The 72,089-nt window shown below is 43.3% G+C and overlaps 2 protein-coding genes across 3 annotated transcripts in view; one reads left to right on the top strand and one right to left on the bottom strand.

Annotated features, from left to right (window-relative positions):
* Positions 1 to 5,986, top strand: part of LOC139761669 (uncharacterized) — a 74,270-nt gene extending 68,284 nt beyond the window's left edge. For both annotated transcript variants that reach the window (XM_071685994.1, XM_071685993.1), the window contains one exon: positions 5,605 to 5,986. In XM_071685994.1, the coding sequence (XP_071542095.1) occupies positions 5,605 to 5,747 (143 nt within the window). In that variant the 3' untranslated portion in view covers positions 5,748 to 5,986. The remainder of the gene's footprint in view (positions 1 to 5,604) is intronic.
* Positions 5,987 to 28,598: 22,612 nt separating this feature from the next.
* On the bottom strand, positions 28,599 to 70,096 carry LOC139761668 (uncharacterized). The gene is made up of 10 exons (XM_071685992.1): positions 69,845 to 70,096; positions 55,046 to 55,209; positions 54,270 to 54,543; positions 53,969 to 54,112; positions 48,208 to 48,329; positions 42,349 to 42,538; positions 41,372 to 41,545; positions 37,922 to 38,090; positions 36,815 to 36,941; positions 28,599 to 29,080 (listed from the first exon to the last, which is right to left on the bottom strand). Exons 2-10 carry the CDS (start codon positions 55,058 to 55,060, stop codon positions 28,910 to 28,912), a joined length of 1,386 nt encoding a protein of 461 aa, XP_071542093.1. The 5' UTR covers positions 55,061 to 55,209; positions 69,845 to 70,096; the 3' UTR covers positions 28,599 to 28,909.
* Between the last annotated feature and the right edge of the window lie 1,993 nt (positions 70,097 to 72,089).

Genomic DNA, 72,089 nt, shown 5'->3' with positions numbered 1-72,089 from the left:
AAGACCGGGTTATAGTGATGGGTGATTTGAATGCAAAGGTGAGTAATGTGGCAGTTGAGGGAATAATTGGTATACATGGGGTGTTCAGTGTTGTAAATGGAAATGGTGAAGAGCGTGTAGATTTATGTGCTGAAAAAGGACTGGTGATTGGGAATACCTGGTTTAAAAAGCGAGATATACATAAGTATACGTATGTAAGTAGGAGAGATTGCCAGAGAGCGTTATTGGATTACGTGCTAATTGATAGGCGTGAAAGAGAGACTTTTGGATGTTAATGTGCTGAGAGGTGCAACTGGAGGATGTCTGATCATTATCTTGTGGAGGCGAAGGTGAAGAATTGTAGAGGTTTTCAGAAAAGAAGAGAGAATGTTGGGATGAAGAGAGTGGTGAGAGTAAGTGAGCTTGGGAAGGAGATGTGTGTGAGGAAGTACCAGGAGAGACTGAGTATAGAATGGAAAAAGGTGAGAACAAAGTAGGTAAGGGGAGTGGGGGAGGAATGGGATGTATTTAGGGAAGCAGTGATGGCTTGTGCAAAAGATGCTTGTGGCATGAGAAGCGTGGGAGGTGGGCAGGTTAGAGAGGGTAGTGAGTGGTGGGATGAAGAAGTAAGATTATTAGTGAAAGAGAAGAGAGAGGCATTTGGACGATTTTTGCAGGGAAATAATGCAAATGAGTGGGAGATGTATAAAAGAAAGAGGCAGGAGGTGTCTGATAGTAAGTGGGTCTTGTGTCTCTGCTCATCACAAGGCTTCAGAAGTGGGGAGGGTGGTTCGTGTTCTCCTACCAAACAGTAACTGACTGGGGCTTGCTGACCCCACAACAGGAGTATTTCTATAATCCAGCACACTTAGATAAGGATCCTTGCCCTCTTTGGCTGCCTTCTTCATCAGCTTCTTTACTGTCTGTACACTTTTTTTCTACCAGGCCATTACTTTTTGGATAATAGGGGGAGGAAGTTGCGTGGTCTATCCCACATGACTTAGAGAATTCTTAAATTCTACTGCTTTGAACTGTGGGCCATTGTCACTGTGAAAAGTTTGAGGTGTCCCATGCCTGGCAAAATTATATTTTCAGTATTTCACAAAGTTTTTTTTTTTTTTTTTTTTTATACTTTGTCGCTGTCTCCCGCGTTTGCGAGGTAGCGCAAGGAAACAGACGAAAGAAATGGCCCAACCCCCCCCCCATACACATGTACATACACACGTCCACACACGCAAATATACATACCTACACAGCTTTCCATGGTTTACCCCAGACGCTTCACATGCCTTGCTTCAATCCACTGACAGCATGTCAACCCCTGTATACCACATGACTCCAATTCACTCTATTTCTTGCCCTCCTTTCACCCTCCTGCATGTTCAGGCCCCGATCACACAAAATCTTTTTCACTCCATCTTTTCACCTCCAATTTGGTCTCCCTCTTCTCCTCGTTCCCTCCACCTCCGACACATATATCCTCTTGGTTAATCTCTCCTCACTCATTCTCTCCATGTGCCCAAACCATTTCAAAACACCCTCTTCTGCTCTCTCAACCACGCTCTTTTTATTTCCACACATCTCTCTTACCCTTACGTTACTTACTCGATCAAACCACCTCACACCACACATTGTCCTCAAACATCTCATTTCCAGCACATCCATCCTCCTGCGCACAACTCTATCCATAGCCCACGCCTCGCAACCATACAACATTGTTGGAACCACTATTCCCTCAAACATACCCATTTTTGCTTTCCGAGATAATGTTCTCGACTTCCACACATTTTTCAAGGCTCCCAAAATTTTCGCCCCCTCCCCCACCCTATGATCCACTTCCGCTTCCATGGTTCCATCCGCTGACAGATCCACTCCCAGATATCTAAAACACTTCACTTCCTCCAGTTTTTCTCCATTCAAACTCACCTCCCAATGAATGAATATTTTCTAACAAGTCAAACTCAAAATATTTGCTGTAATAATCAACAAGCAACAGGTACCTATTCCCTTTCATCTCAAATGAATCAGCTTTAAGTTTTTGCCAAGGAAGTTTAGGGACTTCATGAGACATCAGTGGTTCCGTTGATAAGCATTACAGGCGTCACAAGCACTAATCATGTCCTTAATTTCAGCCCCCATTCCAGGCCAGTACACAAGATCTCTCGCTATCCTTAGAGAATTTTCTATACCTTGATGAGATTTATGAATGTGTTTGAAGACTTTACTTTTTAGTTCCTGAGGCACTATAATTCTGTTCATTTTATTCAATGTAAGTAACTTATCTCATCTCTGTAATTCCAAAAGGCATGGATTTCTACTGGAGTGTCTCTTACAATCAGGCCATCCCCCTAATGTGAATTCTTTAAGAGTTTGCAATACTCTACCTTCCTTAGTCATATCTTTAAAAACCTTCAAGCTTTTACTTGCAGTGTCTAGCTTTTCATGAGTTACTAGATCTACTTGAACTTCTAGATCATCGTTTTTGCACTTTTTCAGTCCAGCTGACTCTAATCAGAGCATCAGCTATATGCATGTCCTTCCCTTTCTTATAATGTACCTCTGAGAAGCATTCTCTGTAACCTAGGAGGAGCAGATGACAAGGACTTCTTAAAAATACTCTGTAAGGGTTTATGATCAGTCTCTACAACACTTCTCCTATACAGATAAGAATGAAATTTCTCAGCTCCGAAAACAATGGCCAACACCTCCTTTTCAATTTGAGCATAATTTCTTTGAGTTTTAGTTAGGGACTTGGCAGAATAGGCAGCATGGTGATCTTTCTGAAGAATACAAGCCCCTACAGCATACCCTGAGGCATCAATATTCAAGGTTACAGGCTCAGATACATTATGATACTTCAAAACTGGTGCTTCACAGACCATTTGCTTGAGTTTCAGAAAACATTTCCTGTGGTTCATCCAATTTAAATTCAGTGGCCTTCTCCAGTAACCTTCTCAGAGGTTCATTTATTTCAGACATCTTGGGAACAAACTTTCCCAAGTAGTTGATCATTTCTAGGAATCTAAGTAACTCTTGCTTATCCTTAGGAGCAGGAAAATTACTTACGGTATCTACCTTCTTAGAGTCTGGTCCTAACCTTTCTGCCGTTGATACATGACCATTGTATTCTACCTGCTCAGTTTTAAGCTTAAGTTTGGCACGGTTCAACCTTATATTTTTTTCCTGGCATCTCGTAAGGATTTTCTTTAGTTTATCATAATGTTGTGCTTCAGAACTGCCATAAACTAATTTGTCATCCATTATAATTTCCACTCCATCAAAATCATCAAACAATTCATGCATGTACCTCTGGTAGATTTCTGGAGCACCGAAACAAGTGCTAATTATAAGCAGTTTGGAAGACTCTTCATTTAGTTTAATTTGCCAAAGTCCCTTGGTGGCATCTAACACAGAAAACACCTTTGCATCTGTTAACCTGGTTGATATTTCCTCCATTGTAGGTTGTGGATAGTGTTGCCTCTTCAAGGCTTTATCTAAATCTCTTGGATGTAGGTATATTCATAATTTACTTCCCTTATCCACAATGACCATACTGTTAACCCAAATTGTGGGATTACTTTCTCTGATGATTACACCTTTCATTTCCATGTCCTCTAATTCACATTCTAGTTTATCTCTCAGAGCAGCAGGAACTTCACGGGGTGGATGAGCCACTAGTTTGATCTTTGAATCATCCTCTAGATGCAGTTCACCCTCTAGGCATCCCAATCCATCAAATACATCTTTATATTTCTGCAATACCTAATCAGTGGTTGTGTCTAAGTTGGTATCTGACTTTGCTTGATTCATGAACTTAACTAACCCCAACAATTTACAGGCATTCATACTCAACAGTGGCACACAGTTTACATAAGCAATGAAGAAAGTGAGCTGATATTTTCCTGAGTTATATAAACATATCATTTGACACGTACCAAGGGGTATAATTTTACTTCCAATGAAAGCAGCCAATACAATCTTTGTACATTTCAACTCTAGTTTTCTTTTCAGCTTGTCGTAGATTCTTTTAGGCAATACACTGACCTCAGCTCCTGTATCCATTTGGAAAGCCACTGTTTGATCTTGAAGGAGAAGAGTAAACTTGTCCTCTTGATCTTGTCCTCTTAACTGGTTGGAGGTTGCCTTGGACACTGCTTTTGCTGACTTTTTCAGAACATATAAACCTCCCACTGGCTTCTTGTAGCACCTTTCGGAGTTAGATGATGAATCTTTGCCAGCCTGGCAGACACTCTTGCCCTTTCCTTAATTGCTGAAGTTGTCACACATACTCTTGAAATGTCCAGTCCTGCCACACTTCATACACTGTTTGTTGCTCGCTGGGCAGTGTATCCTTCCAAAGACATGTTTGAAGCCTCAGAACTTACAGGTCCTTTGTGATGTGTTGCCAGGAATTGAGGATTGATATTCACTTCTCTTCTATGACTTCACACTGTGGGCATTCAAACTGCTTACAGGTGCATCAAACTCCATCTGTTCTTCACTTGCCTCAGTAGTATGGTTTCATCAAGGGTCGTGTCGCCTTTCCTCAACAGCCGTCCATGTAGCTTGTCATCACTGATGCCACATGTAATTGTCTATGATCATTTCATCCTTCAAGGCACCAAACTTTTAGTTTATAGCCTTCTTTCTTAGGTCAGTAACAAAACTATCACTAGTTTCATCAGCCTGTTGCACTCTACCACAAAAAATGTATTTTTCATAAGTGACATTCTTCTTTGGTTCAAAATATTCTTACAACTTCTTTATAAGAGTCTTGTATTTCTTTTTATCAGCTTCCTCTACAGGCAAAGTGTTATATCTATCTAGCAACTCTCTTCCACCAGCTTAGCAGTGTAGCAGTCTTCACCTCATCCTTTTTCTCATCTTTCTCAGAACTCAGTAGATATATCTCAAATTCCTGGTGGAATCATCTCTAGTTCTCTGATGTATTTCCTTATGATATCGGGTCCAGGAAGTCGACCTTGGATGCTTATCCTCAATGATCTAGCTGACTGCAACAGTGGCAAAGGGAGACTGCCACCTCACAGCACCTCAATTCTTGCAACCAACCTTCTTCCCTTTCACACAAGTAGCTCCTCTTTATAGCCAGAAGCACGTGAGATGTCGGCACACCTGACACCAAGTAATATGTGCCTTTCAAGGTGGTTTTAAGGTGAAGAAGGCAGAGGGATGTAGAGAAACAGCATTTCCATGAGTGACACCAAGCTATTGTTCCAACAATGCAGAATCACATCTTAATCCTGTACATCCTGTCAAGTCATTTTAAAAGAAATATGATATGATTGCCTGCTACAAAAGCAACAAATAATACAAATATAAGGAAAACATGATTTTTACATAAACTGAAATGATTATCATTACATACTATATCTACTCTCTTTTGTGTATACACACACAACCCATTCTAAACCAGTTGCCTATTTCTTACCTATCTACAACAGGTAGATTGATAGCTGCTTTAGCGTTAGGCTGACTGCAGTGCCTAGAATATGAAAGTGGCCAGTGCCTGACTCATGGGCATTACACCATGTATGTATGTATGTAGTTATGTATGTATGTTCAATTTTAGCTTTACAAAAACTAACTCCATATTCTGTTGCATAGGTGATGACTATACTGTGATAGACAGAGGCATCCAGGAACTTCAGAGCAACTTCATTAATTGCCTTAATGCAGCAAAATCAACACATCTGTCTGTTGACTGGAGTGAGGAAACCTCCTATAGTCATTGGTATTACAGTTTCTGAAAATATGTCTGTGTGGCTGAATCAGTTTTCTACCCTCAGAGCATGATTTTCCTAGTGAGATATCCTGCAAAAAATTCTAGGCTTCTTACACTTTCACATGTGGGTTGTAAACCCAAAATTGTATCATGTAAGGTTGGCACAAAATAACAGTTTAATGTATTGGAAACAGTAATGTTATAATATGAAAACAAGCTGTACTTATTTTCCAAATGGAGAATATTAAATATATAAGAAAAGAATTGCATCACTTTTATCCTTCTATTATCACTTTCTAAGCGTGGTATTGATTTTAGATGCATTGGTAGTGTCTTATCATGTATGATATATACTGTACCTTACCTTCCTTCTTCAATGTCATGGTGATATGATGTGAAGATGAGGTCATCTGCAGTTGGCTCTTCCAACTTATCAAACTTCCACATAAAACACTTTGAACCCATTTCAATCCAAGGACTTACAGATATATTCATCCATTTCTGGTTACACAAGGAATGTCTGTTATAATACCAGTCCTAAAACCCTACTCTTACTGCCCTCTATCATTTCTGTTGTCAGTATCCAAACCCTTTGTAAAACTGAACCATAGCAGAATGAAGCAAAACATCCCATATTCACTTGCACAGCATGACTTTAGACCAATCACTCCACCTCCACAGTACATGTAGACCTCACACAACACATCCTACAACACCCTTCCACACTTTATTAGTGGCAATAGACATCAAAAAAGCATTTGACACTATCGCAAATCATATGCTCACACAAAGGATACTTGATACCACCAGTCCATAACAATGACAAAATATAGCTGGCCAGCTTCATAGCTAGATGCCAAAGGTTTCACCACAAGGTTTAAAATGGTGTTCTCTGAGAAGACCTTTACCGAGCCCTCTTCAGGCTGTTTGTATGTGACTTTCTGTCACCTCCTGAAGCCTGTGGTGTGAAAATCCTTCCATGTGCAGACAACCTTGCTATCACATCACAGCAGTGATAAAAATGCAACATTACATCACAGATTTGGAATAGTGCTTTACCCAAAGCAGTGTCTGCATTTCCACAAAAGTGTCTGCATCTCCACAAAAGTCTTCAGTTTCCATTTTAGCCCCAGACAGACAGGGATTCAACCTGCACTCTCCCATCTCCTTGAAGGGAAGATCAGTTCCTCTCAACAAACTCCAGCCAGACTAGGCATCACAGATCACACACACATGACATTCACTCCATACCACAAACATTAATACAGAAGCAACAAACTAAATATCCTCAGATTTGTTACTGATTTGGATAAGAAAAAGAATTCCTTGGTGTCCTCTACAAACAATTAATCCACTGCACTGTAAACTAAGCATCACCTGACTGGTCATCCATCCTGTCAAAAGCAGATATGATAAAGCAGTCCACAATGAAATACAAAACGGTTAGATCAATCACTGGTCACATAACAGCCATGAATATTTAACAGCAGCATGGTATAACAAAAATGCTTTCCATATGATCTCACCTAAACTATGCCTTGCAACAGCACTAGACCACTCTCAGCGAAAATACTCCAGATTCAATCACCAAATCTCAAAAAATTGGCACCTGCCTCACATTCTGCAAACCTATAGTGTACTCACTGTTCCCCTTCCCCCAATAAGCACAACAGTGAGAGAACACATACACATCGAATTAAGCCAACAAACATTGAGCAACTGCCCTTTCCAGCCCATTTATAAATGCCACCTCACAAGATATGTACTCCTCTGAAACTTCCCTGCCGAGACATGCATGTGTCACACTCCCATCCATGTTCTGGACACTGCCCTTCACTCCAACATTACAAGCCCCATTTAGTAATATCTCAAGTTCCATCATGGCTGAGTTGTAACTGAAAATAATAAATCGCTGAAGAAACTAAATACATACTCCTCTAGTGCTCTGTGATCAGTCCACAAAGACACATTCTTTTTGACATGTGGCCCTTACCCCTGTATATGACTGGCTTCCTGAGCCTGTAGAATCCCATAGAAAGGACTTTTGGAATAGAAAGTTTGAGGTAAAAGATTTATTATTCAGTTATTATACTTTGTCGCTGTTTCCCGCATTAGCGAGGTAGCGCAAGGAAACAGACGAAAGAATGGCCCAGCCCACCCACATACACATGTATATACATACACGTCCACACACGCACATATACATACCTATACATTCCAATGTATACATATATATACATACACATATATATACATACACAGACATATACATATATGTACATAATTCATACTTGCTGCCTTTATTCATTCCCATCGCCACCTCGCCACACATGAAATGACAGCCCCCTCCCCGAGCATGCACGCAAGGTAGCGCTAAGAAAAGACAACAAAGGTCACATTCGTTCACACTCAGTCTCTAGCCGTCATGTATAATGCACTGAAACCACAGCTCCCTTTCCACATCCAGGCCCCACAAAACTTTCCATGGTTTACCCCAGACGCTTCACATGCCCTGGTTCAATCTATTGACAGCACGTTGACCCCGGTATACCACATCGTTCCAATTCACTCTATTCCTTGCACGCCTTTCACCCTCCTGCATGTTCAGGCCCCAATCGCTCAAAATCTTTTTCACCTCCAATTTGGTCTCCCACATCTCCTCATTCCCTCCACCTCTGACACATATATCCTCTTTGTCAATCTTTCCTCATTCATTCTCTCCATGTGACCAAACCATTTCAAAGCACCCTCTTCTGCTCTCTCAACCACACTCTTTATTACCACACATCTCTCTTACCCTTTCATTACTTACTCGATCAAACCACCTCACACCACATATTGTCCTCAAACATCTCTTTTCCAACACATCCACCCTCCTCCACACAATTCTATCTATAGCCCATGCCTCACAAGTACATAACATTGTTGGAACCACTATTCCTTCAAACATACCCATTTTTGCTTTCCGAGATAAAGTTTACACCTTCCACACATTTTTCTATGCTCCCAGAACTTTCACCACCTCCCCCACCCTGTGACTCACTTCCGCTTCCATGGTTCCATCTGCTGTCAAATCCACTCCCAGATATCTAAAACACTTCACTTCCTCCAGTTTTTCTCCATTCAAACTTACCTCCCAATTGACTTGTCCCCTCAACCTTACAGTACCTTATAACTGTGCTCTTATTCACATTTACTCTCAGCTTTCTTCTTTCACACACTTTACCAGACTCAGTCACCAGCTTCTGAAGTTTCTCATCTGAATCAGCCACCAGCGCTGTATCATCAGTGAACAACAACTGATTCACTTCCCAAGCTCTCTCATCCACAACAGACTGCATACTTGCACCTCTCTCTAAAACTCTTGCATTCCCTTCCCTAACAACCCCATCCATAAACAAATTAAACAACCATGGAGAATTAACACACCCCTGCCGCAAACCGACATTCACTGAGAACCAATCACTTTCCTCTCTTCCTACTCGTACACATGCCTTACATCCTCGATAAAAACTTCTCTCTCCTTCTAGCAACTTGCCTCCCCCACCATATATTCTTAATACCTTCCACAAAGCATCTCTGTCAACTCTATCATATGCCTTCTCCACATCCATAAATGCTACATACAAATCCATTTGCTTTTCTAAGTATGTCTCACATACATTCTTCAAAGCAAACACCTGATCCACACATCCTCTACCACTTCTGAAACCACACTGCTCTTACCCAACTTGAAGCTCTATACATGCTTTCACCCTCTCAATCAACACCCTCCCATATAACTTCCCAGGAATACTCAACAAACTTATACCTCTGTGATTTGAACACACCTTCATCCCCTTTGCCTTTGTACAATGCACTATGCAAGCATTCCGCCAATCCTCAGGCACCTCACCATGAGTCATACATACATTGAATAACCTTACCAACCAGCCAACAACACAGTCACCCCCTTTTTTGATTACTTCCACTGCAATACCCTCCAAACCTGCTGCCTTGCTGGCTTTCATCTTCTGCAAAGCTTTTACTACCTCTTCTCTGTTTACCAAATCATTCTCCCTAACCCTTTTACTTTGCACACCAACTCGACCATAACACCCTATATCTGCCACTTTATCATCAAACACATTCAACAAACCTTCAAAATACTCACTCCATCTCCTTACATCATCACTACTTGTTATCACCTCCCCATTAGCCCCCTTCACTGATGTTACCATTTGTTCCCTTGTCTTACGCACTTTAGTTACCTCCTTCCAAAACATTTTTATTCTCCCTAAAATTTGATGATACTCTCTCACCTCAACTCTCATTTGCCCTCTTTTTCACCTCTTGCACCTTTCTCTTGACCTCCTGCCTCTTTCATGTATACATAAAGGCATAAGTTTGTTTAGTATGCCTGGAAAATTACATCTATGGATCTGGAGAACGCATATGTTGGGTTTGATAGAGATGCTTTTTGGAAGGTCTTAAGAGTATATGGGGTGGGATGTAAGATGCTAGAAGCAATGAGAAGGTTTTATCAAGGAGGTAAGGCATGTGTACGAGTAGGAAGATAGGAGAGTGACTGGTTCCCAGTGAGGGTCGGTCTGCGACAGGGGTGTGTGATGTCCCCATGGTTGTTTAATTTGTTTATGGATGGGGTTGTTAGGGAGGTAAATGTAAGAGTTTTGGAGAGAGGGGTGAGTATGCAGTCTGTTGGGGATGAGAGGGCCTGGGAAGTGAGTCAATTGTTTGCCAATGATACATCACTGGTGGCTGATTTAAGTGAGAAACTGCAGAAATTGATGACTGAATTGAGAGAAGTGGGTGAGAGGAGAAAACTGAATTTGGGAAAGTGTGTGAAAGGAGATAATTGAGAGTAAATGTAAATAAGAGTAAGGTTATTAGGTTCAGCAGGGTTGAGGGACGAGTTAATTGGGATGTAAATTTGAGTGGATGAAAATTGGAGGATGTAGAGTGTTTTAGGTATCTGGGAGTGAACTTAGCAGCAAATTGAACCATGGAAGTGGAAGTAAGTCAGAGGGTGAAGGAGGGGTAAACATTCTGGGAGCAATGAAGAATGTGTGGAAAGAGAGAACGTTATCTCAGAAAGCAAAAATGGGTATGTTTGAAGGAATAGTAGTCCCAATAGTATTATATGGTTGCAAGGCATGGGCTATAGATAGGATTGTACGGAGGAGGGTGGATGTGTTAGAAGTGAAATGTTTGAGGACAATTTATGGTATGAGGTGGTTTGAAGGAGTAAGTAATGAATGGGTAAGAGAGACGTGTGGACATGTAGAGAGTGTGGTTGAGAGAGCAGAAGAGGGTTTGTTGAACTGGTTTGGACATATGGAAAGAATGAGTGAGGAAAGGTTGACAAAAGAGGATATATGGGCCAGAGGTGGAGGGAACAAGAAGAAGCAGGAGACTAAATTGGAGGTGGAAGGATGGGATGAAAAAGATTTTGAGCAATTGGGGCCAGAATATACTGGAAGGTGGAAGGTGTGCAAGGAATAGAGTAAATTGGAATGATGTGGTATACTGGGGTCGATGTTCTGTCAGTGGACTGAACCAGGGCATGTGAAGCGTCTGTGGTAAACTATGAGGTCTGTGGGACCTGGCTGTAGATAGGGAGCTGTAGTTTCGGTGCGTTACGCATGACAGCTAGAGACTGCGTGTGAACGAATGTGGCCTCTTAGGTCTGTTTTCCTGGTGCTACCTCACTGAAGAGGGGGGCAGCGATGCTGTTTCCTGTAGGGCAGGGTGGTGCTGGGAATGGATTGAAGGCAAGCAAGTATGAATATGTGTACATGTGTATGTGTGTATCCCACCTTGCTGGGATTGGATGGTATTGTAGTTGAATTCATCAAGAGGTGTTGACTGTTTTTGATTGGTTGGCAAGATGTTCAATGTATGAATGGATCATGGTGAAGTGCTTGAGGATTGGAGGAATGCATGTATAGTGCCACTGTATAAACGTAAAGGAGATAAAGGTGAGTGTTTAAACTACAGAGGCATATGTTTGTTCAATATGCATGGAAAATTATATGGGAAGGTATTGACTGAGAGGGTGAAGTCATGTTCAAAGCATCAGACTGGGAAGGAGCAGTGTGGTTTCAGAAGTGGTATAGGATGTGTGGATCAGGTGTTTGAAGAATGTGTGAAAGAAATATTTAATCAGATGGATTTGTATGTGACATTTATGGATCTGGAGATGGTAATGATAGGGTTGACAGAGATGTGTTATGGAAGGTCTTAAGAGTATATTGTGTGGGAGGTAAGCTGCTAGAAGCATTGAAAAGATCTTGTCAAGGATGGAAGGCATGTATACAAGTAGGAAGAGATGAGAGTGACTGGTTTCCAGTGAAGTTTGGTCTGCGGCAGGGGTGTGTGATGTCTCCATGGTTGTTTAATTTGTTTATGGATGAGGTGGTTAGAGAGGTAAATGCAAGAATTTTGGAGAGGGGGTGAGTATGCAGTATATTGGGGATGAGAGGGTCTGAGAAGTGAGTCAGTAGTTGTTTGCCGATGATACAGCACTGGTGACCAATTCAAGTGAGAAACAGCAAAAGTTGGTGACTGGGTTTGGAGAAATGTGTGGAAGGTTCAATAGAGTTCAGGGACAAGTTAATTGGGATGTAAGTTTGAATGGAGAAAAATTGGAGGAAGTCAAGTGTTTTAGGTATCTGGGAGTGGACTTAGCAGTGAATGTTATCATGGAAGCAAAAGTGAGTCACAGGGTGGGGAAGAAGCGAAGGTTCTGGGAGCGATGAACAATATGTGGAAGGAGAGAACATTATCTCGGAGATCAAAAAAGGGTATGTTTTAAGGAATTGTAGTTCCAACAATGTTATATGGTTGCAAGATATGGATTATAGATAGGGTTGTATGGAGAGTGGATGTGTTGGGAATGAATTGTTTGAGGACAATATGTGTGTGAGGTGGTTTGATCGAGTAAGTGATGAAAGGGTAAGAGAGATGTGTGGTAAATGTAAAGAGTGTGGTTGAGATAGCAGAAGAGGGTGTGTTGAAATGGTTTGGACATATGGAGAGAATGAGTGAGAAAAGATTGACAAAAATGGTGTATGTGTCAGAGGTGAAGGGAACAAGAAGACCAAATTGGAGGTGGTAGAATCAAATGAAAAAGATTTTGAGCGATCAGGGCCTAAACATACAGGAGGGTGAGAGGCGTGCAAGGAATAGACTGAATGAGAATGTGTTATACTGGGATTGACGTGCTATCAATGGATTGAACCAGGGCATGTGAAGCGTCTGGGGAAAACCATGGAAAGTTTTGTGGGACTTGGATGTGGAAAGGGAGCTGTGGTTTCGGTGCATTATACATGACAGCTAGAGACTGCGTGTGAACAAATGTGGCCTTTTGTGTTTGTTTTCCTGGTGCTACCTCGCTGAAGCAGGGAGTGGTGATGCCGTTTCCTGTGGGGTGGGGTAGCACCAGGAATGGAAAAAGGCAATCAGGTATGAATATGTACATGTGTATATATGTATATGTTGATATGTATATGTAAACTGATATGTATATGAAAACTGAAAGTTGATGGAGAGAGATGGGTGATTATTGGTGCATATGCACCTGGGCATGAGAAGAAACATCATGAGAGGCAAGTGTTTTGGGTGCAGCTGAATGAGTGTGTTAGTGGTTTTGATGCACGAGACCGGGTTAGAGTGATGGGTGATTTGAATGCAAAGGTGAGTAATGTGGCAGTTGAGGGAATAATTGGTATACATGGGGTGTTCAGTGTTGTAAATGGAAATGGTGAAGAGCTTGTAGATTTATGTGCTGAAAAAGGACTAGTGATTGGGAATACCTGGTTTAAAAAGAGAGATACACATAAGTATACATATGTAAGTAGGAGAGATGGCCAGAGAGCGTTATTGGGTTACATGTTAATTGATAGGCGCGCAAAAGAGAGACTTTTGGATGTTAATGTGCTGAGAGGTGCAACTGGAGGGATGTTTGATCATTATCTTGTGGAGGCAAAGGTGAAGATTTGTAGAAGTTTTCAGAAAAGAAGAGAGAATATTGGGGTGAAGAGAGTGGTGAGAGTAAGTGAGCTTGGGAAAGAGACTTCTGTGAGGAAGTACCAGGAGAGACTGAGTACAGAATGGAAAAAGGTGAGAACAAAGGAGGTAAGGGGAGTGGGGAGGAATGGGATGCATTTAGGGAAGCAGTGATGGCTTGCGCAAAAGATGCTTGTGGCATGAGAAGCGTGGGAGGTGGGCCGATCAGAAAGGGTAGTGAGTGGTGGGATGAAGAAGTAAGATTATTAGTGAAAGAGAAGAGAGAGGCATTTGGACGATTTTTGCAGGGAAATAAAGCAAATGAGTGGGAGATGTATAAAAGAAAGAGGCAGGAGGTCAAGAGAAAGGTGCAAGAGGTAAAAAAGAGGGCAAATGAGAGTTGGGGTGAGAGAGTACCATTAAATTTTAGGGAAATAAAAAGATGTCTTGGAAGGAGGTAAATAAAGTGCATAAGACAAGGGAACAAATGGGAACTTCAGTGAAGGGGGCTAATGGGGAGGTGATAACAAGTAGTGGTGATGTGAGAAGGAGGTGAAGTGAGTATTTTGAAGGTTTCTTGAATGTGTTTGATGATAGAGTAGCATATAGGGTGTTTTGGTCGAGGTGGTGTGCAAAGTGAGAGGGTTAGGGAAAATGATTGGGTAAACAGAAAAGAGGTAGTAAAAGCTTTGCGGAAGATGAAAGCCGGCAAGGCAGTGGGTTTGCATGGTATTGCAGTGGAATTTATTAAAAAAGGGGGTGACTGTATTGGTGACTGGTTGGTAAGGTTATTTGATGTATGTGTGACTCATGGTGAGGTGCCTGAGGATTGGCGGAATGCTTGCATAGTGCCATTGTACAAAGGCAAAGGGGACTAAGGTGAGTGCTCAAATTACAGAGGTTTCAGTTTGTTGAGTATTCCTGGGAAATTATATGGGAGGGTATTGATTGAGAGGGTGAAGGCATGTACAGAGAATCAGATTGGGGAAGAGCAGTGTGGTTTCAGAAGTGGTAGAGGATGTGTGGATCAGGTGTTTGCTTTGAGGAGTGTATGTTAGAAATACTTAGAAAAACAAATGGATTTGTATGTAGCATTTATGGATCTGGAGAAGGCATATGATAGAGTTGATAGAGATGCTCTGTGGAAGGTATTGAGAATATATGGTGTGGGAGGCAAGTTGTTAGAAGCAGTGAAAAGTTTTTATCGAGGATGTAAGGCATGTGTACGTGTAGGAAGAGAGGAAAGTGATTGGTTCTCAGTGAATGTAGGTTTGTGGCAGGGGTATGTGATGTCTCCTTGGTTGTTTAATTTGTTTATGGATGGGGTTGTTAGGTAGGTGAATGCAAGAGATTTGGAAAGAGGGGCAAGAATGCAGTCTGTTGTGGATAAGAGAGCTTGGGAAGTGAGTCAGTTGTTGTTCGCTGATGATACAGCACTGGTAGCTGATTCATGTGAGAAACTGCAGAAGCTGGTGACTGAGTTTGGTAAAGTGTGTGAAAGAAGAAAGTTGAGAGTAAATGTGAATAAGAGCAAGGTTATTAGGTACAGTGGGGTTGAGGGTCAAGTCAATTGGGAGGTAAGTATGAATGGAGAAAAACTGGAGGAAGTGAAGTGTTTTAGATATCTGGGAGTGGATTTGGCAGCGGATGGAACCATGGAAGCAGAAGTGAATCATAGGGTGAGGGAGGGGGCGAAAATTCTGGGAGCCTTGAAGAATGTGTGGAAGTCAAGAACATTATCTCGGAAAGCAAAAATGGGTATGTTTGAAGGAATAGTGGTTCCAACAATGTTGTATGGTTGCGAGGCGTGGGCTATGGATAGAGTTGTGCGCAGGAAGGTGAATGTACTGGAAATGAGGTGTTTGAGGACAGTATGTGGTGTGAGGTGGTTTGATCGAGTAAGTAATGTAAGGGTAAGAGAGATGTGTGGAAATAAAAAGAGCGTGATTGAGAGAGCAGAAGAGGGTGTTTTGAAATGGTTTGGGCACATGGAGAGAATGAGTGAAGAAAGACTGACCAAGAGGATATATGTGTCGGAGGTGGAGGGAACGAGGAGAAGTGGGAGACCAAATTGGAGGTGGAAAGATGGAGTGAAAAAGATTTTGAGTGATCGGGGCCTGAACATACAGGAGGGTGAAAGGCGGGCAAGGAATAGAGTGAATTGGATCGACGTGGTACACCGGGGTCGACGTGCTGTCAATGGATCGAATCAGGGCATGTGAAGCGTCTGGGGTAAACCATGGAAAGTTGTGTGGGGCCTGGATGTGGAAAGGGAGCTGTGGTTTCGGGCATTATTACATGACAGGTAGAGACTGAGTGTGAACGAATGGGGCCTTTGTTGTCTTTTCCTAGCGCTACCTCGCACACATGAGGGGGGAGGGGGATGTTATTCCATGTGTGGGGAGGTGGCGATGGTAATGAATAAAGGCATACAGTATGAATTGTGTGCATGTGTATATATGTAGGTGTCTGTGTGTGTATATATATGTGTACATTGAGATGTATGGGTATGTTTATTTGCGTGTGTGGACGTGTATGTATATACATGTGTATGGGGGTGGGTTGGGCCATTTCTTTTGTCTGTTTCCTTGCGCTACCTCGCAAACGCGGGAGACAGCGACAAAGCAAAATAGAATATATATATATATATATATATATATATATATATATATATATATATATATATATATATATTTTTTTTTTTTTTTTTTTTTTTTGCTTTGTCGCTGTCTCCCGCGTTTGCGAGGTAGCGCAAGGAAACAGACGAAAGAAATGGCCCAACCCACCCCCATGCACATGTATATACATACGTCCACACACCCAAATATACATACCTACACAGCTTTCCATGGTTTACCCCAGACGCTTCACATGCCCTGATTCAATCCACTGACAGCACGTCAACCCCGGTATACCACATCGATCCAATTCACTCTATTCCTTGCCCTCCTTTCACCCTCCTGCATGTTCAGGCCCCGATCACACAAAATCTTTTTCACTCCATCTTTCCACCTCCAATTTGGTCTCCCACTTCTCGTTCCCTCCACCTCCGACACATATATCCTCTTGGTTAATCTTTCTTCACTCATTCTCTCCATGTGCCCAAACCATTTCAAAACATCCTCTTCTGCTCTCTCAACCACGCTCTTTTTATTTCCACACATCTCTCTTACCCTTACGTTACTTACTCGATCAAACCACCTCACACCACACATTGTCCTCAAACATCTCATTTCCAGCACATCCATCCTCCTGCGCACAACTCTATCCATAGCCCACGCCTCGCAACCATACAACATTGTTGGAACCACTATTCCTTCAAACATACCCATTTTTGTTTTCCGAGATAATGTTCTCGACTTCCACACATTCTTCAAGGCTCCCAGAATTTTCGTCCCTACCCCACCCTATGATCCACTTCCGCTTCCATGGTTCCATCCGCTGCCAGATCCACTCCCAGATATCTAAAACACTTTATTTCCTCTAGTTTTTCTCCATTCAAACTTACCTCCCAATTGACTTGACCCTCAACCCTACTGTACCTAATAACCTTGCTCTTATTCACATTTACTCTTAACTTTCTTCTTTCACACACTTTACCAAACTCAGTCACCAGCTTCTGCAGTTTCTCACATGAATCAGCCACCAGCGCTGTATCATCAGCGAACAACAACTGACTCACTTCCCAAGCTCTCTCATCCCCAACAGACTTCATACTTGCCCCTCTTTCCAAATCTCTTGCATTCACCTCCCTAACAACCCCATCCATAAACAAATTAAACAACCATGGAGACATCACACACCCCTGCCGCAAACCTACATTCACTGAGAACCAATCACTTTCCTCTCTTCCTACACGTACACATGCCCTACATCCTCGATAAAAACTTTTCACTGCTTCTAACAACTTGCCTCCCACACCATATATTCTTAATACCTTCCACAGAGCATCTCTATCAACTCTATCATATGCCTTCTCCAGATCCATAAATGCTACATACAAATCCATTTGCTTTTCTAAGTATTTCTCACATACATTCTTCAAAGCAAACACCTGATCCACACATCCTCTACCACTTCTGAAACCACACTGCTCTTCCCCAATCTGATGCTCTGTACATGCCTTCACCCTCTCAATCAATACCCTCCCATATAATTTACCAGGAATACTCAACAAACTTATACCTCCCCTTTGCCTTTGTACAATGGCACTATGCACGCATTCCGCCAATCCTCAGGCACCTCACCATGAGTCATACATACATTGAATAACCTTACCAACCAGTCAATAATACAGTCACCCCTTTTTTTAATAAATTCCACTGCAATGTCAATGGATCATAATGGAGTTGCACGGACTGTGATCCTCGCTGTGGTTACGAGAATGTTCTTCCGCCCACCAGTGCTGCTACTACGTTTGTGAATCAAGAACCATTGCAACACAAACCTTGCTAGGTGGTAGAGTGTCCCGCAGTGTATCGAGACAGACTTCCCCAGAACTTTTTTAAAGGGGAAGTAAATGTTTATAGTTGTGTTACTGGAGTGATAGTTTTCATACATGGTGCTTTGACAAGAAAATGGTGAAATTGGAAAAAATGTAGCTTAGACATTGAAGCTTATTGATACATTGGTTAAATTGATGAGAACTACTAGTGACGTTTGTGTAAATAAATTATACATTTCCCTTTTCCATAGCCAGAGGTTGAACCATTATGTGACATTCATTTTTTCATTTCATTTCAAGCTAGAAGTTTCAGTTTTCTAAATTATTTCTTACATTTTTCATATGTATATATATGTGTGTGTGTATATGTGCGTGTGTATGTATATATATATATATATATATATATATATATATATATATATATATATATATATATATATATATATTATCCCTGGGGATAGGGGTGAAAGAATACTTCCCACGCATTCCTCGCGTGTCGTAGAAGGCGACTAGAGGGGACGGGAGCGGGGGGTCAGAAATCCTCCCCTCCTTGTATTTTTTTAACTTTCTAAAATGGGAAACAGAAGGAGTCACGCGGGGAGTGCTCATCCTCCTCGAAGTCTCAGACTGGGGTGTCTAAATGTGTGTGGATGTAACCAAGATGTGAAAAAAGGAGAGATAGGTAGTATGTTTGAGGAAAGGAACCTGGATGTTTTGGCTCTGAGTGAAACGAAGCTCAAGGGTAAAGGGGAAGAGTGGTTTGGGAATGTCTTGGGAGTAAAGTCAGGGGTTAGTGAGAGGACAAGAGCAAGGGAAGGAGTAGCAGTACTCCTGAGACAGGAGTTGTGGGAGTATGTGATAGAATGTAAGAAAGTAAATTCTCGATTGATATGGGTAAAACTGAAAGTTGATGGAGAGAGATGGGTGATTATTGGTGCATATGCACCTGGGCATGAGAAGAAAGATCATGAGAGGCAAGTGTTTTGGGAGCAGCTGAATGAGTGTGTTAGTGGTTTTGATGCACGAGACCGGGTTATAGTGATGGGTGATTTGAATGCAAAGGTGAGTAATGTGGCAGTTGAGGGAATAATTGGTATACATGGGGTGTTCAGTGTTGTAAATGGAAATGGTGAAGAGCTTGTAGATTTATGTGCTGAAAAAGGACCGGTGATTGGGAATACCTGGTTTAAAAAGCGAGATATACATAAGTATACGTATGTAAGTAGGAGAGATGGCCAGAGAGCGTTATTGGATTACGTGTTAATTGACAGGCGCGCGAAAGAGAGACTTTTGGATGTTAATGTGCTGAGAGGTGCAACTGGAGGGATGTCTGATCATTATCTTGTGGAGGCTAAGGTGAAGATTTGTATGGGTTTTCAGAAAAGAAGAGTGAATGTTGGGGTGAAGAGGGTGGTGAGAGTAAGTGAGCTTGGGAAGGAGACTTGTGTGAGGAAGTACCAGGAGAGACTGAGTACACTATGGAAAAAGGTGAGAACAATGGAAGTAAGGGGAGTGGGGGAGGAATGGGATGTATTTAGGGAATCAGTGATGGATTGCGCAAAAGATGCTTGTGGCATGAGAAGAGTGGGAGGTGGGATGAAGAAGTAAGATTATTAGTGAAAGAGAAGAGAGAGGCATTTGGAGGATTTTTGCAGGGAAAAAATGCAATTGAGTGGGAGATGTATAAAAGAGACAGGAGGTCAAGAGAAAGGTGCAAGAGGTGAAAAAGAGGGCAAATGAGAGTTGGGGTGAGAGAGTATCATTAAATTTTAGGGAGAATAAAAAGATGTTCTGGAAGGAGGTAAATAAAGTGCGTAAGACAAGGGAGCAAATGGAAACTTCAGTGAAGGGCGCAAATGGGGAGGTGATAACAAGTAGTGGTGATGTGAGAAGGAAATGGAGTGAGTATTTTGAAGGTTTGTTGAATGTGTTTGATGATAGAGTGCCAGATATAGGGTTTTTGGTCGAGGTGGTGTGCAAAGTGAGAGGGTTAGGGAAAATGATTTGGGTAAACAGAGAAGAGGTAGTAAAAGCTTTGCGGAAGATGAAAGCCGGCAAGGCAGCAGGTTTGGATGGTATTGCAGTGGAATTTATTAAAAAAGGGGGTGACTGTATTGGTGACTGGTTGGTAAGGTTATTTGATGTATGTGTGACTCATGGTGAGGTGCCTGAGGATTGGCGGAATGCTTGCATAGTGCCATTGTACAAAGGCAAAGGGGACTAAGGTGAGTGCTCAAATTACAGAGGTATCAGTTTGTTGAGTATTCCTGGGAAATTATATGGGAGGGTATTGATTGAGAGGGTGAAGGCATGTACAGAGAATCAGATTGGGGAAGAGCAGTGTGGTTTCAGAAGTGGTAGAGGATGTGTGGATCAGGTGTTTGCTTTGAGGAGTGTATGTTAGAAATACTTAGAAAAACAAATGGATTTGTATGTAGCATTTATGGATCTGGAGAAGGCATATGATAGAGTTGATAGAGATGCTCTGTGGAAGGTATTGAGAATATATGGTGTGGGAGGCAAGTTGTTAGAAGCAGTGAAAAGTTTTTATCGAGGATGTAAGGCATGTGTACGTGTAGGAAGAGAGGAAAGTGATTGGTTCTCAGTGAATGTAGGTTTGTGGCAGGGGTATGTGATGTCTCCTTGGTTGTTTAATTTGTTTATGGATGGGGTTGTTAGGTAGGTGAATGCAAGAGATTTGGAAAGAGGGGCAAGAATGCAGTCTGTTGTGGATAAGAGAGCTTGGGAAGTGAGTCAGTTGTTGTTCGCTGATGATACAGCACTGGTAGCTGATTCATGTGAGAAACTGCAGAAGCTGGTGACTGAGTTTGGTAAAGTGTGTGAAAGAAGAAAGTTGAGAGTAAATGTGAATAAGAGCAAGGTTATTAGGTACAGTGGGGTTGAGGGTCAAGTCAATTGGGAGGTAAGTATGAATGGAGAAAAACTGGAGGAAGTGAAGTGTTTTAGATATCTGGGAGTGGATTTGGCAGCGGATGGAACCATGGAAGCAGAAGTGAATCATAGGGTGAGGGAGGGGGCGAAAATTCTGGGAGCCTTGAAGAATGTGTGGAAGTCAAGAACATTATCTCGGAAAGCAAAAATGGGTATGTTTGAAGGAATAGTGGTTCCAACAATGTTGTATGGTTGCGAGGCGTGGGCTATGGATAGAGTTGTGCGCAGGAAGGTGAATGTACTGGAAATGAGGTGTTTGAGGACAGTATGTGGTGTGAGGTGGTTTGATCGAGTAAGTAATGTAAGGGTAAGAGAGATGTGTGGAAATAAAAAGAGCGTGATTGAGAGAGCAGAAGAGGGTGTTTTGAAATGGTTTGGGCACATGGAGAGAATGAGTGAAGAAAGACTGACCAAGAGGATATATGTGTCGGAGGTGGAGGGAACGAGGAGAAGTGGGAGACCAAATTGGAGGTGGAAAGATGGAGTGAAAAAGATTTTGAGTGATCGGGGCCTGAACATACAGGAGGGTGAAAGGCGGGCAAGGAATAGAGTGAATTGGATCGACGTGGTACACCGGGGTCGACGTGCTGTCAATGGATCGAATCAGGGCATGTGAAGCGTCTGGGGTAAACCATGGAAAGTTGTGTGGGGCCTGGATGTGGAAAGGGAGCTGTGGTTTCGGGCATTATTACATGACAGGTAGAGACTGAGTGTGAACGAATGGGGCCTTTGTTGTCTTTTCCTAGCGCTACCTCGCACACATGAGGGTGGAGGGGGATGTTATTCCATGTGTGGGGAGGTGGCGATGGTAATGAATAAAGGCATACAGTATGAATTGTGTGCATGTGTATATATGTAGGTGTCTGTGTGTGTATATATATGTGTACATTGAGATGTATGGGTATGTTTATTTGCGTGTGTGGACGTGTATGTATATACATGTGTATGGGGGTGGGTTGGGCCATTTCTTTTGTCTGTTTCCTTGCGCTACCTCGCAAACGCGGGAGACAGCGACAAAGCAAAATAGAATATATATATATATATATATATATATATATATATATATATATATATATATATATATATTTTTTTTTTTTTTTTTTTTTTTTTTGCTTTGTCGCTGTCTCCCGCGTTTGCGAGGTAGCGCAAGGAAACAGACGAAAGAAATGGCCCAACCCACCCCCATGCACATGTATATACATACGTCCACACACCCAAATATACATACCTACACAGCTTTCCATGGTTTACCCCAGACGCTTCACATGCCCTGATTCAATCCACTGACAGCACGTCAACCCCGGTATACCACATCGATCCAATTCACTCTATTCCTTGCCCTCCTTTCACCCTCCTGCATGTTCAGGCCCCGATCACACAAAATCTTTTTCACTCCATCTTTCCACCTCCAATTTGGTCTCCCACTTCTCGTTCCCTCCACCTCCGACACATATATCCTCTTGGTTAATCTTTCTTCACTCATTCTCTCCATGTGCCCAAACCATTTCAAAACATCCTCTTCTGCTCTCTCAACCACGCTCTTTTTATTTCCACACATCTCTCTTACCCTTACGTTACTTACTCGATCAAACCACCTCACACCACACATTGTCCTCAAACATCTCATTTCCAGCACATCCATCCTCCTGCGCACAACTCTATCCATAGCCCACGCCTCGCAACCATACAACATTGTTGGAACCACTATTCCTTCAAACATACCCATTTTTGTTTTCCGAGATAATGTTCTCGACTTCCACACATTCTTCAAGGCTCCCAGAATTTTCGTCCCTACCCCACCCTATGATCCACTTCCGCTTCCATGGTTCCATCCGCTGCCAGATCCACTCCCAGATATCTAAAACACTTTATTTCCTCTAGTTTTTCTCCATTCAAACTTACCTCCCAATTGACTTGACCCTCAACCCTACTGTACCTAATAACCTTGCTCTTATTCACATTTACTCTTAACTTTCTTCTTTCACACACTTTACCAAACTCAGTCACCAGCTTCTGCAGTTTCTCACATGAATCAGCCACCAGCGCTGTATCATCAGCGAACAACAACTGACTCACTTCCCAAGCTCTCTCATCCCCAACAGACTTCATACTTGCCCCTCTTTCCAAATCTCTTGCATTCACCTCCCTAACAACCCCATCCATAAACAAATTAAACAACCATGGAGACATCACACACCCCTGCCGCAAACCTACATTCACTGAGAACCAATCACTTTCCTCTCTTCCTACACGTACACATGCCCTACATCCTCGATAAAAACTTTTCACTGCTTCTAACAACTTGCCTCCCACACCATATATTCTTAATACCTTCCACAGAGCATCTCTATCAACTCTATCATATGCCTTCTCCAGATCCATAAATGCTACATACAAATCCATTTGCTTTTCTAAGTATTTCTCACATACATTCTTCAAAGCAAACACCTGATCCACACATCCTCTACCACTTCTGAAACCACACTGCTCTTCCCCAATCTGATGCTCTGTACATGCCTTCACCCTCTCAATCAATACCCTCCCATATAATTTACCAGGAATACTCAACAAACTTATACCTCCCCTTTGCCTTTGTACAATGGCACTATGCACGCATTCCGCCAATCCTCAGGCACCTCACCATGAGTCATACATACATTGAATAACCTTACCAACCAGTCAATAATACAGTCACCCCTTTTTTTAATAAATTCCACTGCAATGTCAATGGATCATAATGGAGTTGCACGGACTGTGATCCTCGCTGTGGTTACGAGAATGTTCTTCCGCCCACCAGTGCTGCTACTACGTTTGTGAATCAAGAACCATTGCAACACAAACCTTGCTAGGTGGTAGAGTGTCCCGCAGTGTATCGAGACAGACTTCCCCAGAACTTTTTTAAAGGGGAAGTAAATGTTTATAGTTGTGTTACTGGAGTGATAGTTTTCATACATGGTGCTTTGACAAGAAAATGGTGAAATTGGAAAAAATGTAGCTTAGACATTGAAGCTTATTGATACATTGGTTAAATTGATGAGAACTACTAGTGACGTTTGTGTAAATAAATTATACATTTCCCTTTTCCATAGCCAGAGGTTGAACCATTATGTGACATTCATTTTTTCATTTCATTTCAAGCTAGAAGTTTCAGTTTTCTAAATTATTTCTTACATTTTTCATATGTATATATATGTGTGTGTGTATATGTGCGTGTGTATGTATATATATATATATATATATATATATATATATATATATATATATATATATATATATATATATATTATCCCTGGGGATAGGGGTGAAAGAATACTTCCCACGCATTCCTCGCGTGTCGTAGAAGGCGACTAGAGGGGACGGGAGCGGGGGGTCAGAAATCCTCCCCTCCTTGTATTTTTTTAACTTTCTAAAATGGGAAACAGAAGGAGTCACGCGGGGAGTGCTCATCCTCCTCGAAGTCTCAGACTGGGGTGTCTAAATGTGTGTGGATGTAACCAAGATGTGAAAAAAGGAGAGATAGGTAGTATGTTTGAGGAAAGGAACCTGGATGTTTTGGCTCTGAGTGAAACGAAGCTCAAGGGTAAAGGGGAAGAGTGGTTTGGGAATGTCTTGGGAGTAAAGTCAGGGGTTAGTGAGAGGACAAGAGCAAGGGAAGGAGTAGCAGTACTCCTGAGACAGGAGTTGTGGGAGTATGTGATAGAATGTAAGAAAGTAAATTCTCGATTGATATGGGTAAAACTGAAAGTTGATGGAGAGAGATGGGTGATTATTGGTGCATATGCACCTGGGCATGAGAAGAAAGATCATGAGAGGCAAGTGTTTTGGGAGCAGCTGAATGAGTGTGTTAGTGGTTTTGATGCACGAGACCGGGTTATAGTGATGGGTGATTTGAATGCAAAGGTGAGTAATGTGGCAGTTGAGGGAATAATTGGTATACATGGGGTGTTCAGTGTTGTAAATGGAAATGGTGAAGAGCTTGTAGATTTATGTGCTGAAAAAGGACCGGTGATTGGGAATACCTGGTTTAAAAAGCGAGATATACATAAGTATACGTATGTAAGTAGGAGAGATGGCCAGAGAGCGTTATTGGATTACGTGTTAATTGACAGGCGCGCGAAAGAGAGACTTTTGGATGTTAATGTGCTGAGAGGTGCAACTGGAGGGATGTCTGATCATTATCTTGTGGAGGCTAAGGTGAAGATTTGTATGGGTTTTCAGAAAAGAAGAGTGAATGTTGGGGTGAAGAGGGTGGTGAGAGTAAGTGAGCTTGGGAAGGAGACTTGTGTGAGGAAGTACCAGGAGAGACTGAGTACACTATGGAAAAAGGTGAGAACAATGGAAGTAAGGGGAGTGGGGGAGGAATGGGATGTATTTAGGGAATCAGTGATGGATTGCGCAAAAGATGCTTGTGGCATGAGAAGAGTGGGAGGTGGGATGAAGAAGTAAGATTATTAGTGAAAGAGAAGAGAGAGGCATTTGGAGGATTTTTGCAGGGAAAAAATGCAATTGAGTGGGAGATGTATAAAAGAGACAGGAGGTCAAGAGAAAGGTGCAAGAGGTGAAAAAGAGGGCAAATGAGAGTTGGGGTGAGAGAGTATCATTAAATTTTAGGGAGAATAAAAAGATGTTCTGGAAGGAGGTAAATAAAGTGCGTAAGACAAGGGAGCAAATGGAAACTTCAGTGAAGGGCGCAAATGGGGAGGTGATAACAAGTAGTGGTGATGTGAGAAGGAAATGGAGTGAGTATTTTGAAGGTTTGTTGAATGTGTTTGATGATAGAGTGCCAGATATAGGGTTTTTGGTCGAGGTGGTGTGCAAAGTGAGAGGGTTAGGGAAAATGATTTGGTAAACAGAGAAGAGGTAATAAAAGCTTTGCGGAAGATGAAAGCCGGCAAGGCAGCAGGTTTGGATGGTATATATATATATATATATATATATATATATATATAGGAGAAAGGGGAGAAAGAATACTTCCCACGTACTCCCTGAGTGTCGTAGAAGGCGACTAAAAGGGAAGGGAGCGGGGGGCTGGAAATCTTCCCCTCATTTTTTTTTTCTTCCCAAAAGAAGGAACAGAGAAGGGGGCCAGGTGAGGATATTCCCTCAGAGGCCCAGTCCTCTGTTCTTAACGCTACCTTGCTAACGCGGGAAATGGCGAATAGAGTGAAAGAAAAAGAAAAGATATATATATATATATATATATATATATATATATATATATATATATATATATATATATATATATATATATATATGGTTAAGGGATATTTCAGATGAGGAACTCAGATGAATCATTTGCGGCTGATTTGCAATGTTGTAAATGCAGTGTAAAACTGGTGTAAATGGTAACACCTGATTTGTCAGCTCAATGTACAGAGTGAAAACCATGAGGCACTAGTGGATGGACGTGAATGTTTCACTCTGACACACTGAATATGGAGTATGGATTAGTCAGAGTGAGCAATGAAGGTGTGTGAACCTAAACCATCCTCTGGACTTCCCTAGGCTTGATGTGTGTTTATCCACCACAACGTTGTCCATGGCTACGTTCTTTCCAGTTGATCTGCTCCAGTTGGCAAGGACGAGGTACGTTCACAGCACATTTATAATTGTATTCTGTTATGGTTATGTGTTGCAGTTTGAACTAAATTGCACATATTCCTGTCTGGGGCACATATATGGATCACAGCGAGACAAAATCTGTTGTTTAGCCACTGTCAGTAGGATGTGAGGACCAGATAACAAACAAAAGATACAAATTACATTCTTTTGTGTGTCTGTATCTAAATGTTACAGGAGGTGATAGATAGTTAAGTAACTTTATTCTCCTATGATAAGGCTTTACACAGTAGCAGGGTAATGTGGGCTCCTTTGTGGCAGGAAGGCCTTCAACTATGCTGTTTTGCTCTCTACTGACGATGTTGTAGCCTCGTTGAAGACGAGTTCCCTATCGCAGGCAGTGTGGAGGCATTAATATTACAAAGTACGTTTGATGGTAGACCTGTTATTTCTTGTGCAACTACATCTTGTCATTTGGTGTAGCTGTCACTGTGGCACAACGTCTATAACAAGTTAGGTTTGATTTATCTTCTATCAGTTCAGTTAGAACAACTCACAATTATCGTAAAAATACATTTTTTTTTTCTCTTTTTTATGCTGAAGGCTCCAGTCGCGGACTAAAGTCCACATCAAGGCCAAGCCTTAATTGAAATATGGAGAGAATAATGATACGGGAAAATAAAAGACAAGGGAAAGTATTTACAAATTTCGGAGGAAGTTAAAGACCTGTCTTTTGAGATGTGCCAGGTAATAGTTATTAGGAGAGACATGAGAGGGTAGAGCATTCCAAGGCTTCGACGTGTAGAGAAAGAAGCAGTTGTCAAAACGGCCCACGCTTAAGTTGCCGATGGCCCCACTATAATCACGTGACGCAATAGCTTGCCGAGTATTACCTGCTCTAGCTAGTAGTGGGGGCACACAAGCAGCCAGCTCTCGGGTGCAAAATTCCAAAGTAATACCTATAGAAGAGGGAAAGTGAACCAACATTGCGGCGTATCTCAAAATGGTCAAGTTTGGAAGTCAGCCTGGGACAGTTCATAAGTTGGATCGCTTTCTACTCAACTCTGTTAAACCACCCCAAATGTGAAAGCAGTACTCCATACAAGGATCAGTCAGTCCCTTGTATAAATGGAGCAACTGTTCAGAGGAGAAGTTTCGACATCTAAACAGGAAAACCAGGTTCTTAGACTAAGCTATTCCTGTTATGTAGGGTTTCCAAGAAAGAGTGGATGTTACGATCATACCCAATATATTCATTTGGGTCGAGGTGGAATTACAAAATCGTCAAAGGAGAGACAAGAGTTGTAAGGAGTTTTTGATAGGGAGACGGGTAGAAACTGGATCTTGGAGGCATTAAACTTAACAAGATTTCATTTACTCCACTGAGATATCCTGTCTTCAGAGTTTATTGAGGAGGCTGTGTCAAGACGAGATGCAGATCGAGTGAGAGAAAGAGCCGAATTGAAGGACGTGGATGAATGCAGTGTTGGGTCACAGAGTATGAGTGCACTGGATTATTTGTGGAGAGGAAATTGTTGAAAAATAAAAGTGTAGGGAACAGAACAGAACCTTGAAGGACACCGCTGTTGATGGAGAAAAATGGAGGAATCTGATCCATCAACAACCACAGAGATAGATCGGCCAGAGAGGGAGCTAGATATGAAGGAGCAAAGTGAGGGAGGGAAATCAAAAGAGGGGAGCCTGGAGATGAGAACCCGATGCCACACCATGGCAAAAGACTGAGATATGTCAACTACACATGACTCTCCAAAATCTTTCAGGGATGATCACCAGACATTTGTAAGATAGGAAAGAATATGACCGGTGGATGCCGCTATACGGAAACCATACTGGTGATCAGAGAGAAGACTGATTTTCCAGGTGTTTATGTACTTCAGGATCAATGAAATTGACTTTCGAAATGTTTAATAAAGTTGTCTATTAATTCTTGTGAAGCGCCTTCACTTTCTTTTATTTACAATTTCTGTAATGGATCATGAACCATCTTGATGACAGTCCTTCCTCAACCCTGAGTCGCCCCTCCCACAATGCTCTGGTCCATCACGTGACTAACCGTGTCCTGGAGCTTCTTGGACGAAGGGTTCTGGTGCACTCCAGAACCAGGTCTTGTGGCACACGCACGCGCAGTACTGCTGGCCCTGGAGTTGTCTAGCGTTTCAAGGCCAAAAACAAAAACAAACAAGTATTCTGCTACCGGTAGGATCTTACGACTGGCTCTCGGAGTTCTCCTGGACCAGGTGTTGTAGCAGTTCCTCTGTAGTGTCCCTCGAGTTCTCCAGCTTTTCGAAGAAGTCGCTCTGCTGCTGGAAGGCCATTGTGAGGCTCTGCTGATCTTCCGGGATCGTTGCCAAGAGCAACTCCAGCGAGTCTTGCACCTATGGTGAAGATGGAGAGGTGTCAGCTGTGGTCATCACTGTGTGTTTTTTACCCTCTCAATGGGCCGAACTAAGGATTTTTATACATAGGAGGAAATGAAGACAATTCTGTTAGGTTGAATGTATGTGTACGAATGATGGAGGAGGTGAATTGCTCATGTACCAACTGCATCTCTTCAATATCCTCAACCTACGCGACCAGCCAAAGAGACTCCCAATCCACCACCTCCAGCAGCTGACCTCGCCAGACAATCATCCTCTCCTTACCAGCACGACGCACTGCTAGCCCACCTGACCCACACAACCAACAAGACCTGCTCACACTACAGGAAAACACACTGACCAGACGTCTTACAGTACATGTTCATTTCTCATTCAAAAAGGGCGTGCCAGATAAACATAGCCAGAATTACAAGCCAAACTTCTTCCCTTATAAAGCAAAGACACCAACCCTGACAGAACCACTCGTTATTAATAGAAGTGAGAGAAGAAACCCCAAACTCTAACTATCACCATCACTAACCTAATTACCGAACGATAAACTCAAAACTGGCACTCCTTACTCAGTACAAGACCCACAGCAACCAACTCTAGCTCACGTAAAAGAACGTCCATGCTCACTGCACCATCAATCCACCCCACATTCATGAAGCACTTCTGACCCATTCCAGTGAAATTCCTTCCCCACAAGAAGACAGAAACATTCTCATGAGACAGAGCTGATAAATCAGCCATAAACCCTCACACCTAAACGGGAAATTTATTAGAAATTTCTACATAATTCATCCAGAAGCAACTCCACCTGATACAAGCAATGCACTTAAAGCCTCCAAGAATTTTCCAGTTAAGGCCCGTGACAGTATTCTGCACTATCACATTAAACACTTTGGCACATTTGCACTCCAAGCACTTACTGATATCGCCCATCACTTCTGGTCACACAACAAATCCCTAACATCTAGAAACTTGCCAGCATAATACCAATCCTGAAACCTTTAAAACCACTCGACTCCCTCTCCTCCTCCAGTTTCATATCACTCTCCTCAGTATCCAAACTCGATGAAAGTGTAATCCACAACAGATGCAAACAAAACATCCCACTTTCACCCAAACAACAAGGCTTCATACACAAACACTCCAACATCACACAACACACTGACCTCGCACAACTAATCCCAGATGGGTTCAGCCACCTACAGTCCCCCCAACCCGTCTCCACCCGCACAGTTCTAGTAGCAATAGACATCAACAAAACATTAAGTACATTCTCAGACATCCTCACACAAAAGACACTTGACACTACCCTCCACAATAATGACAAATTGTGGTTGGCCTATGTCATCAGCCAACCGCCATGGCTGAGTCACTCATAATGGCTTTACTTCTAAAACACTTAAACACTACATTGGAGTCCCCCAAGGAACAGATCTTTCTCCATTCCTCTTGAGTCCCATCCTACACGACCTTTCATTCCACTAGCACAGCACAAGAGGGTCCTTCATGTGCAGACAACCTCGCAGTCACATCACCAACTACACACCACAGTGGCAACATCCATCATGCAACACTACATGCAACACTACATGCAACATCCATCATGCAACACTACATGCAACATCCATCATGCAACACTACATGCAACACTACATGCAACATCCATCATGCAACACTACATGCAACATCCATCATGCAACACTACATGCAACACTACATGCAACATCCAATATGCAACACTACATGCAACACTACATGCAACACTACATGCAACATCCATCATGCAACACTACATGCAACACTACATGCAACATCCATCATGCAACACTACATGCAACACTACATGCAACATCCATCATGCAACACTACATGCAACACTACATGCAACACAGTAGGAACAATCATGCAACACTACACGCAACACTACATGCAACACTACATGTAACATCCATCATGCAACACTGCATGCAACACTACATGCAACACAGTAGGAACAATCATGCAACACTACACGCAACACTACATGCAACACTACATGCAACACAGCAACACTACATGCAACACATAGCAACATCCATCATGCAACACTACATGCAACATCCATCATGCAACACTACATGCAACACTCATGCAACACAGTAGAACAACATGCAACACTACACGCAACACTACATGCAACACACATGCAACATCCATCATGCAACACTACATGCAACATCCATCAGAACATCATGCAACACTACACGCAACACTACATGCAACACTACATGCAACACATAGGCAACATCCATCATGCAACACTACATGCAACACATAGCAACATCCATCATGCAACACTACATGCAACACAGTAGCAACATCCATCATGCAACACTACATGCAAACATCATCATGACAATCATCATGCAACATCCATACATGCAACACACGTGCAACATCCATCATGCAACACTACATGCACATCCATCATGCAACACTAATGCAACACTACATGCAACATCAATCATGCAACACTACATGCAACACGTAACATGCAACAATCCATCATGCAACACTACATGCACACATCAGCAACATCCATCATGCAACACTACATGCAACACTATAGCAACATCAATCATGCAACACTACAGCAACACTCATGCAACACACATGCAACACACTGCAACATCATCATGCAACACTACATGCAACATCCATCATTTCAACGCTACATGCAACTACATAGCAACATCATCATGCAACACTAACACATAGCAACATCATCATGCAACACTACATGCAACACTACATGCAACATCCATATGCAACACTACATGCAACACTACATGCAACACTACATGCAAACATCCATCCATGCAACACTACATGCAACACTCATGCAAACATCCATCATGCAACACTACATGCAACACTACATAGCAACATCCATCATGCAACCATACATGCAACACTCATGCAACACAGTAGGAACACAATCATGCAACACTACACGCAACACACATGCAACACTACATGTAACACATCATGCAACATCATGCATGCAAACTACATCAACACAGTAGCAACATCCATCATGCAACACTACATGCAACACAGTAGCAACATCCATCATGCAACACTACATGCAACATCCATCATGCAACACTACATGCAACACTACATGCAACACAGTAGGAACAATCATGCAACACTACACGCAACACTACATGCAACACTACATGCAACATCCATCATGCAACACTACATGCAACACAGTAGGAACAATCATGCAACACTACACGCAACACTACATGCAACACTACATGCAACACAGTGGCAACATCCATCATGCAACACTACATGCAACACAGTAGCAACATCCATCATGCAACACTACATGCAACACAGTAGCAACATCCATCATGCAACACTACATGCAACATCCATCATGCAACACTACATGCAACATCCATCATGCAACACTACATGCAACATCCATCATGCAACACTACATGCAACATCCATCATGCAACACTACATGCAACACTACATGCAACATCCATCATGCAACACTACATGCAACACTACATGCAACATCCATCATGCAACACTACATGCAACACTACATGCAACATCCATCATGCAACACTACATGCAACACAATAGGAACAATCATGCAACACTACACGCAACACTACATGCAACACTACATGCAACACAGTAGCAACATCAATCATGCAACACTACATGCAACATCCATCATGCAACGCTACATGCAACACTGTAGCAACATCAATCATGCAACACTACATGCAACACAGTAGCAACATCAATCATGCAACATCCATCATGCAACAGTACATGCACACAGTAGCAACATCCATCATGCAACACTACATGCAACACTGTAGCAACATCAATCATGCAACACTACATGCAACACAGTAGCAACATCCATCATGCAACACTACATGCAACATCCATCATGCAACACTACATGCAACACAGTAGCAACATCCATCATGCAACACTACATGCAACACTGTAGCAACATCAATCACGCAACACTACATGCAACACAGTAGCAACATTCATCATGCAACACTACACGCAACACAGTAGCAACATCCATCATGCAACACTACATGCAACATCCATCATGCAACACTACATGCAACACTGTAGAAACATCCATCATGCAACACTACATGCAACACTGTAGAAACATCCATCATGCAACACTACATGCAACACAATAGCAACATCCATCATGCAACACTACATGCAACACAGTAGCAACATCCATCATGCAACACTACATGCAACACTGTAGCAACATCAATCATGCAACACTACATGCAACAAAGTAGGAACAATCATGCAACACTACACGCAACATCCATCATGCAACACTACATGCAACACAGTAGCAACATCCATCATGCAACACTACATGCAACACAGTAGGAACAATCATGCAACACTACACGCAACACTACATGCAACACTACATGCAACATCCATCATGCAACACTACATGCACACAGTAGCAACATCCATCATGCAACACTACATGCAACACTGTAGCAACATCAATCATGCAACACTACATGCAACACTACATGCAACACAATAGCAACATCCATCATGCAACGCTACATGCAACACAGTAGGAACAATCATGCAACACTACACGCAACATCCATCATGCAACACTACATGCAACACAGTAGCAACATCCATCATGCAACACTACATGCAACACTACATGCAACACTACATGCAACATCCATCATGCAACACAGTAGCAACATCCATCATACAACACTACATGCAACACTGTAGCAACATCAATCATGCAACACTACATGCAACACAGTAGCAACATCCATCATGCAACACTACATGCAACACAGTAGCAACATCCATCATGCAACACTACATGCAACACAGTAGCAACATCCATCATGCAACATCTCATGCAACACAGTAGCAACATCTATCATGCAACATCTCATGCAACACAGTAGCAACATCCATCATGCAACACTACATGCAACACAGTAGCAACATCCATCATGCAACACTACATGCAACACAGTAGCAACATCCATCATGCAACACTACATGCAACACAGTAGCAACATCCATCATGCAACACTACATGCAACACAGTAGCAACATCCATCATGCAACATTACATGCACCACAGTAGCAACATCCATCATGCAACACTGCCTGCAACACAGTAGCAACATCCATCATGCAACACTACATGCACCACAGTAGCAACATCCATCATGCAACACTACATGCACCACAGTAGCAACATCCATCATGCAACACTACATGCAACACAGTAGCAACATCCATCATGCAACACTACATGCAACACAGTAGCAACATCCATCATGCAACACTACATGCAACACAGTAGCAACATCAATCACGCAACACTACATGCAACACAGTAGCAACATCCATCATGCAACATTACATGCAACATTACATGCAACACAGTAGGAGCATCCATCATGCAACACTACATGCAACACAGTAGCAACATCCACCATGCAACACTGCCTGCAACACAGTAGCAACATCCATCATGCAACACTACATGCAACATAGTAGCAACATCCATCATGCAACACTACATGCAACACAGTAGCAACTTCCATTATGCAACACTACATGCAACACAGTAGCAACATCCATCATGCAACACTGCCTGCAACACAGTAGCAACATCCATCATGCAACACTGCCTGCAACACAGTAGCAACATCCATCATACAACACTACATGCAACACAGTAGGAACAATAGTTCACCCAAAACTGAATATCTACGTCTCCATAGTGTCATCATCAGTCACTCCTACAACTTCAGACAGACATGAATCCAGCTCACTTCCTGAATGGACAAGTTTCTTCCACAGAACAAAACACCAACCATACTTGCCATCTCATGCGACACACACTCGACACTCATTCCCCACACTTATAAACACAAAAGCAACACACAAACTAAGTGTCCTCAGAATACCATTGGACACCAGGTTTCGACAAGAAAAAAAAAATCTCCGTCAATATCCTTTACTAACCAATCATCCTCTCCACATTAAACTGCAGCTGAGGTGCCTGGATCATCTGTCCTATCAAAAGCAAATATAACACATCTTCAAACCACACAGAACAGTCAGTGGCTGCCAGCAACTTCAAACACTCAACACCCACACACTGACACAAAAGATCCTGCCACATACAATTCCACTTTAACATGCTTGACACCCAATTGTATGCAGCATCAACTAGACCCCTTGCACCTACACACTACGTAACTGACCATCAACCCTCAAGCACAGATAAACGACTTATCCCTGCCTCACACATCAGTAACCTCTACTCACTGCCCACCCCTAACATATATAAGATCATGATAAACGACTTATCCCTGCCTCACACATCACTAACCTCTACTCACTGCCCACCCCCTAACATATATAAGATCAAGATAAACGACTTATCCCTGCCTCACACATCAGTAACCTCTACTCACTGCCCACCCCCTAACATATATAAGATCATGAAAAAACATACACACCGAACTAAACTGACAGGCATTAAACAACCGACTTCCCAATTCATTTTTGAATTCCACTCTATGATACAACCAGCCAACAGAAACTACACTCCCTAGACAAACACACGTCACACTTTCGCGTCCACGCTCTGGACGTCAACCATCCTTGCCACAACACCAACTCTGGACGTCAACCATCCCTGCCACAACACCAACTCTGGACGTCAACCATCCCTGCCACAACACCAACTCTGGACGTCAACCATCCCTGCCACAACACCAACTCTGGACGTCAACCATCCCTGCCACAACACCAACTCTGGACGTCAACCATCCCTGCCACAACACCAACTCTGGACGTCAACCATCCCTGCCACAACACCAACTCTGGACGTCAACCATCCCTGCCACAACACCAACTCTGGACGTCAACCATCCCTGCCACAACACCAACTCTGCTTCAAGTTACCTCAATACCTTTCGTGTCTACGATAAAACTTACCATAATGAAGACACCGAGCACTTACTACTTCATTGTCCTGCACTCACTACATGTGTAGACGGACACACATCACAACACTTCATGACCTATGGTCCCGACTGATGGACGTAGCGCAACACACGCCTTACAAACATGAAGGGACTCTCCTACAGCAAGAAATAATTAGTTAGCAATGCTAGATGAACTGACTACGGACAGCTTATTGCTTATTAAACCATAAATCCTTACGCACAAGTTAATCATAGAAAAATAAGTTAGTTTTTTATTTAATAATTAATGGAATTTCGTTGAAGAAGTTTGCCTTTGTTGCATTATAATTATCACTTCACAATATGTAAATGAAACTCCAGTAATCTGGGGGTTTGGGTTTGTTTACGTTTCAAAATAGCTGATCTTGCTTGGGTACCATGATATTGGAGGGTTATTTTTAGTGCTTAGCGTTCATACGTTAATTGTTAGTACAATGCACATACTTCTAATAATAAAACATGATTAACTTGTCTTGCCATTTCTATATCAGTGTTCATTCATTGGTCAATAGCAATTAGAGTCAAACCTCCATACATGCGGATGTCAAAGTAGATCAAGGTATATGGCAACAATACATTTAGTTGTAAACTCGTGTGCTTTGGTGAGAGGTTCGAAGCCTCGGTGAAGGTTCACACGACTCACCTCCTTGAGTTTGAGAGACGCTTCTTCTATCCTGGTCTTCCACTGCTTCAGGTGCTGATGGTGCAACACCTCCTGACGCTGCAGGATCCTGGCCACTGCCTCCCAGGACGCTGGCATACCCGTCCACCTGCAGGAAAGCCATTGTGAACCACCAGCTTGTCTTGGCGCAGGTCAGTCAGTTGTCGGAATGAGTTTGTCTAATTTCAGGTGAGAGTAATTCAAAAATACTTTGAGGGCAATTGATGAACAGACAGGAGGACAGTTTGGTGAGATTCGTGAATCTTTAAGTTGACCCAGGAGGTCAAAAGGTTAGCCTATCATACAAGAGCCATACCGTCGTGCTTAAGGGGTTAATTATTTTCAATAATGACATAGTTTACCTTAAGTAGGGCTGTATCACCTCACTAACTGCTATACTATATGCTGAAACGACCTTACTGTGATAGAGATAACGAGTTACAGCTGTTGTTAGCTTTCCTGGACACCATAAACGTAACATACAGTATGTAGGATACATACAAGTAATATCTATGACATATCACAAAAGGAACTTCGCTGTAAGTCATTCATTCATTTCTAAACTTTATTGATGATTAGATTTATCTAACAGCTCATATTTATGGGAGTAGGAAATCTATTTTTGAGGTTGTATGTGTACGTATATCCGTGTCCTCTGTTTCTCATGTTTATTTTCTACATTTCTGTTTACGTATGTCCGTGTCCTCTGTTTCTTGTTACTGTTGTCTACATTTGTGTTTATTTGCGTGTACTTTTGTTTGCTTTTTCAAGGTGAAAAGTTGTCATTGTGTTTATATTTATGCTTGTGTATTTAAAGGTATATTCATGTATTACATTTTGTGTTCAAGTTTTTGATGTATGTTTGTGTTTGCAAGTCTGAAGTGCCTCTTAGTGTTCATGTGTGCTAATGTTTACACACACACACACACACACACACACACACACACAGCCTAAGCCAGTACCCGTTTATCTACCAGTCCTGAAGGGAGGATGAAGACCTGGGATGGATGTCAGGCGACTACCACGTCTAGGATTCGAACCCGTGCGAGTCCGACCCTGGGGAGGTGACCAGTGTGTGTGTGTTCGTACCTGTCCTCAGGTAAGGCGGTGTGGGCGTGTGAGTGGCGGGCTTGTTGCTCCAGATGCGACAGTCTAGAGTAGAGGATAGCGTTGCCCAGAGCCAGCACCACCACGGCCGCCGCTACCGCAACACCAACCCAGGCCGTGCTAGGCTGCGGTCTGCTGGGCGCTCTGTATCCTGCACAAACACAAGGAAGAATTTCATCACTGGCGTCTCGCGAGGAGTGTTTTGATTCTGACGAACACTTTATCTGTAGCAGTGCTTGCATGAAGATACGATGGGTGTATATTTCAGATACATTTCAGGTAGAGACCCGTACATACGAAGGCAAGATGACAGAAGACCAGATGGTCTATGACGAGGTTATCTGCTGGAGGACAGTACATGGGAAGGACAGATAACACAAGACCTGATGGTCTATGACCAAGTTATCTGCTGGAGGACAGTACATAGGAAGTGACAGATAACACAAGACCTGATGGTCTATGACCAGGTTATCTGCTGGAGGACAGTACATAGGAAGGACAGATAACACGACCTGATGGTCTATGACCAGGTTATCTGCTGGAGGACAGTACATGGGAAGGCCAGATAACACAAGACCTGATGGTCTATGACCAGGTTACCTGCTGGAGGACAGTACATGGGAAGGACAGATAACACAAGACCTGATGGTCTATGACCAGGTTATCTGCTGGAGGACAAGACATGGGAAGGACAGATAACACAAGATCTGATGGTCTATGACCAGGTTATCTGCTGGAGGACAGTACATGGAAAGGACAGATAGCACAAGACCTGATGGTCGATGACCAGGTTATCTGCTGGAGGACAGTACATGGGAAGTGACAGATAACAGGAGACCCGATGGTCTGTGACAAAGTTAACTGGTGTGTGACGCTACATATGAAGGCCAGATAACAGATCAAATGGTTTATGAAAAGATCATTAGCAGTAGGATTGAACATTTGAAGGTCAAGTACCATGGAAAGACCCAAGTTTCTGTGACGAAGTTACCTGGAGGAGGACTCTCTCTCTCTCTCTCTCTCTCTCTCTCTCTCTCTCTCTCTCTCTCTCTCTCTCTCTCTCTCTCTCTCTCTCTCTTCTCTCCATATATATATATATATATATATATATATATATATATATATATATATATATATATATATATATATATTATTTTTTTTTTATTATACTTTGTCGCTGTCTCCCGCGTTTGCGAGGTAGCGCAAGGAAACAGACGAAAGAAATGGCCCCCCCCCCCATACACATGTATATACATACGTCCACACACGCAAATATACATACCTACACAGCTTTCCATGGTTTACCCCAGACGCTTCACATGCCTTGATTCAATCCACTGACAGCACGTCAACCCCGGTATACCACATCGCTCCAATTCACTCTATTCCTTGCCCTCCTTTCACCCTCCTGCATGTTCAGGCCCCGATCACACAAAATCTTTTTCACTCCATCTTTCCACCTCCAATTTGGTCTCCCTCTTCTCCTCGTTCCCTCCACCTCCGACACATATATCCTCTTGGTCAATCTTTCCTCACTCATTCTCTCCATGTGCCCAAACCACTTCAAAACACCCTCTTCTGCTCTCTCAACCACGCTCTTTTTATTTCCACACATCTCTCTTACCCTTACGTTACTCACTCGATCAAACCACCTCACACCACACATTGTCCTCAAACATCTCATTTCCAGCACATCCATCCTCCTGCGCACAACTCTATCCATAGCCCACGCCTCGCAACCATGCAACATTGTTGGAACCACTATTCCTTCAAACATACCCATTTTTGCTTTCCGAGATAATGTTCTCGACTTCCACACATTCTTCAAGGCCCCCAGAATTTTCGCCCCCTCCCCCACCCTATGATCCACTTCCGCTTCCATGTTTCCATCTGCTGCCAGATCCACTCCCAGATATCTAAAACACTTCACTTCCTCCAGTTTTTCTCCATTCAAACTCACCTCCCAATTGACTTGACCCTCAACCCTACTGTACCTAATAACCTTGCTCTTATTCACATTTACTCTTAACTTTCTTCTTCCACACACTTTACCAAACTCAGTCACCAGCTTCTGCAGTTTCTCACATGAATCAGCCACCAGGGCTGTATCATCAGCGAACAACAAGTGACTCACTTCCCAAGCTCTCTCATCCCCAACAGACTTCATACTTGCCCCTCTTTCCAAAACTCTTGCATTTACCTCCCTAACAACCCCATCCATAAACAAATTAAACAACCATGGAGACATCACACACCCCTGCCGCAAACCTACATTCACTGAGAACCAATCACTTTCCTCTCTTCATACACGTACACATGCCTTACATCCTCGATAATATATATATATATATATATATATATATATATATATATATATATATATATATATATATATATATATATATATATATATATATATATGGAGACAGGAAAGTAAAACAGGAGGTTCCTCCCCATCAACCACTCCTTCACAGGGTAGTTGAAGACCCAACGGGAATAGCCGTACTGTCACTAGCACTACTGTAACTAGCCCTACTGTAGCTTGCCCTACTGTCACTAGCACTACTGTAACTAGCCCTACTGTCACTAGCACTACTGTAACTAGCACTACTGTCACTTGCACTACTGTCACTAGCCCCACTGTCACAAGCACTCCTGTCACTTAACCTACTGTCACTAGCACTACTGTCACTAGCACTACCGTCACTAGCACTACTGTCACTAGCCCTACAGTCACAAGCACTCCTGTCATTAAACCTACTGTCACTAGCACTACTGTCACTAGCCCTACTGTCACAAGCACTCCTGTCACTAAACCTACTGTCACTAGCACTACTGTCACTAGCCCTACTGTCACAAGCACTCCTGTCATTAAACCTACTGTCACTAGCACTACTGTCACTAGCCCTACTGTCACAAGCACTCCTGTCACTAAACCTACTGTCACTAGCACTACTGTCACAAGCACTCCTGTCACTAAACCTACTGTCACTAGCCCTACTGTCACAAGCACTCCTGTCACTAAACCTACTGTCACTAGCACTACTGTCACAAGCACTCCTGTCACTAAACCTACTGTCACTAGCACTACTGTCACTAGCACTACTGTCACTAGCCCTACTGTCACAAGCACTCCTGTCACTAAACCTACTGTCACTAGCACTACTGTCACAAGCACTCCTGTCACTAAACCTACTGTCACTAGCACTACTGTCACAAGCACTCCTGTCACTAAACCTACTGTCACTAGCACTACTGTCACTAGCACTACTGTCACTAGCACTACTGTCACTAGCACTACCGTCACTAGCACTACTGGGGTGTGTTTAGCCACGTATGACAGCGTAATGAGCCAATGCATCACTCGGTCACAACAAATGCGTGTCGTATATGTTCTGGTTGTTGTGGGAGTTGCATAGCCGTGTGTCATACCTTTACTTGACGCGTGTTTGTGGCCGTGAGTCCTGGCCCTGTCGCCGGGGGTCTGGGCTCGCCGTCGACGTCGACCCATCGCAGGAGCCAACCTGTCCGCCTCAGTCACCAGCTGCGACACGATCTCCGTCATGAGCGCCTCCACACCGTTGTGTGTGTTCTTCTCCAACATGCCTGCGGAGGAGCGCGCGCGCGGACAGTTATTCCATGCGTGACGTGCGTCCGTACATGCGTCCGTACACTCCCTTCTACGATGGTTTGACTGACCCATGACCTTCCTAAGGTCTTCGTCTAGCGGAGGAAATGGTTAGGTGGTTCGAGCGGCTAGACGTAATGACGAGCATTCTTGATTTTCGACTCGTGGGAAGGAGGTTTGAGATGGTTTGTTGGATTCTTTTCCCTCCAGGTAGGGTAAGGAAGAGATGGGAGAGGTGGGTAAGAGATGGGAGGGTTCCACCCATGTACACCACTGTCCACTAGGCAGAAGAGGAAGGTGTAGGTGGTAAGGACAAAAACTGTTTTTGGCACGTTGTTTACATATTGGGTCCTTCCGTTTTCTATGAACTTCTCATCCTCGAAAACAGGCTATTCGTTCAAAGTAACATTTTATGAGCAACATGACTTCTAGAACACAGCTAATATCTTCTAAGGACAATTTAGAAGGGAGGTTAGTTAGTTTAGAGGACAAAAACTAGTAATTCCCCCAAAATAATACATAGCAACGCGTCTTTGAAACAAAGTTTATGACATAAAAACCAATATTTCAAAGGAAATAAATTCCACAAGGAAACAATTTATTCCCCCCGAGCCACGGCGGAGAGGAACAGAACCACATCATGTCAAGGTCGACCTTCAACCGTTGCAGAATCACCCCAAAAAACAGAAGAACTTATCTTGTAAGGAGAGATGCGAAGTGCGCGAGTGTGGCTGAACTTATCTTGTAAGTAGAGATGCGAAGTGCGCGTGTGGCTGCTTACCCTTCACAATGCCCCAGATGGTCTTCCTGTACTTGACGTGGCACCAGACGCTTAGGTTGGTCCTGCCCTCCGCGCCCTGCGTCAGGCAGTAGTGGTTGACCACGGTGAAGGCGTCGGCGTACGGGATGCCAGAGTTGGTCGACTCCGTCTCCACGACGTACCGCTTCCCAGGTTGGCTCTCGAGCACCACCTAAACCAACCCACACACAGAGGAGACATTTAAACCTCCATGTTACATATTTGTTCCTGATAACCGAAGCTGCGCGAATGTTATTATTGTTTTCTCTCAAAGTACGATAGGACAATGTTACGACCCTTGGCCCTACTGGCGTACCTCAGTGTCGCACTTCTGTCCTAAAGGAACTAGTTAGATGTCAGTTTAATTAGTAGTTATGATAAGTTGTACGATTACTTTTGACAAGTACTGACCATCACAAGTCATATTTGACATTCATGGGTATAATCATTAATCACTAATGACTCATATGGTCATTAAGCAACTAAATACTCATCATATTCATTATGGAACTAATTACTCATCATAGTCATTAAGCAACTACTTAATCATAGTCATTAAGCAACTAATTAAACAATCATTAAGCAACTAATTAATCATAATCATTAAGCAACTAATTACTCATTACAGGCATTAAGCAACTGATTAATTACCATAGACATCAAGCACCTAATTACTCATTAGATTTAGCCATTAAGCAACAAATCATTCATCATAGTCATTAAATAACTAATTGCTTATCATCGTCATTAAGACGCTAATTAATCATCATAGTCATCAAGAAACTAATTACTCATCAAAGTCATTATGGAACTAATTATTCATCATAGTCTTTAAGCAACAAATTATTCATCATAGTCATTAACCAATTAATCATCATAGTCATTAAGAGACTCATTAATTATCATAGTCATAAGCAGTTAATTACTCATCATAGTCTGTCATTAAGCAGGTGAATGTCAGTCACAATGCATGAGAAGAGGAATTATGCAATTACACGGGATCTAAATATTCTCTGAAAGCGATAAGAAAATAATCTTAACAATGATTGTGTATCCATTTATGTTGGCTGACACGGCATGAGAATCCCCCCCCCCCCCCTCTCTCTCTCTCTCTCTCTCTCTCTCTCTCTCTCTCTCTCTCTCTCTCTGCACACACACACACACACACACACACACACACACACATACACACACAAACATTATTATTTATATTTATTATACTTTGTCGCTGTCTCCCGCGTTTGCGAGGTAGCGCAAGGAAACAGACGAAAGAAATGGCCCAACCCACCCCCATACACATGTATATACATACGTCCACACACGCAAATATACATACCTACACAGCTTTCCATGGTTTACCCCAGACGCTTCACATGCCTTGATTCAATCCACTGACAGCACGTCAACCCCGGTATACCACATCGCTCCAATTCACTCTATTCCTTGCCCGCCTTTCACCCTCCTGCATGTTCAGGCCCCGATCACACAAAATCTTTTTCACTCCATCTTTCCACCTCCAATTTGGTCTCCCTCTTCTCCTCGTTCCCTCCACCTCCGACACATATATCCTCTTGGTCAATCTTTCCTCACTCATTCTCTCCATGTTCCCAAACCACTTCAAAACACCCTCTTCTGCTCTCTCAACCACGCTCTTTTTATTTCCACACCTCTCTCTTACCCTTACGTTACTCACTCGATCAAATCACCTCACACCACACATTGTCCTCAAACATCTCATTTCCAGCACATCCATCCTCCTGCGCACAACTCTATCCATAGCCCACGCCTCGCAACCATACAACATTGTTGGAACCACTATTCCTTCAAACATACCCATTTTTGCTTTCCGAGATAATGTTCTCGACTTCCACACATTCTTCAAGGCCCCCAGGATTTTCGCCCCCTCCCCCACCCTATGATCCACTTCCGCTTCCATGGTTCCATCCGCTGCCAGATCCACTCCCAGATATCTAAAACACTTCACTTCCTCCAGTTTTTCTCCATTCAAACTCACCTCCCAATTGACTTGACCCTCAACCCTACTGTACCTAATAACCTTGCTCTTATTCACATTTACTCTTAACTTTCTTCTTCCACACACTTTACCAAACTCAGTCACCAGCTTCTGCAGTTTCTCACATGAATCAGCCACCAGGGCTGTATCATCAGCGAACAACAAGTGACTCACTTCCCAAGCTCTCTCATCCCCAACAGACTTCATACTTGCCCCTCTTTCCAAAACTCTTGCATTTACCTCCCTAACAACCCCATCCATAAACAAATTAAACAACCATGGAGACATCACACACCCCTGCCGCAAACCTACATGGTTTGGATGGTATTGCAGTGGAATTTATTAAAAAAGGGGGTGACTGTATTGTTGACTGGTTGGTAAGGTTATTTAATGTATGTATGACTCATGGTGAGGTGCCTGAGGATTGGCGGAATGCGTGCATAGTGCCATTGTACAAAGGCAAAGGGGATAAGAGGGAGTGCTCAAATTACAGAGGTATAAGTTTGTTGAGTATTCCTGGTAAATTATATGGGAGGGTATTGACTGAGAGGGTGAAGGCATGTACAGAGCATCAGACTGGGGAAGAGCAGTGTGGTTTCAGAAGTGGTAGAGGATGTGTGGATCAGGTGTTTGCTTTGAAGAATGTATGTGAGAAATACTTAGAAAAGCAAATGGATATGTATGTAGCATTTATGGATCTGGAGAAGGCATATGATAGAGTTGATAGAGATGCTCTGTGGAAGGTATTAAGAATATATGGTGTGGGAGGAAAGTTGTTAGAAGCAGTGAAAAGTTTTTATCGAGGATGTAAGGCATGTGTACGTGTGGGAAGAGAGGAAAGTGATTGGTTCTCAGTGAATGTGGGTTTGCGACACAAACATATATATATATATATATATATATATATATATATATATATATATATATATATATATATATATATATATATATATCTTTTCTTTCAAACTATTCGCCATTTCCCGCGTTAGCGAGGTAGCGTTAAGAACAGAGGACTGGGCCTTTTTTGGAATATCCTCACCCGGCTCCCTCTGTTCCTTCTTTTGGAAAATGAAAAAAAAAAAAAAAAACGAGAGGGGAGGATTTCCAGCCCCCCGCTCCCTCCCCTTTTAGTCGCCTTCTACGACACGCAAGGAAAACGTGGGAAGTATTCTTAATCCCCTATCCCCAGGGAGTATATATATATATATATATATATATATATATATATATATATATATATATATATATATATATATATATATATATGTATGAGAAATTACCGGTGTAGACCCCGTTGCTCACCAACGTGAGACGAACGGTATTCGAGTACTTAGTATTCGAATAGTTATTTCCTATTAGCCATGCCCATGGCCTAGCGGTAGCATTTCCACCTGTTACACAGGGGTCCCGGTTTCGATCCTGGCTGTTGAAGGTTTGTATGTTCTATGAAGGTGCGCGTTCCTATGCACTTTGTTCGTATACACACACACACACACATATACATATATATATATATATATATATATATATATATATATATATATATATATATATATATATATATATATATACAGGAGAGTGAAAGGCGTGCAAGGAATAGAGTGAATTGGAACGATGTCGTATACCGGGGTCGACGTGCTGTCATTGGATTGAACCAGGGCATGTGAAGCGTCTGGGGTAAACCATGGAGAGTTTTGTGGGGCCTGGATGTGGAAAGGGAGCTGTGATTTCGGTGCATTACACATGACAGCTAGAGACTGAGTGTGAACGAATGCGGCCTTTGTTGTCTTTTCCTAGCGCTACCTCGCGCGCGCGCGGGGGAAAGGGGGTGGTGGGGTGGCGACTGAAATGAATGAAGGCAGTAAGTATGAATATGTACATGTGTATATATGAATATGTCTGTGTAGGTATATGTATATATACGTTGAAATATATATGTATGTATATGTTTGTAGGTAGGCGTTTATGTACATACATGTGGATATGGGTGGGTTGGGCCATTCTTTCTTCTGTTCCCTTGCGCTACCTCGCTGACGCGGGAGACGGCGATTGAGTATAAGAATAATATATATATATATATATATATATATATATATATATATATATATATATATATATATATATATTATATATATATATATATATATATATATATTATATATATATATATATATATATATATATATATATATATATATATATATATATATATATATATAATCGCTGTTTCCCGCGTCAGCGAGGTAGCATCGGGAAACAGACGAAGAATGGCCCATCCACTCATATACAAACATATATATACATAAACGCCACATACGCACATATGCATACATTTACATATCAACATATACATACACATACGCAGACATTACATACATACACATGTACATATTCATACTTGCTTGCCTTCATCCATTCCTGTACCTACCCCGCCCCACAGGAAAATAGCATCGCCATCCCCTGCTTCAGCGAGGTAGCGCCAGGAATACAGACAAAAAGGCCACATTCGTTCACACTCAGTCTCTAGCTGTCGTGTGTAATGCACCGAAACCACAGCTCCCTATCCACCACATCCAGGCCCCACAGACCTTTCCATGGTTTACCCCCGACGCTTCACATGCCCTTGTTCAGTCCATATATACTTATATACAGACATCAGGTACCCAATTTATCGAGCATCTCTTAGGGAAAGGATGAAAAGCTATAAGAGCGTCACGTTCAACATTGCTAACCGCTACAGTACAGAGGTAGACTTTATGCACAATGAGTGGATGAAGGCCAGTGTATAAGAGCCTTACATATCTTACATTTAACATCATAAACACTTCCATTTTTTTTGTAAGGATGTATACATTGGCCAGACCAGCAAAACAACAGTTGACAGATGTTATTGGCGTGGGCAGTAAATAGGCAGATGTGACCACAATACTGTTACTGCTAAACATTTCCAGGAATAAGTTCATCCTGTAGACCAAAACAATAATCTTGGTCATATTTGTACCTTTCATCGGATTATCTTGCTCATAATGTCATTGAATGCCTTAATTTAGTCAATAACTTTAACTCATCTCTATGTAAACTCTAAAGCACGTCCCATCATCATCCACCACATCATTATGAATAAATTCTCAGGACAGAATAGCATAGAGGAAGTTAGATTGATCCACGTCTCGCTACCCAAGTTACCCAACACCTTCCACGTCACCCAACTCCTTCCTGCTCACCCACGTTTCGCTACCCAAGCTAACCAACACCTTCCACGTCACCCAACTCCTTCCTGCTCACCCACGTCTCGCTACCCAAGCTAACCAACACCTTCCACCTCACCCAACTCCTTCTTGATCGCACTCTGCCATCCTCAACCCTACTTCCTCTAACGGTCGTGTCAGTGATACTCCTTACCTTTTGTTCAGTCATGGCAGCAAGAGGGTCTAAAGGCGTCTGTCTCCGGTGATTAGGTCACTATAATTCGTCAGTTTTATTAAAGAAAACGTCACTTATACGCCTAATGCATGTGTCGTAGGCTAAAGCTTTGTGTGTTAGGCTAAAGCTTCTGTCGTACGGGTTGTGGCGAAGCTTTGCTGACAACTTTGGTCTTGTACCTTCAAATTTCTGAGGAAGTTCAGGGAAACAGCCACATCAGAGGAAGCTTCACGCTCCTTGTTACTAGTTATTGTGAATTTAGAGAGAATGTGTTGGTTATAATAATTTAACTTCGTTGTACAGAGAACTAAGATGGAATCCTTAAAAAAACCGGGAAGGTGTTTGACTTCAGTGGACATGTTTGAAGTACGTGGTTGAGCTAGTGATGTGTTAGCGAGGCTTACTTGTCTCTCAGTGACGCTAGCGACCTTGGAACCGATGCTGGAGATGGAGAGCGACATGTTGTACGTCATTTGGCGACACCGCCGCCCTTCGTCTTGGTCTTCCCAGGGCGTCACTAACATGTCTGTAAGGACACGACACTCAGCACTTGCAATAATCGTAACACCTGTTGCAACGGAAACGACAGAACAACACAAGTGCAGTAGTAGAACGGAACAAAAGCAGTAAGACTACAACAGTAACGTAAGAGCAACAGGAGAAGCAGCACCACTAATACAAAGGCAGTAAGACTACAACGGTAACGTAAGAGCAACAGGAGAAGCAGCACCACTAATACAAAGGCAGTAAGACTACAACAGTAACGTAAGAGCAACAGGAGAAGCAGCACCACTAATACAAAGGCAGTAAGACTACAACAGTAACGTAAGAGCAACAGGAGAAGCAGCACCACTAATACAAAGGCAGTAAGACTACAACAGTAACGTAACTGCAACAGGAGCAACAGGAGCAGCGGCACCACTAATACAACCAACAACAACAGTTGTAGGTTGATAAACAACAGAGGGCTCGGCACATGTACTGAGGTACCGTTTGCTTCTTCATCATGTAAAAGATCCAGAGGAAGTGATGGCTGTCCCACGGTAATATTGAGGAAGAAGTGTATACACAAGTGAGCGAGACCACTGAAGTTATTACCTAATCCTTTCCCCCACACAGGCGACCGACCCGCCTAGCATGGTGTTTAACCTCAGCCATCAGCATATATGTTAAATGTGAGGCAATTCTACCTGAGGTTCGTGACCAAACACACACACACACACACACACACACACACATATATATATATATATATATATATATATATATATATATATATATATATATATATATATATATATATATATATATATATATATACATTATTGATATATATAGCTTATTGATACAGTGGTTAAATATGTATATATATATATATATATATATATATATATATATATATATATATATATATATATATATATATATATATATATATATACATTATTGATATATATATAGCTTATTGATACAGTGGTTAAATTGATGAGAACTACTATTGTCGTTTGTGTAAATAAATTAAACATTTCCTTTCCATAGCCAGAGGTTGAACCATTATGTGACATTCATTTTTTCATTTCAATTCAAGCTAGAAGTTTCAGTTTTCGAAATTGTTTCTTACATTTTTCACATGTATATATATGTATGTGTGTGTGTGTGTGTATATGTGCGTGTGTGTGTGTATGTGTGTGTATGTGTATATATATATGTATATTATCCCTGGGGATAGGGGTGAAAGAATACTTCCCACGCATTCCTCGCGTGTCGTAGAAAGCGACTAGAGGGGACGGGAGCGGGGGGCCAGAAATCCTCCCCTCCTTGTATTTTTTTTAACTTTCTAAAATGGGAAACAGAAGAAGGAGTCACGTGGGGAGTGCTCATCCTCCTCGAAGGCTCAGATTGGGGTGCCTAAATGTGTGTGGATGTAACCAAGATGTGAAAAAAGGAGAGATAGGTAGTATGTTTGAGGAAAGGAACCTGGATGTTTTGGCTCTGAGTGAAACGAAGCTCAAGGGTAAATGGGAAGAGTGGTTTGGGAATGTCTTGGGAGTAAAGTCAGGGGTTAGTGAGAGGACAAGAGCAAGGGAAGGAGTAGCAGTACTCCTGAAACAGGAGTTGTGGAAGTATGTGATAGAATGTAAGAAAGTAAATTCTCGATTAATATGGGTAAAACTGAAAGTTGATGGAGAGAGATGGGTGATTATTGGTGCATATGCACCTGGGCATGAGAAGAAAGATCATGAGAGGCAAGTGTTTTGGGAGCAGCTGAATGAGTGTGTTAGTGGTTTTGATGCACGAGACCGGGTTATAGTGTTGGGTGATTTGAATGCAAAGATGAGTAATGTGGCAGTTGAGGAAATAATTGGTATACATGGGGTGTTCAGTGTTGTAAATGGAAATGGTGAAGAGCTTGTAGATTTATGTGCTGAAAAAGGACTGATGATTGGGAATACCTGGTTTAAAAAGCGAGATATACATAAGTATACTTATGTAAGTAGGAGAGATGGCCAGAGAGCGTTATTGGATTACGTATTAATTGACAGGCGCGCGAAAGAGAAACTTTTGGATGTTAATGTGCCGAGAGGTGCAACTGGAGGGATGTCTAATCATTATCTTGTGGAGGCTAAGGTGAAGATTTGTATGGGTTTTCAGAAAAGAAGAGTGAATGTTGGGGTGAAGAGGATGGTGAGAGTAAGTGAGCTTGGGAAGGAGACTTGTGTTAGGAAGTACCAGGAGAGACTGAGTACAGAATGGAAAAAGGTGAGAACAATGGAAGTAAGGGGAATGGGGGAGGAATGGGATGTATTTAGGGAATCAGTGATGGATTGCGCAAAAGATGCTTGTGGCATGAGAAGAGTGGGAGGTGGGTTGATTAGAAAGGGTAGTGAGTGGTGGGATGAAGAAGTAAGAGTATTAGTGAAAGAGAAGAGAGAGGCATTTGGACGATTTTTGCAGGGAAAAAATGAAACTGAGTGGGAGACGTATAAAAGAAAGAGACAGGAGGTCAAGAGAAAGGTGCAAGAGGTGAAAAAAGGGCAAATGAGAGTTGGGGTGAGAGAGTATCATTAAATTTTAGGGAGAATAAAAAGATGTTCTGGAAGGAGGTAAATAAAGTGCGTAAGACAAGGGAGCAAATGGGAACTTCAGTGAAGGGCGCAAATGGGGAGGTGATAACAATTAGTGGTGATGTGAGAAGGAGATGGAGTGAGTATTTTGAAGGTTTGTTGAATGTGTTTGATGATAGAGTGGCAGATATAGGGTGTTTTGGTCGAGGTGGTGTGCAAAGTGCGAGGGTTAGGGAAAATGAGTTGGTAAACAGAGAAGAGGTAGTAAAAGCTTTACGGAAGATGAAAGCCGGCAAGGCAGCAGGTTTGGATGGTATTGCAGTGGAATTTATTAAAAAAAGGGGGTGACTGTATTGTTGACTGGTTGGTAAGGTTATTTAATGTATGTATGACTCATGGTGAGGTGCCTGAGGATTGGCGGAATGCGTGCATAGTGCCATTGTATAAAGGCAAAGGGGATAAGAGTGAGTGCTCAAATTACAGAGGTATAAGTTTGTTGAATATTCCTGGCAAATTATATGGGAGGGTATTGATTGATAGGGTGAAGGCATGTACAGAGCATCAGATTGGGGAAGAGCAGTGTGGTTTCAGAAGTGGTAGAGGATGTGGGGATCAGGTGTTTGCTTTGAAGAATGTATGTGAGAAATACTTAGAAAAGCAAATGGATTTGTATGTAGCATTTATGGATCTGGAGAAGGCATATGATAGAGTTGATAGAGATGCTCTGTGGAAGGTATTAAGAATATTTGGTGTGGGAGGAAAGTTGTTAGAAGCAGTGAAAAGTTTTTATCGAGGATGTAAGGCATGTGTACGTGTAGGAAGAGAGGAAAGTGATTGGTTCTCAGTGAATGTAGGTTTGCGGCAGGGGTGTGTGATGTCTCCATGGTTGTTTAATTTGTTTATGGATGGGGTTGTTAGGGAGGTGAATGCAAGAGTTTTGGAAAGAGGGGCAAGTATGAAGTCTGTTGGGGATGAGAGAGCTTGGGAAGTGAGTCAGTTGTTGTTCGCTGATGATACAGCGCTGGTGGCTGATTCATGTGAGAAACTGCAGAAGCTGGTGACTGAGTTTGGTAAAGTGTGTGAAAGAAGAAAGTTAAGAGTAAATGTGAATAAGAGCAAGGTTATTAGGTACAGTAGGGTTGAGGGTCAATTCAATTGGGAGGTGAGTTTGAATGGAGAAAAACTGGAGGAAGTGAAGTGTTTTAGATATCTGGGAGTGGATCTGGCAGCGGATGGAACCATGGAAGCGGAAGTGGATCATAGGGTGGGGGAGGGGGCGAAAATTCTGGGAGCCTTGAAGAATGTGTGGAAGTCGAGAACATTATCTCGGAAAGCAAAAATGGGTATGTTTGAAGGAATAGTGGTTCCAACAATGTTGTATGGTTGCGAGGCGTGGACTATGGATAGAGTTGTGCGCAGGAGGATGGATGTGCTGGAAATGAGATGTTTGAGGACAATGTGTGGTGTGAGGTGGTTTGATCGAGTAAGTAACGTAAGGGTAAGAGAGATGTGTGGAAATAAAAAGAGCGTGGTTGAGAGAGCAGAAGAGGGTGTTTTAAAATGGTTTGGTCACATGGAGAGAATGAGTGAGGAAAGATTGACCAAGAGGATATATGTGTCGGAGGTGGAGGGAACGAGGAGAAGAGGGAGACCAAATTGGAGGTGGAAAGATGGAGTGAAAAAGATTTTGTGTGATCGGGGCCTGAACATTCAGGAGGGTGAAAGGAGGGCAAAGAATAGAGTGAATTGGATGGATGTGGTATACCGGGGTTGACGTGCTGTCAGTGGATTGAATCAAGGCATGTGTATGGGGGTGGGTTGGGCCATTTCTTTCGTCTGTTTCCTTGCGCTACCTCGCAAACGCGGGAGACAGCGACAAAGCAAAAAAAAAAAAAAAATATATATATATATATATATATATATATATATATATATATATATATATATTTCTTCTTTCAAACTATTCGCCATTTCCCGCATTAGCGAGGTAGCGTTAAGAACAGAGGACTGGGCCTTTGAGGGAATACCCTCACCTGGCCGAATTCTCTGTTCCTTCTTTTGGAAAAAAAAAAACGAGAGGGGAGGATTTCCATATATATATATATATATATATATATATATATATATATATATATATATATATATATATATATATACATATATATATATATATATATATATATATATATATATATATATATATATATATATATATATATATATATACATATATGTATATATATGGTTGTGAGGCATGGTATATAGACAGGGTTGTGCGGAGGAGGGTGGATGTGTTGGAAATGAGATGTTTGAGGACAATATGTGGTGTGAGGTGGTTTGATCGAGTAAGTAATAATAGGGTAAGAGAGATGTGTGGTAATAAAGAGTGTGGTTGAGAGAGCAGAAGAGGGTGTAATGAAATGGTTTGGGCACATGGGGAGTATGAGTGAGGAAAGATTGACAAAGAGGATATATGTGTCAGAGGTGGAGGGAAGAAGGAGAAACGGGAGACCAGGTTGGAGGTGGAAAGACGGAGTGAAAGAGATTTTGAGCGATCGGGGCCTGAACATACAGGAGGATGAGAGGCGTGCAAGGAACAGAGTGAATTGGAGCGATGTGGTATACCAGGGTCGACGTGCTGTCAGTGGACTGCACCAGGGCATGTGAAACGTCTGGGGTAAACCATGGAAAGGTCTGTGGGGCCTGGATGTGGAAAGGGAGCTGTGGTTTCGGTGCATTACACATGACAGCTAGAGACTGAGTGTGAACGAATGTGGCCTTTGTTGTCTTTTCCTGGCGCTACTTCGATGACGCAGGGGGTGGCGATGTTGTTTCCTGTGGGGCGGAGTGTATATATGTATATATATTTGTCTGTGTATATGTATGTATATATATGTACGTGTATAAGCGTGTATGTATATGTGTGTATATCCCATCCACGACTTTAGCTATCAATAAAGTCTTGATGAAATTGTATAAATACAATTAACTAAATTGTAGTTCATAACCAAGGCGAAACCTGCTATTTATTTTCACGGATAATGAAGAACATGATATGTGGATGTAGTCCGGCCGTAATTTACGGACACGTAATACATACCGGTCACCTTCCTGACGCTGTAGACGTCGACCATAAACTGGTCGTGGATGAAGATCAGGTTGAAGACACTGTCGACCAGGAGGTCCACCTCTGCGTTTAGCACCATCTTCCCCTGTGGCTGTTCCCCATGAGAGCTCGACGTTACTGCAAGAGGGTCGAAAGGCCATTTTTTTTTAAATCCCATTATCACCAAATGAGTGACACAACCACATCAACCACAGAAAAAGTTGTGACAATTTTGGGGGGGAAAACTGACGGCAAAAATTGGTTAGAAATCGAATCAATGTCCAAACTATCGTACCTTTCGACGTGGAGGACCTCTTCAAGCGGACGCCATCGTCGCTCTCCGTGGAGTTCTCTGTCCTGTCCAGCCTTTCCCTGTAGTCGTTCGCTCCGGCGTCGGCCACCCTGGATCTAACCCGACTTCGGCTTCGTTCGCGCGGGGTGAGGTGAACGGACTGGTACGGGACGAGCAACGCGTTGGGGCCATCGCCGTTGGTCGTGGTCGTCGACGCCATCGTGTGGAGGAAGGTCGGCGTCCTCTCGTCTGGCTCACACGGCGGCCGGCTGTGCCGCTGCCAGACGCAAGAGTTTGTTGTCAGCTCACTCGGGCAGCAGTTGTGTCAGGCAATGGTTTTGTAAAGACAGTTCTATGATCGTGTGAGCGTTTTGTAGAGTCAGTTTTATGATCGTGTGAGCGTTTTGTAGAGTCAGTTTTATGATCGTGTGAGCGTTTGGTGTCTGTAATGTTAGCTTAATTTTGTGTGACACCTTTCTTTAATGGCTAGGACCTTATAGGTCAAGGGGAGAGAAGGAAGCAAAAAAAAATATATGTTTATTACAACATTTATGGCTATTTCTTAATATGCTTATTTGTTGAGGAAAAACAATATATATCCTTGTGTTTGTGTGAATTCTTTTTTCTCTTTTGCGGTCATACTGAAATAGGATGAAGAGGCTTAATGAGGGTTTGACTAATGTCGGGGGTACAGTGTCTACGGTCTATCAGTTTATATGTAATATGAAGGATTGTTGTACTGGAGTCTTGGAGTCAAATATGGGTCATAGACATCGTACCTCATCCAGCTTCATGTGTTGATGGTGACAGAGGAGGATGACAGCACAGCACAGCACCACAGGATCGAACCCCTTGCCTGAAGTTGCCCCCTCACTCACCCTCACTCACTCACGCCTTGAGACGAGGAGGAGCTGCTGTCGTCTTGTTCCCACTCGATCTCCAACTGTGGAGGTTTTGACTCGATCAGTTTGGAACGTCCAGTTGTGAGTGTAGGTTTAAGTATACAGTGAGGATTGATGATTGTACCTTTTATTATCAGTTTATTGATTAGGGAGAGAGATATAGAGTGACTGGCCGGGAGTGAGTGACATACTCCCTGAGTACGACTGGGTGAGCCTTGAGCACAGCGCATGATTGACTGGGCGAGCCTTGAGCACAGCGCATCATGGACTGGTCGAGCCTTGAGCACAGCGCATGTTTGACTGGTCGAGCCTTGAGCACAGCGCATGGTTGACTGGGCGAGCCTTGAGCACAGCGCATGATTGACTGGGCGAGCCTTGAGCACAGCGCATGGTTGACTGGGCGAGCCTTGAGCACAGCGCATGATTGACTGGGCGAGCCTTGAGCACAGTGTTACGACCCTCTGGGTATGATGACTGAAGTGTCGTAGTGCCGTGCTCATGGATCGTACCATCGTGTTCATGAGGTTACGTTAGCTCTCTTTGTTTCTGATCTCTGATATCTGAAGTGATGGAAGTATGGTCTCACATCTACAATATCCGTGAGCAATCGTTGCTTCCAAATCTTATCTGACAGCGACCACGGTACAATGATTTGCCTCTTGTTAGTGGCGAAAGCCAACCATTGAAATACAAATACAAAGGTTGTGTGTTCACATTGCTGTAGGATGATTTTGTTGAGCGTGTCTGGTACGTTGTATGAGAGGGTAGTGACCGAGATGGTGGCATGCCCAGAGCATCAGACATGAGAAGGAACGAAGTGGTTTCAGGAGTGGTAGAGGATGTGTGGATCATGCGTCGTCTCTCTGGCATCTGGGTGAGAGATACTTAGAGAGACGGAGGGATTTGTATGTGGCATTTATGGACCTGGAGAAACTGTATGATAGGGTAGATGGAGATGTTTAGTGGAACGTATTACGAATGAATCGTTTGGGAGGGAAGCTACCACTAGTAGTGAGGAGTTTTCATTAAGAGAATTAGGCTTGTGTGCTAGTAGGAAGAGAGGAGATTGAGTGGTTCCCAGTGAAGGTGGGTCTGCGGAAGACCATGGTTGTTTAATTGTTTATAGATTGGGTAGTGAGGGAGGTAAATGCAAGTGACTTGGAAAATGCGACAGACAAGCAGTCTTCTGGAAGGAGGAAGGGTGCTTGGGAAGAGAACCAGTTGTTGCTGATCACGCTTCGCTAGCGGCAGCTTCGAGTCAAAAACTGCAGAAGTTTGAGTGTGTGACGGGAGAAAAGTGAAAGTAAATGTGTATGAAATGAAGATTCTTAGGTGGAGAGAGACAGGTTAGATGGGGGTGTGAGTCTGAATGGAGAAAACATGGAGGAAATAAAGTGTTTTGAAGACCTGAGAGTAAACATGGGAACGAACGGAACCACAAGAGCTAAAGTGAGTCATAAGGTGGAGGAGGGGGCGAGGATTCTGGGTGCACTGAGGAATGTGTGGAGGGGCGAATATGGGTGTTGTTTGGAGGTGTCATGGGCTATGGGCGAAAACGTACAGAAGAGGATGAATGTGCTTGAAATGAAATGTTTGAGGATCACATGTCAGGAATCAAAGGGTGAGAGAGAAGTGTAGTAATAAGAAGAGTTTGGTTCAGAGAGTTTTCAAGAGGGTTGGCTGGAGTGATGTGGACAAAGGGACAGAATGAGTGAAGAGATTCTGACGAGAATATATGTATCAAAAGTGGAGGGTACGGTAAGATGGACACTGTATTGAAGATATAGTAAGTTTTGATGCTCGGGTCCTGAACATACAGGAGGAGTGTAGGGCTTGCATGTGACAAGGGAGAATTGGCGTGATATGGTATCTATATAGGGGAAGACGTGCTTTGGGTGGACAGAACCAGGGCATGTGAAGTGTACGGAGTAGACCATGGAAAGGTCTGTGGGGGGCCTGGATGTTGATAAGAAGCTGTGGTTTCGGTGCATCACAAATGACAGATCGAGAATAGATGTGAACGAATGAGGCCATTTCTTCGTCTGTTCCTGGTGCTATCTTGTTAACGCTAGGAACGGTGATACACACACACACACACACACACACACACACACACACACACACACGCACACACTTCATCGCCGTTTTCCGCGTTAGCAAGGTAGCACTAGACATAGACAAAGAAAGGCTACATCCGCTCACATCCACTCTCTAGCTGTCATGTGTATTGCACCGAAACCACAGCTCCCTATCAACATCTAGCCACCACTGACCTTTCCATGGTTTACCCAAGACGCTTCACATGCCCTGGTTCTGTCCATTGACAGCACGTCTTCCCCTGTATACCACATCATTCCAATTCACTCCACTGACAGCACGGCGACCCCGCTACGCCACATCGTTCCAATTTACCCTACCTGAGCATGCCTTTCAACCTCCTGCATGTTCAGGCCCCGATCGCTCAAAAGCTTTTTCACTCCATCCTTTCAATGGCATTCTCCTTGTTCCATTCACCTCTGACATATGTCGCCTTTGCCTTTGCCAGCCTTTCTTTGTTCATTCTCTCCATATGTCCAGGCCATTTCAGCACACTCTCTCTGCTCTCTCAGCCACACTTTTTTCATTACCACAAATCTCTCTTACACTATTAAATATATACGTGTATATATATATATATATATATATATATATATATATATATATATATATATATATATATATATATATATATATATATATATATGTATGGGTGTTTTATTTGCTTATGGATGGGGTTGTTAGGGAGGTGAATGCAAGAGTTTTGGAAAGAGGGGCAAGTATGAAGTCTGTTGTGGATGAGAGAGCTTGGGAAGTGAGTCAGTTGTTGTTCGCTGATGATACAGCGCTGGTGGCTGATTCATGTGAGAAACTGCAGAAGCTGGTGACTGAGTTTGGTAAAGTGTGTGAAAGAAGAAAGTTAAGAGTAAATGTGAATAGGAGCAAGGTTATTAGGCACAGTAGGGTTGAGGGTCAAGTCAATTGGGAGGTAAGTTTGAATGGAGAAAAACTGGAGGAAGTAAAGTGTTTTAGATATCTGGGAGTGGATCTGGCAGCGGATGGAACCATGGAAGCGGAAGTGGATCATAGGGTGGGGGAGGGGGCGAAAATCCTGGGAGCCTTGGACAATGTGTGGAAGTCGAGAACATTATCTCGGAAAGCAAAAATGGGTATGTTTGAAGGAATAGTGGTTCCAACAATTTTGTATGGTTGCGAGGCGTGGGCTATGGATAGAGTTGTGCGCAGGAGGGTGGATGTGCTGGAAATGAGATGTTTGAGGACAATGTGTGGTGTGAGGTGGTTTGATCGAGTAAGTAACGTAAGGATAAGAGAGATGTGTGGAAATAAAAAGAGCGTGGTTGAGAGAGCAGAAGAGGGTGTTTTGAAATGGTTTGGGCACATGGAGAGAATGAGTGAGGAGAGATTGACCAAGAGGATATATGTGTCGGAGGTGAAGGGAACGAGGAGAAGTGGGAGACCAAATTGGAGGTGGAAAGATGGAGTGAAAAAGATTTTGTGTGATCGGGGCCTGAACATGCAGGAGGGTGAAAGGAGGGCAAGGAATAGAGTGAATTGGATCGATGTGGTATACCGGGGTTGACGTGCTGTCAGTGGATTGAATCAGGGCATGTGAAGCGTCTGGGGTAAACCATGGAAAGCTGTGTAGGTATGTATATTTGCGTGTGTGGACGTATATGTATATACATGTGTATGGGGGTGGGTTGGGCCACTTCTTTCGTCTGTTTCCTTGCGCTACCTCGCAAACGCGGGAGACAGCGGCAAAAAAAAAAAAAAAAAATATATATATATATATATATATATATATATATATATATATATATATATATATATTTTTTTTTTTTTTTTTTTTTTCATACTATTCGCCATTTCCCGCGATAGCGAGGTAGCGTTAAGAACAGAGGACTGGGCCTTTGAGGGAATACCCTCACCTGGCCCCCTTCTCTGTTCCTTCTTTTGGAAAATTAAAAGAAAAAAAAAAAAAAAGAGAGGGGAGGATTTCCAGCCCCCCGCTCCCTTCCCTTTTAGTCGCCTTCTACGACACGCAGGGAATACGTGGGAAGTATTCTTTCTCCCCTATCCCCAGGGATAATATATATATATATATATATATATATATATATATATATATATATATATATGTATGTAAAATACTTCACTTCCCCCAGTTTTTCTCCATCCAAACATACTTCCCAATTGACTTGACCCTCAACCCTACTGAACCTAATAACCTTGCTCTTATTCAAATTTAATCTCAGCTTTCTTCTTTCACACACTTCACCAAACTCAGTCGTCAACTTCTGAAGTTTCTCACCCGAATCAGCCACCAGCGCTGTATCATCAGGGAACAACAACTGACTCACTTCCCAAGCCCTCTCATCCACAACAGACTGCAGACCTGCCCCTCTCTACAAAACTCTTGCATTCACCTTTCTAACAACCCCATCCATAAACAAATTAAACAACCATGGAGACATCATGCACCCATGTCGCAAACCGACATTCACTGGGAACCAATCACTTTCCTCTCTTCCTACTCGCACACATGGCTTACATCCTCAATAAAAACTTTTCACTGCTTCTAGCAACTTACCTCCCACACCATATACTCTTGATACCTTCCACAGAGCTACCTCCCACACCATATACTCTTGATACCTTCCACAGAGCTTCTCTATCAACTCTATCATATGCCTTCTCCACATCCATAAATGCTACATACAAATCCATTTGCTTTTCTAAGTATTTCTCACATACATTCTTCAAAGCAAACACCTGATCCACACATCCTCTACCACCTCTGAAACCACACTGCTCTTCCCCAATCTGATGCTCTGTACATGCCTTCACTCTCTCAATCAATACCCTCCCATATAATTTCCAGGAATACTCAACAAACTTATACCTCTGTAATTTGAACACTCACCTTTATCCCCTTTGCCTTAGTACAATGGCACTATGCAAGCATTCCGCCAATCCTCAGGCACTTCACCATGAACCATACATACATTGAATATCCTCACCAACCAGTCAACAACACATTCAACTCTTTTTATTTTAATAGATTCCACAGCAATACCATCCAAACTCGCCGCCTTCCATCTTCCGCAAAGCTTTTACTACCTCTTCTCTGTTTACCAAATCATTTTTCCTAACTCTCTCACTTTGCACACCACCTTGACCAAAACACCTTATATCTGCCACTCTATCATCAAACACATTCAACAAACCTTCAAAATACTCACTCCATCTCCTTCTCACATCACCACTTCTTGTTATCACCTCCCCATTTGCCCTCTTCGCTGATGTTTCCATTTGTTCTCTTGTCTTACGCACTTTATTTGCCTCCTCCCAAAACATCTTTTTATGCTCCCTAAAATCTAATGATACTCTCTCACCCTAACTCTCATTTGCCTTCTTTTTCACCTCTTGCACCTTTCTCTTGACATCTGCCTCTTTCTTTTATACATCTCCCAGTCATTTGCACTATTTCCCTGCAAAAAATCGTCCAAATGCCACTCTCTTCAATTTCATTGATAAATTGAACACCCTATGTACACCAATTATACCCTCAACTGCCACATTACTCACATTAGATATCTGCGAGTGGATTTGGCAGCGGATGGAACCATGGAAGCTGACTTGAGTCACAGGGTGGGGAGGGGGCGAAGGTTCTGGGAGTGTTGAAGAATGAGTGGAAGGCGAGAACGTGATCTTGGAGAGCAAAAATGGGTATGTTTGAAGGAATAGTGGTTCGAACAATATTATATGGCTGCGAGGCGTGGGCTGTAGATAGGGTTGTGCGGAGGGGGGTGGATGTTTTGGAAATGAGATGTTTGAGGACAATATGTGGTGTGAGGTGGTTTGATTGAGTAAGTAATGAAAGGGTAAGAGAGATGTGTGGTAACAAAATGAGTGTGGTTGAGAGAGCAGAAGAGGGTGTGTTGAGATGGTTTGGTCACATGGAGAGAATGAGTGAGGAAAGATTGACCAAGAGGATATATGTGTCAGAAGTGAAGGGAACGAGAAGTGGGAAACCAAATTGGAGGTGGAAGAATGGAGTGAAAAAGATTTTGAGTGATCGGGGCCTGAACATACAGGAGGGTGAAAGGCGTGCAAGGAATAGTGAATTAGAACGATGTGGTATACCGGGGTCGACGTGCTGTCAGTGGATTGAACCAGGGTATGTGAAGCGTCTGGGGTAAACCATGGAAAGTTCTGTGGGGCCTGGATGTGGAAAGGGAGCTGTGGTTTCGGTGCATTATTACATGACAGCTAGAGACTGAGTGTGAACGAATGTGGCCTTTGTTGTCTTGTCCTTGCTCTACCTCGCAAGGCAGTTTGGAGTGTCCTTGGAGGGCTGAAGGCTGTTGGGAGTTTCCTTGGAGGGCTGAAGGCTGTTGGGAGTGTCCTTGGAGGGTTGAAAGCTGTTGGGAGTGTCTTTGGAGGGTTGAAGGCTGTTGGGAGTGTCCTTGGAGGATTGAAAGCTGTTGGGAGTGTCCCTGGAGGGCTGAAGGCTGTTTGGAGTGTCCTTGGAGGGTTGAAAGCTGTTGAGAGTGTCCTTGGAGGGTTGAAGGCTGTTGGGAGTGTCCTTGGAGGGTTGAAGGCTGTTGGGAGTGTCCCTGGAGGGCTGAAGGCTGTTTGGAGTGTCATTGGAGAGCTATGTAGTCGTTGTCAACGCCGACACCAACGGTAAGGTCGTCAACGTACGTTGATTCCATTACGGTATCGTTCTTAAGGAGGCTACAGGTGAGGGAAGGTCTGGAAGGCGAAGATGGACTCCATGGAAACATACAACTTGTTGACGGTCACTGTTGTGGTCTGCAAGGTACGGTCACTGCTGTGGTCTGCAAGGTACGGTCACTGCTGTGGTCTGCAAGGTATGGCCACTGTTGTGGTCTGCAAGGTACGGTCACTGCTGTGGTCTGCAAGGTATGGTCACTGCTGTGGTCTGCAAGGTATGGTCACTGCTGTGGCCTGCAAGGTATGGTCACTGCTGAGGTCTGCAAGGTATGGTCAATGCTGAGGTCTGCAAGGTATTGTCACTGCTGAGGTCTGCAAGGTATGGTCATTGCTGTGGTCTGCAAGGTATGGTCACTGCTGAGGTCTGCAAGGTATGGTCACTGCTGAGGTCTGCAAGGTATGGTCACTGCTGAGGTCTGAAAGGTATGGTCACTGCTGAGGTCTGCAAGGTATGGTCGCTGCTGAGGTCTGCAAGGTATGGTCATTGCTGTGGTCTGCAAGGTATGGTCACTGCTGAGGTCTGCAAGGTACGGTCACTGCTGTGGTCTGCAAGGTATGGTCACTGCTGAGGTCTGCAAGGTATGGTCAATGCTGTGGTCTGCAAGGTATGGTCACTGCTGAGGTCTGCAAGGTATGGTCGCTGCTGAGGTCTGCAAGGTATGGTCACTGTTGTGGTCTGCAAGGTACGGTCACTGCTGTGGTCTGCAAGGTATGGTCACTGCTGTGGTCTGCAAGGTATGGTCACTGCTGTGGCCTGCAAGGTATGGTCACTGCTGAGGTCTGCAAGGTATGGTCACTGCTGAGGTCTGCAAGGTATGGTCATTGCTGAGGTCTGCAAGGTATGGTTACTGTTGTGGTCTGCAAGGTATGGCCACTGTTGTGGTCTGCAAGGTATGGTCACTGTTGTGGTCTGCAAGGTATGGTCACTGTTGAGGTCTGCAAGGTATGGTCACTGTTGTGGTCTGCAAGGTATGGCCACTGTTGTGGTCTGCAAGGTATGGTCACTGTTGTGGTCTGCAAGGTATGGTCAATGCTGAGGTCTGCAAGGTATGGTCACTGCTGAGGTCTGAAAGGTATGGTCACTGCTGAGGTCTGCAAGGTATGGTCACTGCTGAGGTCTGCAAGGTATGGTCGCTGCTGAGGTCTGCAAGGTATGGTCGCTGCTGAGGTCTGCAAGGTATGGTCATTGCTGTGGTCTGCAAGGTATGGTCACTGCTGAGGTCTGCAAGGTATGGTTACTGTTGTGGTCTGCAAGGTATGGCCACTGCTGAGGTTTTGGAAGGTATGGTCACTGCTGTGGTCTGCAAGGTATGGTCACTGCTGAGGTCTGCAAGGTATGGTCACTGCTGTGGTCTGCAAGATATGGTCACTGCTGAGGTCTGCAAGGTATGGTCACTGCTGAGGTCTGCAAAGTATGGTCACTGCTGAGGTCTGCAAAGTATGGTCACTGCTGAGGTCTGCAAGGTATGGTCACTGCTGAGGTCTGCAAGGTATGGTCACTGTTGTGGTCTGCAAGATATGGTCATTGCTATGGTCTGCAAGGTATGGTCACTGCTGTGTCTGCATAGTATGGTCATTGCTGAGGTCTGCAAGGTATGGTCACTGCTGAGGTCTCCAGGGTATGGTCACTGCTGTGGTCTGCAAGGTATGGTCACTATTGTGGTCTGCAAGGTATAGTCACTGCTCAGGTCTGCAAGGTATGGTCACTGCCGAGGTCTGCAAGGTATGGTCATTGCTGTGGCCTGCAAGGTATGGTCACTGCTCAGGTCTGCAAGGTATGGTCACTGCTCAGATCTGCAAGGTATGGTCACTGCTCAGCTCTACAAGGTATGGTCACTGCTCAGATCTGCAAGGTATGGTCACTGCTGAGGTCTGCAATGTATGGTCACTGCTCAGGTCTGCAAGGTATGGAAGATGACCTCCCCCCACCCCAATTTTTGACCATCTATTGCATAAACGTACATTATAAATTCCTCTCTCAAGTCTGGAGTGATGAGACATCTTGGATGGAAGAGGAGTTGACTTTTGTACCTACTTGAGCGCAGTGGGGCAGGAAACCATGTCCCAGATTATATCGTAATGGACATTAGACTCCATACGTGTACGTGGGCTTTAGGTCTATCGACAGCCTAGCGCCATTGTTTGGGCTTAAGGTCTATGGACAGCCTAGCACCATTGTTTTGGGCTTAAGGTCTATGGACAGCCTAGCTCCATTGTTTGGGCGTAAGGTCTATGGACAGCCTAGCTCCATTGTTTTGGGCTTAAGGTCTATGGACAGCCTAGCACCATTGTTTGGGCTTAAGGTCTTTGGACAGCCTAGCTCCATTGTTTGGGCTTAAGGTCTATGGACAGTCTAGCACCATTGTTTGGGCTTATGGTCTATGGACAGCCTAGCACCATTGTTTTGGGCTTAAGGTCTATGGACAGCCTAGTACCATTGTTTGGGCTTAAGGTCTATGGACAGCCTAGCTCCATTGTTTGGGCTTTAGGTCTATCGACAGCCCAGCACCATTGTTTGGGCGTAAGGTCTATGGACAGCCTAGCTCCATTGTTTGGGCTTAAGGTCTATGGACAGCCTAGCTCCATTGTTTGGGCTTAAGGTCTATGGACAGCCTAGTACCATTGTTTGGGCTTAAGGTCTATGGACAGCCTAGCACCATTGTTTGGGCTTAAGGTCTATGGACAGCCTAGCTCCATTGTTTGGGCTTAAGGTCTATGGACAGCCTAGCTCCATTGTTTGGGCTTAAGGTCTATGGACAGCCTAGTACCATTGTTTGGGCTTAAGGTCTATGGACAGCCTAGTACCATTGTTTGGGCTTAAGGTCTATGGACAGCCTAGCTCCATTGTTTGGGCTTAAGGTCTATGGACAGCCTAGCTCCATTGTTTGGGCTTAAGGTCTATGGACAGCCTAGTACCATTGTTTGGGCTTAAGGTCTATGGACAGCCTAGCACCATTGTTTGGGCTTATGGTCTATGGACAGCCTAGCCCCATTGTTTGGGCGTAAGGTCTATGGACAGCCTATCTCCATTGTTTGGGCTTATGGTCTATGGACAGCTTAGCACTATTGTTTGGGCTTATGGTCTATGGACAGCCTAGCTCCATTGTTTGGGCTTATGGTCTATGAACAGCCTAGCTCACACCTTCAGGTGTTAAGACCATTCCAAGACCACGTACACTCTCACACTGGGCCATGACGCCCCCGTCACACATGGGAAATTGGCAGGTAACGAGAAGGATGGAAGAAAGAATCATGTTTAGGGGGTGATATATGGGGGAAGAGGAAGGCAAGTGGGCTGTCCACCTGGCGGAGACGAGATCAACCAATAATCAAAAATTTTTACACTCCACTCAAGTGTTTTTTTTTTTTTTTTTAACAATTAGAGCAATTATCAACGTATGTCTTTGTAAATGAAAAAATATTTTTGCGGGTTTGTTAAGTTAGAAATCCGATATTTGTTAGACAAAATTATTTCTAAGCTGCGTATATATACATATATATATATATATATATATATATATATATATATATATATATATATATATATATATATATATATATATATATATATATATATATATTTGGAAGCGGGTGGTGGTGGTGTGAGAGGGGGATGGAGTGAGTGTTTTGAGGGTTTGTTGAGTGTGTTTGATGATAGAGTGGCGGATGTGGGGTGTTTTGGTCGAGGTGGTGTGCAAAGTGAGAGGGTTGGGGAGGGTGATTTGGTGAACAGAGAAGAGGTGGTGGGGGCTTTGCGGAGGATGAAAGCCGGCAGGGCGGCGGGTTTGGGTGGTGTTGCGGTGGAGTTTGTTAAAAAGGGGGGTGGCTGTATTGTTGACTGGTTGGTAAGGTTGTTTAGTGTGTGTGTGACTCATGGTGAGGTGCGTGAGGATTGGCGGAATGCGTGCATGGTGCCGTTGTACAAAGGCGGGGGGGATGGGGGTGGGTGCTCAAATTGCAGGGGTGTGGGTTTGTTGAGTGTTCCTGGTAAGTTGTGTGGGAGGGTGTTGATTGAGAGGGTGGGGGCATGTACGGAGCATCAGATTGGGGAAGAGCAGTGTGGTTTCGGAGGTGGTGGAGGATGTGTGGATCGGGTGTTTGCTTTGGGGAATGTGTGTGAGGGGTGCTTGGAGGAGCGAGTGGATTTGTGTGTGGCGTTTGTGGATCTGGAGAAGGCATGTGATGGAGTTGATGGAGATGCTCTGTGGAAGGTGTTGAGAGTATGTGGTGTGGGAGGAAAGTTGTTGGGGGCGGTGAGGGGTTTTTGTCGAGGATGTAAGGCATGTGTACGTGTGGGGGAGGGGGGCGTGATTGGTTCTCAGTGAATGTAGGTTTGCGGCAGGGGTGTGTGATGTCTCCATGGTTGTTTAATTTGTTTATGGATGGGGTTGTTAGGGAGGTGAATGCAAGAGTTTTGGAAAGAGGGGCAAGTATGAAGTCTGTTGGGGATGAGAGAGCTTGGGAAGTGAGTCAGTTGTTGTTCGCTGATGATACAGCGCTGGTGGCTGATTCATGTGAGAGGCTGCAGAAGCTGGTGACTGAGTTTGGTGGGGTGTGTGGAAGAGGAAAGTTGGGAGTGGGTGTGGATGGGAGCGGGGTTGTTGGGTACGGTGGGGTTGAGGGTCGAGTCAATTGGGAGGTGAGTTTGAGTGGAGGGGGGCTGGGGGAAGTGGGGTGTTTTGGGTGTCTGGGAGTGGATCTGGCAGCGGGTGGAACCATGGAAGCGGAAGTGGATCGTAGGGTGGAGGAGGGGGCGAAAATTCTGGGGGCCTTGAGGAATGTGTGGAAGTCGAGAACATTGTCTCGGAGGGCGGGGGTGGGTGTGTTTGAAGGAATAGTGGTTCCAACAATGTTGTATGGTTGCGAGGCGTGGGCTATGGATAGAGTTGTGCGCAGGAGGATGGATGTGCTGGAGATGAGATGTTTGAGGACAATGTGTGGTGTGAGGTGGTTTGATCGAGTGAGTGGCGTGGGGGTGAGAGAGGTGTGTGGAAGTAAGGAGAGCGTGGTTGAGAGAGCAGAGGAGGGTGTTTTGAAGTGGTTTGGGCACATGGAGGGGATGAGTGAGGAAAGATTGACCAAGAGGATATATGTGTCGGAGGTGGAGGGAACGAGAAGAGGGAGACCAGGTTGGGGGTGGGGGGATGGAGTGAAGGGGGTTTTGTGTGATCGGGGCCTGAACATGCAGGAGGGTGAAAGGAGGGCAGGGAATAGAGTGAGTTGGAGCGATGTGGTATACGGGGGTTGACGTGCTGTCAGTGGATTGAATCGGGGCATGTGGGGCTTCTGGGGTGGGCCGTGGGGGGCTGTGTAGGTGTGTATATTTGCGTGTGTGGACGTATGTATATGCATGTGTATGGGGGGGGGGGTTGGGCCATTTTCTTTCGTCTGTTTCCTTGCGCTACCTCGCAAACGCGGGAGACAGCGACAAAGTATAATAAAAAAAATATTTTTTTTTTTTTTTTTTTTTTTTTTATACTTTGTCGCTGTCTCCCGCGTTTGCGAGGTAGCGCAAGGAAACAGACGAAAGAAATGGCCCAACCCCCCCCCCCCCATACACATGTACATACACACGTCCACACACGCAAATATACATACCCACACAGCTTTCCATGGTTTACCCCAGACGCTTCACATGCCTTGATTCAATCCACTGACAGCACGTCAACCCCTGTATACCACATGACTCCAATTCACTCTATTCCTTGCCCTCCTTTCACCCTCCTGCATGTTCAGGCCCCGATCACACAAAATCTTTTTCACTCCATCTTTCCACCTCCAATTTGGTCTCCCTCTTCTCCTCGTTCCCTCCACCTCCGACACATATATCCTCTTGGTCAATCTCTCCTCACTCATTCTCTCCATGTGCCCAAACCATTTCAAAACACCCTCTTCTGCTCTCTCAACCACGCTCTTTTTATTTCCACACATCTCTCTTACCCTTACGTTACTTACTCGATCAAACCACCTCACACCACACATTGTCCTCAAACATCTCATTTCCAGCACATCCATCCTCCTGCGCACATCTCTATCCATAGCCCACGCCTCGCAACCATACAACATTGTTGGAACCACTATTCCCTCAAACATACCCATTTTCGCTTTCCGAGATAATGTTCTCGACTTCCACACATTCTTCAAGGCTCCCAAAATTTTCGCCCCCTCCCCCACCCTATGATCCACTTCCGCTTCCATGGTTCCATCCGCTGACAGATCCACTCCCAGATATCTAAAACACTTCACTTCCTCCAGTTTTTCTCCATTCAAACTCACCTCCCAATTGACTTGACCCTCACCCCTACTGTACCTAATAACCTTGCTCTTATTCACATTTACTCTCAACTTTCTTCTTCCACACACTTTACCAAACTCAGTCACCAGCTTCTGCAGTTTCTCACATGAATCAGCCACCAGCGCTGTATCATCAGCGAACAACAACTGACTCACTTCCCAAGCTCTCTCATCCCCAACAGACTTCATACTTGCCCCTCTTTCCAGGACTCTTGCATTTACCTCCCTTACAACCCCATCCATAAACAAATTAAACAACCATGGAGACATCACACACCCCTGCCGCAAACCTACATTCACTGAGAACCAATCACTTTCCTCTCTTCCTACACGTACACATGCCTTACATCCTCGATAAAAACTTTTCACTGCTTCTAACAACTTGCCTCCCACACCATATATTCTTAATACCTTCCACAGAGCATCTCTATCAACTCTATCATATATATATATATATATATATATATATTATCCTTGGGGATAGGGGAGAAAGAATACTTCCCACGTACTCCCTGCGTGTCGTAGAAGGCGACTAAAAGGGAAGGGAGCTGGGGGCTGGAAATCCTCCCCCTCCAGTTTTTACTTTTCCACAAGAAGGAACAGAGAAGGGGGCCAGGTGAGGATATTCCCTCTAAGGCCCAGTCCTCTGTTCTTAACGCTACCTCGCTAATGCGGGAAATGGCGAATAGTATGAAAGAAAAGAAAGATATATATATATATATATATATATATATATATATATATATATATATATATATATATATATATATATATTTGGCATCAGTTTTGCTGCTTGACCAATGTGTCAGTTTTGGTCGTGCAAGAGACTAATAATGATAAAGAAACAAGGACCTGTATTCATTCTAATTTCATCGTCTTATTTTCATTATCTGGTTTGTGGTATCTTTTTGTCATAAATTAGTCCGAGATTAAACGAGGAAATTCTGACAATTCTGAAAATGATCAAATAATATCATTTTATGTTTTCGTACATATTCGCCATTTCCTGCGTCAGCGAGGTAGCGTTGAGAACAGAGGACTGAGCCTTAGAGGGAATATCCTCACTTGGCCCCCTTCTCTATTCCTTCTTTTGGAAAATTAAAAACTGGAAGGGGAGGATTTCCAGCCCCCAGCTCCCTCCCCTTTTAGTCGCCTTCTACGACACGCAGGGAATACGTGGGAATTATTCTTTCTCCCCTATCCCCAGGGATAATCATTATTATTATTATGACTCTTATTCATTATTATTATTAGTATTAACTTGAATGATATAATAAATGAATTGCTGGAAAGATGCTATCGCGTTCTCAGAATTAATCGAACACGCGAATTTTTGCCTTGTATTAATAATAACCAAAATACACGTTTACCACATGATCCCCATCCCTTTTCATCCCAGGGAAATGTCCCAATTGGAAAACGTATTAGCGCATGCGATTCTTACAATCATAGATGTCGTGACCTTTGACCTGGGCTTTTGAAGGTCAAATCAAACAGATATCAGACGATCAAACCCAAGGTTCACACTAGTGTGTTCACTGGGTCACAGAACGTCAAAGAATTTAATAACATTTATAAACTCACGTTTGACTGGAAGATACGTTTTGATCTGTGTCTCTTCAGTGGGCCAGTTGATTATCGTCATCTCATTTCACTGGAAACAGCCATCAGTAGGAGTATGAACTTATCCTTCGTGGAACAGACGTGATATAGACTCCATCTACAGTGGCACAGAGAGAGACACAATATACAGTGGCACAGAGAAAGACACTATAGTCCTCGTTGCTTGTCTCCTCCAACACACCTCCTCCGTCTACCATGGCAGCGGCCAGGTGTGGTATGACAGACCCCTTGTGGGAGCAAGTTCCCAGTACGTCACAATAAAGATATTATTTCTATTGGAAATGGAGGAATAGAAAGGCAATAATTTCCAAACTTTTACTAAGAAGTTACTGTAGAATTTAACGTGTGTCTTGGAAATAGCTGAAGTTATTTTCAATATTCGTATTAAGGTTTATTTTTGTAAAATAAGTCGAATTATTGTACTCTTGGTAGATGTGACGTTATCAACGCTTGTGTGTTGATCTTTTTTTTTTCTTATATATACTGATAAGAAATTCCTCATGTCACTTATTGCATCATCCGCACTAACTCTACCACAAAATGAGCAAAGGACTTTGGCTTAGGACACCGAAGCTGATCTTGGGAGAGTTTACTGTATGGCAGCATTAAACGGTTTACGTAAATGTTAGATAGTTACCCTACCATATCAAGTTTATCTGTGTGAAAAGAGATTATGATGTGTGCGATACGTTTGTGGCAACACAGAGTGGATAGGGGAAGTGATGCATCATAAGTAGGTCTCTCTGACACAAATTCAGGCCATCAGATAATTTTCAAATTGCAGTTTTATACAAATAGAAAGCAATAGTACGTTTAACAGCGTAATATTGTTCTGCAAATGTATTCTATTCAACCACGCTTAAGTCCTGTACACATCCAGCATATACTTTCCACGGTTTACCCCAGACGCTTCACATGCCCTGGTTCAATCCATTGACAGCACGTCCACCCCGGTATACCACATCGTTCCAATTCACTCTATTCCTTGCACGCCTTTCACCCTCCTGCATGTTCAGGCTCCGATCGCTCAAAATCTTTTTCATTCCATCTTTCCACCTCCAATTTGGTCTCCCACTTCTCCTCGTTCCCTCCACCTCTGACACATATATCCTCTTTGTCAATCTTTCCTCACTCATTCTCTCCATGTGACCAAACCATATCAAAACACCCTCTTCTGCTCTCTCAACCACACTCTTTTTATTACCACACATCTCTTACTCTTTCATTACTTACTCGATCAAACCACCTCACACCACATATTGTCCTCAAACATCTCATTTCCAGCACATCCACCCTCCTCCGCACAACCCTCTCTATAGCCCACGCCTCGCAACCTTATAACATTGTTGGAACCACTATTCCTTCAAACATAGCCATTTTTGCTCACCGAGATAACGTTCTCGCCTTCCATATATTCTTCAACGCTGCCAGAACCTTCGCCCCCTCCCCCACCCTGTAACTCACTTCCGCTTCCATGTTTCCCTCCGCTGTTAAATCCATTCCCAGATACCTAAAACACTTCACTTCCTCCAATTTTTCTCCATTCAAACTTACCTCCCAATTGACTTGTTCCTCAACCCTAGTGAACCTAATAATTACCTTGCTCTCTTTCACATTTACTCTTAGCTTTCTTCTTTCACACACTTTACCAAACTCAGTCACCAGCTTCTGTAGTTTCTCACCTGAATCAGCCACCAGCGCTGTATCATCAGCGAACAACAACTGACTCACTTCCCAAGCTCTCTCATCCACAACAGACTGCATACTTGCCCCTCTCTCCAAAAATCTTGCATTCACCTCCCTAACAACCCCATCTATAAACAAATTAAACAACCATGAAGACATTACGCACCCTTGCCGCAAAGCATCATACACTGGGAACCAATCACATTTCGACGTATACATACGTATAACATATACAGACATATTCATATATACACATGTACATATACCTGCTGCCTTCATCCATTTCCGTCGCCACCCCGCCACACATGAAATGACACATTCGTTCTCACTCACTTTCTAGCTGACATGTGTAATGCACTGAAACCACAGCTCCCTTTCCACATCCAGGCCCCACAAAACTCTCCATGGTTTACCCCAGACGGTTCACATGCCCTGGTTCAATCCATTGACAGCACGTCGACCCCGGTATACCACATCGTTCCAGTTCGCTGTATTCCCTGCACGCCTTTCAACCCCCTGT

Source organism: Panulirus ornatus, chromosome 41 (genome assembly GCF_036320965.1).
Source record: "Panulirus ornatus isolate Po-2019 chromosome 41, ASM3632096v1, whole genome shotgun sequence".
NCBI lineage: Eukaryota > Metazoa > Arthropoda > Malacostraca > Decapoda > Palinuridae > Panulirus > Panulirus ornatus.
Note: the sequence above shows the minus strand (reverse complement) of the source record. Positions and strands in the feature narration are given on the sequence as shown.

Bases quoted from the DNA above. Each gene is read 5' to 3' on its own strand.
- LOC139761668 (XM_071685992.1), bottom strand. The intron at 54,113-54,269 runs GTACGATAGTTT...ACCCTCTTGCAG, and splicing joins GAGGTCCTCCACGTCGAAAG to TAACGTCGAGCTCTCATGGG. The intron at 42,539-48,207 runs GTAAGCCTCGCT...GGGTTGGTTTAG, and splicing joins CTAGCGTCACTGAGAGACAA to GTGGTGCTCGAGAGCCAACC.